Here is a 66,079-nt window from a genome sequence, read left to right as displayed (position 1 = left end):
GCTGGCGGGGGCTCGCTCAGAGAAGGAGCAGCTGCAGCAGGTGCTGAGCCGGCAGAGCGGGGCCATCGCCGAGCTGGAGAAGTCACTGGTGGCCACCAGCACCAATGCCAGCCTGCTCCAGCGCCAGCAGCTCCGGCTGCTTGAGGCGGTGCAGAGCCTGGTGCACCTCGTCACCCAGAGCAGAGGTGAGCCAGGGTGTACAGGCAGGGCACGGGCAGGGTGCAGGCAGTGGGATTGCTCCTCACCCTCCCAAGAGGGTGCCGGGGCGCTGTGCCAGCCCCTACGCTCAGCTCAGGTGTGGGTGAATTTGCCTCAAAAATGAGCCCTGTGTCACATGCATGAAGCAGCTCCGAACCTGCAGGGGAGGGTCCCTGACCCAACACCATCCCCAGCCCTGGCAAATTCCCTGGCTCAGGCTGGCACAGCCCCGGTGCAGCCTGGCTGCCTCCCCCAGCCCTAGAGATGGTGCAGAAGGAAGAAAAAGAAAAAAACACCTGGGCACAAAAGAACCCAAAGGGAGAGGGGAAGAACAGCAAAGCCATGCAGGGCTGAGGGTCTGGGGGGTTTCTGCCGTCTCACCGTTCCATCTGCCGCAGCAGCAGGGCAAGAGCAGCTGTTCCAGGACTGCGCTGAGCTGCGCCAGGCAGGCACCCACGCCAGCGGCATCTACACCCTGCACATCGCCAACCTCAGCGAGCCCAAAAAGGTGAGCGCAGACCAGAGAGGGCTCCCAGTGCAGCACCCCAGGCTGCTGCTGACCTCAGTGCCACCCAGTGACCCAGGCCAGTGCGGGTATCCCTGTCCCATGGCACATCCCAGCCCCTCTGGGGTGTCCTGGGAGTGCAGAGGGGTGAGGGCAGCAGCTGCCGAGTGAGGGCAGGGCTTGCAATAGGCTTTCAGACAGGGGGATAAAACTGATTTTAAAGGCACTCCCAGCCATGAGCACAAGCCCCTGCCCTCAGCCACAGGGGGAGGAGAGACCCCCCCAGCCAGGCACTGGGCTTGGCACATGATCAGCAAGCTCTAACACCCATGCAGCACCCATGCAGCACCCATGCTGAGCTGCCCAGCCCGGCGGGGATGCCCCCAGCCACCCCCTAAGCCCATCCCGTCTCTCCCCGCTGCAGGCGTACTGCGACATGGAGACAGACCGAGGGGGATGGACGGTCATCCAGCTTCGTGCCAATGGCAGCCTCAGCTTCCAGAGGGGCTGGAGGGAGTACAAGCAGGTCCGCACCCACCTGGGGAGGAGGGAGCCCTGGGGGCACCCCTGGCACCCCACACTCACCCACCCCACTGCTCCCCCAGGGCTTTGGGGATGCCGCAGGCGAGTACTGGCTGGGTAACGAGGCCGTGCACCTCCTGACGAGCCAGGCGCCCTACACCCTACGCATCGAGCTGCGGGACTGGGAGGGTGGCCAGGTCTATGCCCACTATGGGAAATTCCAGCTGGGGAGTGAGCGGCAGCGTTACAGGTAGGAGAGAGTCACTGTGGCAGCATGAAATCACATTAACTCAGCGGGATTTCCCATCCCGCCAGCCCGGCACGATGCAGCTCGCTGCGGGGGCAGGTGGGGGTGACATGGCCGTGGCCACTGGGCACTCCCAGGGGTGCCGGGCATCCCCAGGCTGCTGCACCCATGTCCGGGGAGGGACATTGAGCTCCTGCCGCCGGGCTGGTGAGGACGGCGTGTGCCTGGCCATGGGCAGGAGGGGTGGGAGGCAGCTGAGTGGTTTGGTGCTGGGCTGGAGATGGGAGAAGACCCCAGAGATCCCCTGCACTGTGTGTGCACCGAGCCCCAGCAAAGAGCACCAGAGGAGCCTCGGGGGGTCCCCTCTGCCCCAGCACAGCATGACCCCCACCCCTGGGGACCCCCAGGACAGGCAGCCCCCGGCCATGCCGGAGCTGCAGGGTCTCTGCATCCCTGCATCCCTCCCTGCTGGCCCTCACTCAGCTCGTGGCATCCCATGGCCTTCGACCCGCCCCGAGCAGGGCTGGGGGGCTGTGTGACCCCCCGGGCACTGAGAGTGGCCACGCCGGGTGGCAGGCTGTCACTGCAGGACTACAGCGGGACGGCCGGGCAGCAGAGCGGGATGGCACCACAGGGCACCCGCTTCAGCACCCGTGATGCCGACAACGACAATTGCCTCTGCAAGTGTGCCCAGATGCTGTCAGGAGGTGAGCAGAGGGTGGGACACCCAAACAGCACCCGTGGGTGCCCACCCGGGATGCCACTCTGCCCCTCTGCTCCCTCCTGGCAGGCTGGTGGTTCGACGCCTGTGGTCTCTCCAACCTGAATGGCATCTACTACCCAGCACGGCACAACATCCGCAAGCTCAACGGCATCCGCTGGCACCACTTCCAGGGGCCCAGCTACTCCCTGAAGGGCACCCGCATGATGATACGACCCGCCAGCTTCTAGCGTGCCAGCGCTCAGGGCAGCACAACCACACATGCCAGCCTGGCACAGCGGGAGGGCTCCAGGAGAGGGGACAGTTGGGAGACACTGAGCCCTCTTGGCCACTGCAGGGAAGCTTTTCCCCCAGTTATATTTTTCACTCTTGTTTATCTGGCATTCCCAGAACCTGTGCACCGTGGAGAGGGACAGTGGCACCACGGCCGTGCCGGAGGGACCCGCAGGTGGTGACAAGGGGCTCTGCAGGAGCTGGCGGGGGGGGACTCTGCCTCGAACCCAAGCCAGCCCCGCCACAACGGGCTTCGGCACATGGAAACCATGCAATCCCCTCCAGCTTCTCTGCCCATCCTTCTGCGGGACTGCTGGGTTTTGCCCCAGGGATGGGGGTCCGAGATTCCCTGGAACCCCCTGCACACTCGGCCGGGCTCCAAGGCATAGCGGGGGCACGACCTTTTCTATATGTTTTTTGATTTGCAAAGGCCCCACCGTCCTGCTTTCTCTGCAGGACTGGGGGGGCTGGGGAAGGAATGGGAATCCCCAGGAGTGCAAGGGGGACACAGGCTGTCCCCCCTGACATGCATGGCCCAAGCCACTGTCCCCATGCGCAGACACTGCTCCTCGCAGGATGGGGCCAGGTGTCGCCAGCCCCCGAGGTGGACGGGAGGAGGAGGGGATGTCTTTAGGTACCCTGGGGAGACCAGTTCCAGGCTGGGATGGCTGGTGGCCCCCTGCTGGGAGGTGGTTGCTGGGGGGGCTGGGCTGGCAGAACCCAGGGACAGGCAGGATGGGGCTGGGGGTCATAGTTGGGGAGGGGGCTGTGGTTTGAGATGGAGCTGGGAGGGCGGGAGATGGTGGGAAGGGTTCAGGGGGCTGGGGGGGGCAGATCTGAGCTGGGCTGGGGGAGGGAGGAGACAGGGGTGCAGGAGGGGGAAGTGGGGTTCAGGATCAAGACCCCCCACCCAGGATTGCATTGACACATCAAACCCCTCCGGTGGCACTTTTGGGAGCCACCTGGGCAGAGGGGGGCACGGAGCAGCTGGATCCCACCACTGCCCCCCCAGGCTGCTGCAGCTTGGGCTGGAGGCACTTCTATTTTTGTACTGAGAGAGATTTATTTTCCAAGCATCAACAAGGTAGGAGCAGGCAGAGGGGTCCCTGCACCCCAATGCCCCCAAGCAGGGACCTGTCCCCCAGCTTCAGCAACGGAGACAAAAGCAGGAGCTGGTGCTTGGCGGGTAGAGGGACTGCAGGACAGGGCAGGACAGATGGACCCCAGGCACCCCTGGGGGACCCCTGAGCCTCAGGCAGCTCAGTGCATGGGTGAGCCCACAGGAGGGCAGGGCTTGGTGACAGCCAGTCACAGCCTGTCCTGTCACCCTTCTGTGGGTCTGCAGTCCCTGCTCCCCCTCCTTCTGGGGCCCATTGTCATTAGAGGTCACCTGCAGCCGAGTGGCAGCTCCCCTCAGCACCTTCACCCCTGGGGTGCCCCACTGGCTCCGCAGGTCACCTGTTCCACTGGGTGCCAGGAAGCCCTGGGGACCCGTGGCAGTGGTGGCAACCTCTGGGACACCCAGGTACCCCAGTGTCCCCTTCCCAAAAATGGGTCCCTCTCGCCCCAAGCAGGGGTTTGCTAGGTGGGTGATGGCAGAGACCCTGCAGAGCCGAGGAGCAGAGGGTTCAGGGACCCTCCACTGTCACCCAACCCTGTTCCCCCCCCAGCTCCAGTGGACAGGGCCACTGGCCCGGGGTGGGACAAGGGACACGGGAACAGGCTGTCCCCGCATCGGGACAGCAGGACCCGCTGGCAGGGTGGTGGCACCAGCTGTGCCCACGGCAGCAACAAGACTCCCAACACCTCCTCCTCACCTCGGTCCCGAGGCGTTCGCTAATTAACAGTGATTAAAGCACGTGACGCTGCTGGCACCTCCGGAAGCTGCTCATCAACGGGGCTGTGCGGAATAATTAAAACATGGAAAATAGAGGGGCGGGGGGGGCTGCCCGGGAGCCTCGTCCCGCCCCCAGCGAGCAGCACTGCAGGCGGCAACAGCCCCGGCCCCCCCGGCGGCTGCACCTGGGCCGGGGGCTTCGTGCCAGGGGGGGCGGCCCCACCCGGGGCTGGGCCGGGCTGGGCTGGGCTCCCCTGGGCGCTCCTGCCTGCACACGGGGCACCCACGGGAGACCCCAGCACGGAGGGGTGAAGGCGAGGGACACCCCCCCCAGCTGTCCCTCCTCTCTGGAAATAACAGACGGGCTCAGCTGCGGCTCTCACCGAAACCGGAGCCGCCGAGAGGCAGCTGCCACGGACAGCGACAGGGATACGCAGAGCGGGGACACTCCTGGGGGCCGGTGTCACCTCCCTGCACCTGTGCCAGCGGTACGTGCAGGCACGGCCGGGGTGCAGGGTCAGCTGAAGGCTCCTGACCCGGCAACACAGCTCCTCTTGTCCTTGCAGCTCTGTGCGCACACACATGCACACGGACACATGTGCACATTAACACATGGACACACAAGCATGCACACACATGAACACGCATGCACACACAGACATGCATGTACATGGACATGCACACACACAAACATGCATGCACATTTGTACATGCACACACACAAACACGTGCACACTAGATCACACATGCACATGATCACACACACCCACACGAGCACACAGGGCTTCGGGCACCCATGCAGGTTGAGGGATGCCAGGATTAAGTGCACACCGGCTGCCCCGCCCTGTGCCCGGCAGGGAGGCAGGGGGCCCCCTCCCTTGGCAAGAGCAGCAAATTTAGACCAAGCCCTCGCCACACTAGGCTGAGGAATCCAGCAGCGCAGCCGGTCCCAGTACCAGCGAGGATCTGGTTCCTGCAGAGCTTCCCCCAGGGCAAAGCCTGTCTCCGAGTGGGTGCCCGGGGTCCCCGTCACCCCCTGGTTTCCAGCTCCCTGGGGAGGCAGCCGGTGCCTCGTGTGCCGTCATTAAGGGTCCCGTGGGTATGTGCCTCCTCTCCAGCCTGCTCTGTCAGCCTGACTCGTGGGCTGGTTGATGTCCCCATGTCCTGCCCACGCTGTCCTGCCTGCTGCATCCTGGGCAGCCGGACCTGCCTGTGCCCCAGCGGGAGCCGCACAGATTCTGCACCCTGGGCAGTGGACGTGCATGGTGCAGGAGCCAGGCTGGGGTGGGAAATCTTTCATCCCATGAGGGCTTTTTTGGGGACCCCAAGTGCTGGATGGAAGCTCCAGTCAGGGGAGCCCCAGTGCTGCCCTCACCAGCAGCCCCTGAGCCAGGGGAAGCTCTGGCTGGAGCGGGATGGGGCAGCAGCAGCTCTGGCCCCTTCAAAAATGGAACCTGCAGCCCTGGGGCAGGTGGCTGGACCTTGTCACCCACCTGTCACCGCCACGGTGCATGTGGCATTTGCTGAGCAGCACCCATGCCAGGCAGGCTGGGTCCCTGCACACGTGGAGCTGTTTGCAGCCATGGCCCCACCACCGTGGCTGGAGCCTGGGGGAGGCAGCAGCAGGGCTGGTGTCCTGGTGGGGTCCCCTGGCTGCAGGCACTGGTGGCTTTTGAGCCACCTTCCCCAGCAGCCACCTGCCCCTGTGGGATGCAGCAGCACGGTGGGGAGCAGGAGGATCTCACCGGCACAGGCAGGGGCTGTGGTGCCGTGCGAGGCTGCCCGGGGATTCCACACGGGTGTTTTTCATCTTCAAAGCACTCCCTGCACCCACTTTCATCCTTGCGCCTCCCCAACCCACCTGGGAGGTCTTGATATCGCTGCCCCATCTCGTAGCCCCACAGGAGCCAGGACTCAGCCAAGTTCCGTGCCGGAGCGGGGCAAGGAGGTGGGGGGGCTGCACGGTCGACACGGCACTGGCTGTGGCACAGAGGGGAATCCCACGGGCCAGAGCTCTGCCGGGACCTACCGGACCCAACCGCCATCCTTACCGTGCCCGCCGGGCCCCGCGCTGGCACGCCACGGCACAGCCCCCGTCACTCCCACCAGCACCCATCGCTCCCGCCGGCACCCGCCTCTTGGCACCGCCAGCCCCTGCTGAGCCCCAGAAGGTGCCAGCACCCTGGGAGTCCCTGCCCCATCCCAATCCACACCACCTCAAGAGACAGCAGCCCGCATAGCTTCCAAAGCACAGAGATTTACTACAACTGGTTGCATTATTATTATTTACAGATAAAACATCAGGAAAAACAGTAGAAATGAGAAAGAGACCAACAACCATCGTCTTCATAAATAGCAGGGCCCGGTGTGGCGGGGCTGTGTTCCCGCTGGCACCGGGAGGGAACACAAGCGCTCGCAAACACTCTCACACACAAGCAGCCCGGGGCTGCCCAAAGAGGGGTCGGGTTTGCCTCCCACAAAACACCCCACTGCCCCCAGACCACCAGCATTAAGATGGGGGCTGCCAGGAAATGGCCCCCACCCCAGGCAGCGTAGCTGCGTCCCTGCTCCTTGTATGGGGGGAGTCCCAGGGAGTGCTGGTAGGGGCAGGGCAGGCAGGAGCCTCTGGCAGCGCAGCCAGGATGACCACACACGAGGTCCTGCAGGAGCAGGCGAGAGGACGGTGTTGGGGACCGGCTGTACATGTGGGGGGACACATGTCCTCTGCCCTGCTTACGGGGACCTGGCTCCCAGTGCCGGCGCAGGGGTCTCGTGGAGCAAGAGCCAGCAGGAAGGATGCTCAGCCACCGCACCGGGGCTCTGCTGGTGCCACTGTGGCCCAGGAGACAGGGAAGCAAGTGGGGAGATGAGTTCAAGGGTCCTGTCACCGCTGAGAGGTCCCTGTTCCTCCCAGGGCACAGCCAGCACTCCGTGTCCAGTATCTCCTGCTCATGAGCAACTCGTCCCCAGCACTGGCCACCACGATGGCACTGCTACACGTTGGAGACCTGCTGGGGGTCCCTGGCCTGACGCAGCCCGTACAGCCACTTGATGACACGGGCGTTGCGCTCGATGACGGAGATGCCGTAGGGGACGCGCTCGGCCGGCCGCCCCTCCGGTGTGGCGACGCTGGGCGGAGAGCGGTCGCCCTCCGAGCTGGCCGTGCTCACGCTGTGAAACTTGAGGGACACGATGTCGGAGCTGGCGCGGGCGAAGCGCTCAGCACCCATGTCCTGCACCTCTTCGGGATCGAGGCCACAGTAGTTGAAGAAGCGTTCCAGGTCGGCGGTGGCCCGCGAGAGCCGGTCGCTCAGGTCCGACTTGGAGCGGTGCAGCAGCGGCTGCCGGCGGGTGCTCTCAGGGCGGGCGGGCGAGCTCTGCGCAGGGGTTACAGGCCGCCCCCCCAGGACAGGGGACATGGGCACCGGTGTCACCTGGCCCTGCGGAGCCCCGCAGGGACGGACGTCCACTCTCCGCACAGCTACGTTGCCAGGGGGCTTGGTGGCAGCGGGGCTCTCTGGTGGTTTGTTGGCACCCTCTGCCCTGCCACCTGGTGCCGCCGGTGCCTCCACCCTCCACTTGTGCTCCCGGCCCAGTGGGCTCTCTACTTTGGGCAAGGGGCTGTCACAGAGGTTGATGAGGTTGTTGAGGATCTCCAGGTCAAGCGAGGTCTTCGTGCCACCGGCCTCAGCGCAGCGCGGCCCCGGGGGTGCCCTGCGGCTGGGGGTGAGCACGGCCCGGCGCACCCCTGGGGTGAAGAGGGGCTGCTTGAGTAGCGGTGGCTTCACTGGCTCCTGCTTGGTGCTGGCGACCTGCTGGCTCTTCACGTACTTGGCCTTGTCAGCCTCCAGCCTTTCCACAGCGCTGGGCTTCCCGGCGCCTGGCTCGGCTCGCCGGCGGAAATACGCGGGGCCCTTGCTAAGGATGCGGACGGGCATGGCCGAAGTGAAGGGCGCCGTCACCATCACCCCCTTCATGGCGTCACCGGCTTGCAGAGCCTCAATGGGCATCCTCCGCAGTGGCACCAGGGCGCGGGGTGGGCGGCCGCCACGGGCAGCGAGGGGCTCACACGCTGTCAGCTGCAAAGAGGGGCTGGAGTGAGTGGTGAGGGCTAGCAGGTGCTGCCTGCTCCCTGCCTGCACTCCGGCCCCTCGGGCAGACAAAGGCTGTGCGGGGCTGTGCGGTGCCGCACTGTCTGCGCTGGCCGCGCCAGGATTCCTATTTGAAGGCAGGGACCACGCCTCCGCCTCCGCGGTGGCCTCCCTGAAACGTCGCCCAGCCAATCCGCACAGCAAGCCTGCTTCAAACTGCACCCCGGCCAATGGCGCCGGTGGGGAGGGCGCCCCGGCAAGGGGCACCCCGGGGAGCCAGGCTGGGGTGCAGAGAGGTGTCGGTGCCCTGGTGCCCCTTGCTGATGCTCTGCCCACACCGCCAGTGCCCAGGGCAGCATTGCCCACATCCAGGGGAGCACTGCCAACAGTGAGGGGTGCATTGTCTGCACCCGGGGCTGCATCACCTGCCCCACTCACCCAGCACCCCACCCAGCTGGGAGATCCGAGGCTGCACTCCCTGCCCCCACCTTGGCTCTCCGTCCCCTCGCAGGCTCTGGGGCTGCTCCCAGTCTCCCCGCTCCCTCCCCTGAGCCACTTGGAAAGCACCAGTGGGGTGCCGTGCTGGGGGCACCCCATGTCCTTGGGCCCCCGCCAACCACAACAAGCAGAGCTCCCGCCCCAACGGTCGTGCAGAGGCACCGGCCCACCCAAAGCACGGGGGGAGCCCAAACCAGCCCTGCACCCCTCTGCAGCCCCCACCCAGGGTGGGCACAGCTGGAGGGGTCCCAGTGCACAGAGGTACTCAGCATGCATAGTGGGGACATGTGGGGTCTGACCTGCCCCCACATCCCCCTCCCTCTCCATCCCCTTCCTCTAGTTGCTCTGAGAACCCTCCTGGGGGTCCCCATCTTGGGGAACGCGTGAGCCCCGGGGAGGTGACAGCAAGCCCTGGCACTCACCGGCTGCAGCAGTGGGGGCCAGGGTGCCACAGCCCTGCTCCCTCCCGTGGTGGCCCCAAGCAGGCTGCCGTCACCGTCACCGTCAGCCGCCCGCCTGCGCACACAACTTCCTGGGTGCAACCCAGGGCCCGTCTCAGCGTCAGGAACCAGCCCCAGCACCCACAGCACCATGCAACAGCCGTGCCGAGCCATGGCAGTGCCGTCTGCCAGCCCACGTGCGTCGATGTGTCAGCCCCAGCCCCCCTAAATCTGCACCCCAATGGGGTCCCTGCAGCCCAACAGGGTCCCCACACAGCAGCCACCCCAGCACACGGTGCATTGACCTGATGCACTGTGACAGGCATGCAGCCTGGGGGAGGCTGGCTGTCCCTGTCCTTGTCCCCTGCCTGGGGGGACATGCTGTCTTCTGACCTGGAAAGTGTCTGTGGGGGGCCAGCCAGGCACAGGGACAGCTGGGGACGGTCCCAGTGCCAGCACAGACACTCCTGCCGGAGACTGGGGGCAGCTGGTCAAGAGCCTCGCTAACCCAGCAGCAGGGACGTGTCCTCACATCCAGCGCTGGAGCTCAGCTTGGTGCCAGAGGCTCAGCCCCGGGGCCAAGCCATGGAGGGGATGGCTCTGGGGCCACAGGGACAAGGATCCAGGCCCCTCCAGCACAGCCAGCCATGGCCAGTGTGGGCTCCCCCTCTCCTGGCTGGGCACAACCTGCTGTTCCACATTCCTGCGGTGCTGAGCCTGCCCTGGCATGGCCACGCTGAGCTGAGCTGAGCCAAGCTGAGCTGAGCTGAGCTGAGCCAAGCTGAGCTGAGCTGAGCTGGGCTGAGCTGCCCTCCAAGCAGCCCCAAGAATACAGTGGCGTTGTCCCATGCCCCTGGCCAGAGCGTAGAGATGTGAGTGCCAGGGCTGACAGCCCCACTCATGCCTGGCAATGCCTGGCTGTGGCTCTGGCTCTGCTCCCTCCTGGCACAGGCAGCCCAGCCAGGCTTGCTCCGGCACGCCGGGTCACCTCCTGCTGGGTGGCAGCCGTCCCGGACACCAGGTGACCCAGGCCCACGCTGCCGTACGGGACGGCCACAGGACCAGCACCACCTCCACCACCCACCTGGATCAGCCCTGCGACGTGGGAGCCTCCCTGGCACAGCCCAGCTGCCACGCTGCTTCTCCCAATGATTGTGCCGGGGGTGTCCCAATGTCCCTGTGCCTCCTCCTCCCCAGCCACGTCCTCCCGTTCTCCCGGTGGGACGGCGGCTGGCGCGGCACTGGAGCGGCTCCGTGCCACGGCTGCTCCCGCTGAGTCAGCACCAGGCGAGGACATGCTGCAAGGCAGCTCAGCGCTCACATGGGATGAAAAACACGGGGCATTCCTCTGTGCCAGGCTGCGTCACACAGCATGAAGGTGGCCGGTGACGTCCCGGCACAGGTGCCGGTTCAGCCTGTGGTGCCGGCTGGGCAGCGCGGATGCACATCCTGAGGTGCCCACGCTGCCAAAGCCAAAACGCCCCTGGATGTCCCCTGCCTGCTGTGGCAGAGGGTCCTGGTGCCTCTCTGGGGCTCAGGAAGAGGGGAACATTCCCAGCCCTCCCGCGGGCAGGGAGCTGCCACCCGGCTCCCGATGTGCCACCAGCACAGCCAGCAAAGCCTGCTCTGGTTTGCAAAAATCACCTTGTTTCTCCACACACCTGGCAGCAACCCTTTGCAATAAACCCAACACGCAGCAAAATAAAATAACCCTGTTGGCATGAAGGGAGGTGACAGACCGGAGGAAGGCCACTGACCCTGCAGGCATGTGGAACAGGCAGCTCCTGCCTGTGGCGTGGGCAGATCCCGCAGTGACGTCCAGCTCAGTGTGCAGGGGCTGAGTGTCTGGCCCACGTAGCTTGGTTACAGCCGAGCATTTTTCAAACTGCTCTTGGAAGCGAGACAAGGAGCTGACGGAGGGAGAAGAGCCGAGCAAAGTGCATGGAAAACTGCCAGTGCCCTGCTCGGGCAACTGCAAAGGTGGATCCACACCACGAGCTTGGCTGGAAAAACGCTGCCTGGTAAGGTGAGAGATGGCACAGCCTGTGGGCACCTGCCCGGTCACGCTGCGTCCCCCCACTGCCCCGAGCCTGCGTGGGGTGCAGGCAGTGGGTTGCAGGCAGCAGGGTGCAGGCAGCGGCTGCAGGCAGCTGCCCGGACACGTCTGGGCATCCGGGTGATTTTGGAGCCAGGTAGCGCCCCAGAGCCTCGCCCTCCCTGGGAGCATCCGGGGACGGGTTTGGGGAGGGCAGCCCCACCACGGGAGCGCTCCCCCAGCACCCGGCTCAGCACTGCTGCCACTGCACTGGGGACACGGGGACAGAGCAGGGACGGGGGAACGGTGTTTGGAAACAGAGGGACAGGCGGGTGCTGGCACCGGCTTTGCCTTCACCTCCCACGGGTGCTTGGGGCTGGGTCCCTCCTCGTACCACTTCAAGGACCTCCTGGGAGGTAAATGCTGCCAACGAGCAAAAAACTCGCTCAAAGGCCAAATCCTCCCTGGTGGTAAGTGCTGGGTGGAGGTGGCTGCAGGTGCCTGGCAGCCCCCACGGAGCAGCGGGGCCGGGGCTCGGTGCAGCTCAGGCAGCCCCAGGCAGAGGTGCCCCCAAAGACCCCACTAACACCCTTGTCTTGGTGGGGGCTAATTCCTGGTGTTTCATTACAGCCCCTCACCACGCTGGACCTGCACCCAGCTTTGCAGCAGGGGAATCACCCCTGAGCCACATGCCCCAAGTCTGAATGAGCCACTGCCTTCTCCTGCCTCAGTTTCCCCAGCTGTGGGCTCTGCAGAGCACCTCGGCAGGCAGGGCCAGCTTTCCAAGGGACATGGGGACTCGGGGAGGCTTTCGCTGGGCCCAGCATCGCCTTGCTCAGCTCGGGGCTGGGAGCCGGGGAGGTGACAGATGGGGACGTGCCGGGTGTGAGGCCTTTGTCTATGCGGTGGCACACGGCAGCACAGACCCGCAGATGGCGGCTGCTGGCTGGGCCAGGCCCGCAGCCCACGGCCAGGCGAGTGCTGGGCCCTGGGGATCCGGCCCTTTGTCGGGGTCTCACCTCCGGCAGCTGCCCCTTCCCGGCCGCCCCCCACCATCCTTTCAACTTTCAACTTGACCTGCTCCTTTCACATGGAAATGTGATGCAAATAGGGCCAGGGGGGCTGCCAGGGGCCAGCGTCTGTGACCTGTCAGTGGGTCCCCAAGTCTGGGGGGGTCATACCCACTTGTCTGGGGCAGCCAGTGGTCCCTGGGGTGAGGGGGTGTCTCTTGTCCCCCTGCAACGGAGTGGCAGCCCAGGAACACCATCCCCACAGCTCCCAGCTGGAAGCAGATATTGGGGGTGGCTCTTGCCGTGCTGAGCTCAATGACAGACCCCCACTCTCCCAGGCTGCTGACCCCCCTGTACCCTCCCATGGCCCGGGCACCCCCCCGGCACAGGCAGTGTGCCCACCCCAGGACCCCCCTGCCCACCCTGGCCTGCGCAGGCTGCAGTTGGGGACGGGTCCCCAGCCCTGGCTGGGTGGGGAGGGGGCTCCTGTTCACCAGAGCCCGGCAAAGTCCCACGGCCGGGGACCGCTCGGCTACCAAATGTTGCCATCTGCCTCAGGGGCCTTTGCTCGCATCTGCCGGGGGTGCGGAGGGGCGAGGGGCCAGGGGGGCAGTGGGAGTGGGGGCTGGGGGGCTCAGCTGCAGCACGGGCAGGGGGCAGAGGGGGCACAGCCATCTCCCACCACGCAGGCAGCACATGTCGGGCAGATCTGGGTGAGGAGCGTGAAGCAGCAGCGCAGGGGTCCCACACCCAGCAACCCCCTGGGCTCCCCTGTGCTGCAGATGGTTGCCCTTGGGAAGGGTCTCGCCAGCCTTGCTGCTCCTTTGTGCTGCCAAATTAAACACAGGACAATCCCTATCCCCTCCCCAGCCCTGTCCCCCTCTCTGTCTTCACCCCCATGGGTGCCCAGGGACCTCAGCTACCCCAGGACCAGCCCAAGACCCAGCCCCTGGTTTCTCCCAGCGTTCTGGACCTGCTCCGCCCCTCCCAGATCCCCCTGAGCACCTGTACTGGTTTTGGCTAGGATAGAGTTAATTTTCTCCATAGGAGCTGCTATGGGGCTGGTTTAGATTTGCATCAAAAACAATGTTGATAACCCAGGGATGTTTTCGTTATCACTGAGTGGCGCTTGCATAGCGTCAAGGCCTTTTCCGCTCCTCACCCTGCCAGTGAGTGGGCTGGGGGTGCACAAGGAGTTGGGGGTGACACGGATGGGACAGCTGACCCCGCTGAGCAAGGGATGTCCTATCCACAGGGTGTCCTGCTCAGCAATGAAAGCTGGGGAAGAAGGAGGAAGGAGGGAACATCTGCAGTGATGGCCTTTGCTGGAGCCCTGGGGATGGCAGGACACCCGCCCCGGGCAGCAGTGCAGGAATTCCTGATTTTGCTTCGCTTGTGCATGCAGCTTTTGCTTTCCCTGTGAAACTTTATCTCAAGCCACCAGTTTTTCCCTTTTACCCTTCCCATTCTCTCCCATTCTCACTGGGGAGGATGAGCAAGCGGCTGGGTGGTGCTGAGCTGCTTGCTGGGGTTAAACAACGGCAGTACCTCAAGCTGTGCCCCATCATGGGCACTCAGCCATGCCAGCACCGTCCCTGCAGCACCAGGGACACAGGGACAACCTTGTCTCCGCTGCACCTGACAGCCCCAGCTGACCCATGCTCAGGGCAGGGATGTCCAAGGTGGGACAGCTCAGGGGTTCCCTGAGAGCCCCATCCCCACCCATGACCCTGCAGAGGTCCCCAGTGGGGACACACACTGTCACCGGGTGACATTTGCACCTGCAAGAAGCAGCCTGTTATTGGTGGCACACAGTTCAGCTGGGGACAAGTGCGAAGTCCAGGACACCAGCAAGAATAATCACTGGCACCTGGCCAAGCTGGGATGCACTGGGGAAGTGGTGACATTGTGGTGACCACCCCACACAGCAGCCGGGCATGCCACGGGCCTGGGGCTGCCCCTGGCGGTATGTGGGGATGGAGGGCAACGGTGGTGGCCCCCGCAGCAGGGCAGGCGCAGGGCTGTCCCCGGGCTGGCAGGGAGGAAGCAGGAGGTGGTCGGGAGCTGGAGGTGGCACAGCTGAACTTTGACCACCAGGAAAAAGTTGGGAGCTGAAAGGCCCAGCTGGCACCCAAGGTCAGGCTGCAGGGGATGAGCGGGGAGAGAAGAGGGGGACCCCATGGCTAGCACCGCGCTCGCCTGGGGATGGGGCTGTGCTTGTGAAAACTGGGGACCCACCGGGAAGGAAGGCAGGAGCGGGGGGATCCTGAGCCCCCTCCAGCCGCGTCCCCGTGCCCAGCCTGACACCAGCCCCTACCCCACGAAGGCGGAGGGAAAGGGGGCGGGGGGCAGCTGGGCCCGGAGCTGGTCCCTTTGGCCACACGGGTGCCCACAGGAGTGCGACATCCCCCCTCCCCTTGCCCCCAGGGACTCCAGTGCTTTTCCCCGCGCGTTCTTACGGCTCTTATCCCATCACGCCCCGTGCCGGCAGCCAACCAACCCCGCAGCGCTCGTCCCCACCCGCGACCCGCCCACCCAGCACAGGTGCCCCAGACCCCGCTGCGGAGCACGCGGCAGGGCGCGGGGTGTCCCCCCGCTGTCCCCTGACCCCGGGGCGCTGCCGGACGGGAGCGGGACGAGGATCCGAGCGCGGCGGGGCCACCTCCGTCTGCATCCGGAGCCGTGACGCGCGGCCACACGTCACTGCCCGGCAGCCGGATCGCCGCCGCCCGCGTGCCGCTGCCGGGCCCAACGCTGTGAGTTCGCCCGGGAGGGACCGGTCAGACCGGGAGCCCCGTTCCGTGCTGGTTCCTGCCCGGTGTCCCCGTCACCTCCCCGCCGCGCCGGAGCCATGGGCGGCTTGTCGCACCCTCCCTGCTCAGGGTGTCCCCCGGCGGGCTCAGCGCTGCCGCGCGGGGCTGGAGCCGGCTCTGCTGGGACATGGGGACACGGGGACATGGGCTGGGGAGGTCTCTTGCCGGGAGCGGGTGCCCGCGGCGGGCAGAGGCTGTGGCGGGATCCCGGCTGACTCAGCCCGGCGGAATGAGCCCAGGCCGGTTTGCAGGTGAGGCCGGGGGGGGCCCTTCTCCCCGCGGCCGCCGGAGCCGCAGGGGACCCGGCGGGGAGGAGACGGGCCCGCCCTGCCCTGCGCTGCGGGGGAGGTACGAGGCCTCTCCCTGCCCAGCTGAGCGGCTGCCCAGGTGAGAGCCGTCTTCACCGTGTGCCAGGCCGTGCCGCGCCGTGCCAGGCCGTGCCGTCCCGCACCGAGCTACGGTAGATTCCGTGCCCACCGGGTCCCCTCCCGGCTCTGTGCCGGGCGGTGCCGAGCTCCCCAGGACGGGGCCCAGGCAGAACCGAGCGGTTCCTCGCCCCGTACAGGAGCGGGCAGCGGCATGGCCCAGGGGGAGCAGGGGCGTTCCCAGGGCTGGCGGGGTCAGAAGGCGGTGTGAGTCCCACAGCCCCATGGTATCTGCTCTGCCTGCCTGCCAGAGTGGGAACGCAGGCAGCGGGAGGCTGGGTTTGGGGTTCAGGGGGGTCAGGTCTCACCCCACCAACTGACCAAAGCCTCTCTCCGCAGCGCAGCAGCATCACCCCCGGGCTGAGCAGCCAGCCCTGAGCCATGGCGCTGCTCACCCACCTCCTGGCCTGCGCCTTCGGCATGGGCTCCTGGGTGGCCATCAACGGGCTGTGGGTCGAGCTGCCACTGCTGGTGAGGGTACTGCCGGAGCAGTGGGACCTGCCCTCCTACATCACCATCATCATCCAGATGGCCAATGTGGGGCCATTCTTTGTCACCCTCATGTACCGTTTTCGGCCTGGCTTGCTGAAGGAGGTGGTTGTTATCTACGTGGTTGTGTCTGTGGGTGTCATGGCCTGCTTGCTCCTGGCCTTCCTCTGGAACTACACGTCTACCATCGCCGGGAGGACCTACAGCACTGCCTTCCTGATCCTCACCTTCTTCCTGGCCCTGGTGGACTGCACCTCCTCTGTCACCTTCCTGCCCTTCATGATGCAGCTGCAGCCGCAGTACCTCACCACCTTCTTCATAGGCGAAGGGTTCAGTGGGCTGATCCCTGCTCTCATTGCCCTGGGCCAGGGCGCTGGAATCTCCATCTGCACCAACATCACCCGCAAGGTTAACATCACCATTGGCAATGAGACTATGGAGAGCACCATCTCCCAGCTGGTGACTGACTACCTCCCGGCCAACTTCTCCACCCTCGTCTTCTTCCTCCTCATGACCATGATGATGCTCACCTGCTTGCTGTCCTTCTTCTTCCTCGCCAGGCAGCCCAAGGTGTGGGAGCTCTCCCAGCAGCACCTGTTTCCCAGCAACATCATTCTGAGCTCATTTGACCAGATCTCTGATGAGGGAGCTGGCTTGCACCAAAGCAGAGGCTGCCCATGCCCGAAGAATGCCAAAGGGCCTGGGGACATCCCCCCGGAGAAAGTCTCCTACTCCCTGGCCAAGCTCACCTTCATCTACCTCCTCATTGCTTGGGTGAGCGCTCTGACGAATGGGGTCCTGCCGTCTGTGCAGTCCTACTCCTGCCTGCCCTACGGCAACACCGCCTACCACCTCGCGGCCACGCTCAGCTCCATGGCCAACCCCCTCGCCTGCATGGTGGCCATGGTCCTGCCTGGCAGGTGGGTAGCAGGGTGCTGGGGGACGTGATGGGTGCACCCTGGGGGCTCCTGCCCCAGGAACAGCCCCTGCTTTGCAATGGGGTCGGGGGATAAGACACTGCTTGGGAGAGGGTCTGTGGGATGTCAGTGCCTGGGCAGCAGAGTCACCCCAGGAAAGGAGGATGGAGCCAGCACGGAGCCCTCAGCAGGGACAGTCTGGCAGTGCTCTTCGGTGTCACCTCCATGTCTCTTGCAGGTCCCTGGCTCTGTTGGGCACCCTCACAATGGCAGGGACAGGCTTTGGTGCATACAACATGGCCATTGCGGTGATGAGCCCCTGCCCGCTCCTCCAGCAGTCCCAGTGGGGCGATGTCACCATTGTAAGTCACGGCGTCCCTCTCTCTTGCCCAGGGAAGTCTCTGGGGTCACCCCCTGCTCCAGCCTTGCCCCAATGTCCCCCGTCCCCGTGGTGGGGAGCCCCCTGGCCCTGCTGACTGGTCTTTCCACCCTGTGCCACCAGGTCCTGTCCTGGGTGCTCTTCACCGGGACACTCTCCTACGTGAAGGTGATGGCCGGGGTGATCCTGCGGAGCCGCAGCCACAGCGCGCTGGTGTGGTACGGGGCGGCGGAGCAGCTGGGCTCCCTCCTGGGGGCCCTGGTCATGTTCCCCCTCGTCAACGTCTACGACTTCTTCACATCCGCCGACTACTGCAGCCTGCAGTGCCCAGCATGAGCAGGATGGGCACCCTTGGACAGCCCCTCTTGCTACCACACACCCCCCAAACCGGCGGGTGCCGGGGGGCCAGGCAGCAGCGCTGGGAGCGGGGCGGCTGCGGGCATGTCTCCCTGCTGAGCTGTGCCAGGTCCCCGGGGAGTAGCAGCCCCGTGGCTTTGTCCCCAGCCCAGGCACAGGGTGTCCCCATTGCGTTCAAATAGAAAGTGTTTGCTCAGCCCTTGCCTCCCTGCTGCCTGCACCCCCATGCCGACGGGCAGGGCCTGCTTGTGCCAGTGCCCCTCACCTGGATATCGCTCCATTTGGGCCACATCCCGTCCCGTCCCCTGGGGTCCTGATGCCATTTGGGACCCTGTGGATGGGCACAGCCCCTGCTACGTCTGACAGCACCAGCGATGTTCCCGGCCCCATGCCCTGGTGGAGGCAACAGCTGCCCCTGGGATGGTGGCTTTGCAGCAGCTGTGGGGAGCGGGGACAAAGGCAGCTGGGGCAGGGCTGTGCCAGAACCTGTACTGGGCATGGGGACAGGGACTAGAGAGGGGACATGGTGCAAAGGGCTTTCATAAGGGCCTCAATAGTGGCTGGAGAAACTGAGGCACGGTGGGTCTGGGGAGATCCGCCCAGTGTTTGCCATCCTCTGCTGTGGCCCCATCCATGCCTGCTGCTCCCTCCCCGTAGCCCTGTGGCCCACTGCACCCCATCCCAGCTCCGCCGCACCCCAAGACAGACAGCGCTGGAGGGGCAGACATGGCGAGGGACTGGGCACAGTGCTGCTTTGGAGGACGGCACAGGACTGGCACCAGGGCTGTGCCACCTGGTACCAAACTGCACCAGGTGGGCTCCAGGGTACAGTGGGCACAGGGGGCTGGAGGGCAGCAGCAGCCCCCAGACCGGGCTGGCACCCACACCCCACACGCGCCTGCGCCCCTTCCCCAGGGCACAAGGCAGCCGGGCCTTTGTCCCCGGCCCTTTGTCTGGCAATCTGCTCCCCGAGCGGCGGCAGCGCCAGACCCGCGCCTGCCATGCCTCAGAGCCAGGGATTGGAGCTACTTCGGGGCTCTGGCTGTGGCCCGGCCGCCTCCGGGAAGGAGGACATGTCTGGAATAGCTAATGGCCAGCAGCCCCCCAAGCCGGTGGCCAAGGCAGGAGAGAGGGCAGGAGCCAGGGCAGGGCTCTGACCCCGGCACCACCAGGCATCCCCCCGGCAGCTCCTGGCTGACCCCACAGCAGGATCTGGCCCCGTTGGGGACGAGGGGCAGGAGGGGGGTGCTGAGGAGCGGTGAGAGGCGTGGGGGCACCAGGGGGCAGCTCCTCTCATCCTGGGAGCAGGATGCATCCAACAGCCCTTGCAAGGAGACCAGGAGCTGAAGTGGGGACCCAGCCCCCCCTGCACCCCGAGAGGATGCTCTCGCCCTTGGGAGCCCCCAGGGACCCTCGCCCACTGGACATCCGCCACCTCCTCCCTCTTGCTGGAAAACAATCGCCTCCAATGGGAATTATTTCCATACAGCTGCTCAGGAAGGCACAAATTCAGCTCTCGCCGGGCCGCAGCGGAGGAGAAAGGCTGAGCCTTTCTTCTGGCGTTCCCCTCCCTCCCCACCCTGGTGGAGGCAGATTTGGGGGGGCCCAGCCGCTGCAGTCAGCAATATTAGCACAGCTCGGCAGGACTGATTGCAGGTTATTAACATACATTATCTCAGTCCCCTGCCTCTGAAAGGAGCCGAGTTCCTATTCCCCCTCTCCCAGCCCTCCCTCCTCCTGTCTTTTACACTTAATTACCTCCCTTATTACACCACAGCCTGGAGAGAGACAAAATCCCAGGGCAGCGGGCAGGCAGGCAGGCAGGCCCAGCCCAACTAGGGCGTAAGTAATCGCCCATTCTGCAAACGTGCCTTCAAGGAGAGAAACGGCACACGCGCAGATAAATAAATCAGGGAGCAGAGGCCAGGAGCCTGGTGTGCAGGGAGAGGACATCGGGAGCAGGCTGGCAGGCAACGTCCCTCTGGGGCTGCGGCCCTCCGGGAGAGGTGACCTTGAACTTGGCACAGCCCTGACGTCAGGGCAGCGCTGCGGGGCCAGATGGGACTCGTGTCGCTGCCTGTGAGCCCCGGCCAAGCGCTGCAGGAGGCGAGGAGGCGAGACCCCAGCCCACGTGGGGAGCAGCCCTGGGACCCCCAGCCCTGGGAGTGGGTCTGGTGGGGTGGGCTGAGGGCTGCCCTGAGCTGGAGGATGCTGGGGGATGCCCTGGAGTCTAGGATGCTGTGGGAGGTGGGATCCTGTGGGATGTGGGGTACCCATGGCTGTGCGATGCTGTGGGCTGTGGGATGCCCTGGGCTGTGGGCTACCACACGAAGCAGTGACTGGCCCAAAGCAATGCAGGAATGGCCCCAGCCCTGGCTCCAGTCACGGCTGGAGGAGCAGACACGGCTGTGAGCAGCCAGGCCCAGGGTGCCAGCCACAGGGGTGCTGCTCTTGGCCCCCAGGCCCGATGCTACGTGCCCAACTGAAGGTGCTGGTGCCTCCCAAGGCTGGGGATGCCCATTATCAGGGCACAGGGTGCACCCCGGCTGCTCTGTGCTGGCTGTGCCAGCAGCTCTGCCTGTGGTGACAGATGAGGGACTTGCCTTAGTTAAGTACTGCAACTGTCGCCACAGTGCAGGGCTTGGGGAGAGCAGGGCCCACTGCCAGCCAGGTCCTCAGTGTCACCCACCAGCCCCCAGCCAGCACAGCCCCAGGGAGAGACAGTCCGCAGGACCAGGGCCTCATCCTGCTCCGGGAAGGGCGGCAGCGGAACGCCGGCGAGGGGAGGCGGGGGAGCGGGGGCTCCAGCAGGGAACAATGCACCGCCACGAGCCCGGCTATTGTTGTGGTCTGCGAAGGTCACGGCGCTAACCCAGGGACAGGAATGGGGACAGGGACATGGGAAAAGGGGAGAAGGTGGGAAAAGGGACAGGGAAGAGGAATGGGGAGAGGGGAAGGGACAGTGGGCAGGGATGGGGACAGGGCAGAGGTTGGACAGGGATGAGGGCAGGGAAAGAGGAACAGGGATGGGGACAGAGAAAAAGGGACAGGGGAAGGGACAAGGCAAAGGAGTCAGTGGAAAGGGACAAGAGACAGATGAGGACAGGGAAGAGGGACAGGAATGGGGACAGAAAACAGGGATAGGAAAGGGGAGCAAGGACAGGGACAGGAGAAAGAGGCAAGAAACAGACAGGGACAAGGGACAGGGATGGAGACAAGGGGCAGGGATGGAGACAAGGGACAGGGGACAGAAATGGGGACAGGAAGAGGGACAGGGATGGAGACAAGGGAGAGGGGACAGGGACGGGAACTCCCGCCCCACAGCCCCGTTCTTCGCAGGCCCTGGGGGCTGGCGGCAGGAGACAAAGGCGGTGGGAGGCAGCAGTGTGTCCCACCCCCCAGTCCCCGCATGTCCCCATTGTCCGTGGCCGGGGTGGGTAACCGGGGGGGAGGGACCGGGGACCCCACACTGCCGTGATGCCCGGGGCTCCCGGCGCAGCCTGCGACTCGGGGGGCTCCGGGGGGGCTCCGGGCGCAGCCGGGCGGAGCGGCCCCCTCCTCCCCCGGCCGCCTGCCTTCCTCCCCCTCCTCCTCCTCCCCTCCTCCTCCACCTTCTCCTCCTCCCCGCCGCCCTGCCTGCCTGCCCGCCTCCCCGCCCCTCGCACTCGGCTCCCCGCTCCTCGCCGCCCGCACAGCCGGGGCCGGAGCGCCGGGCGCAGCCGGGGCCGGGCGGGGCGGGGCGGGGGCCGGGGCCGGTGGCGGTGCCGGTACCGGAGCTGTCCAGTGCTGAGGGCGCCGGCCCGGCCCCGCCATGCCCCGCTCCTTCCTGGTGAAGAAGCTGAAGGCGGAGGCGTTCCCGGCCGCCGGGGCCCCCGCGCCCCCCTACGCCCCTCTGGAGCCCTCCTACGCGCTGCCCGGCCCCGCCGCCGGCGATGGTGAGTGCGGGGCCGGGGGCTCCGGGTGGAACCCCCCCCGCCGCTATTGTGTGTGCGCCCGGCGGGGCAGCGGGCGGGGGACGGGGGTCAGGACGGGGCGGGGGTCCCGGGCGTTGTGTCCCGCAGCCGGGCGTCGTGCGGGGGTGCAGCGGGCCGGGGGATTTCATCCCTTCTCGCCTTGTCCCTCGCTTCGAGGCCACCGGCCCCTGCGAAGTTGGTCCTTGGGGAAACATCCCCTGTGTGACAGCGGCAGCTCCCGTGGGCAGCCCCTGCCGCCCCCGCCGGCCCCCTCCTTCCCGGCCGGGTTGCAGCGGGGCCGGCTTCTGCCCACGACAAGTTTTTTGGGGGTACGAAGCAGCCGAGCTGCGGGGGCAGGCGGGGGGGGGCCGGCGGGGGGAGCGGGAGCCTCACAATGCCTGCGGGCTTCATTGTTCGCAGCGGTGCCCTGAGCACCCCCGGCAGCGCGGTGGGGACCGTGACCTCCCCGGGGCGCGGGGAGCAGGCGAGGAGAAGTGGGGGGCAGCCCCCTCCCCGCAACGCTGGGAGCGGTGCGAAGGGCTGGGGGGTGGCCGGGGTCCCCGGAGCCCCCTCCTGCCAGGGGACACCGGGGCGGACTGTAGGAGTCACCCGGGCTCGGCAGAGACCCCCGACGGGGCAGGGCAGGGACCTGCCCTGGAAGAGGAGCCCGGGGAGGTCTCTCCCGGGCCGGGAGCTGGCGGGTCCCGGCTGCCCGGGGACAGGGAGGCTGAGCTGGGTGCGGGGATGAGCCTGATCCAGCCACGCAAAAGCCGAGATTCCCTGACCACTGCGGTGCTTGTCCCCCCTTTCCTACTGCGCGCTGCTCCCCAGCCTTTGGAGGGGTTTCCCAGCCGGGGACAGGGGTGCGAGGCCCGGGGCGGGGTCTTCTGCTCCCCCCTCCAGCATCGGGAGCCAAGAGCCAGTGGGGGAGGGATGTGCTGCAGCTGGGCAGAAGCTGCCGACGCTGCTCTCCTGGAAATAACCTTGCTGCATGCTCGGAGGCAGGGTGAGAAATTGCTGAGCAGAGCGCTTTTCTGCACAGCCCGCACGACCGCGCTGTCAGCACGGCGCGGGGGGACAGGGGGACCGAGCTCTATCTCCAGCACGCAGCCTCCTCCCCGCCACAGGCACCTCCAGCCTCCCATGGGACAAACAGCAGCAGCCAGGCAAGGGGATCGAGGAGTGTCCCATGGGCAGGAGGGGCCTGGATTTAGGGAACACTCGGCTGCAGCTGGAGGGTGTCCACACTGCTCTGCTGCCATGCACGGGTGAGTCTGGCCATGCACCGACCCTGGGCTCCCGACAGCCCCTGTTGTCACCAACAGCAGGGCTGTGTCCTCTGAAGCAGCTGGCAAAGATCGGTGTGCACAAGGCAGGAGACCACCAGGACCAGTTCTGGGGAGCCGGGGTGGCAGTATGTCCCACAGGGTTGCTGGTCTAGCAGGAAGAAGGCTGCGCTGCTCCTCCTGCAGTGACCTCTGTGTGCCAGCACTGAGGGACAGGAATGCCCACGTGGTGCCCACTCTGCCATGGGTCAGGAGTCCCATGAGCAGACCTGTACCAATGTCACACGGGGGTAACACTACTGGCGCTGCACCCGAGTCTCACTCTCTGCCTGGGGGGCTGTGGGTTTCTCTCCTCTGTGGGTGCCCAGGGCCCCGGAGCTGCCAGCCTCTGGGTGCTGCACCATCCCCGGGGACAGGGGGAGCTGAGGGGCTTTTCCCAGCCCCTTTGCTGGGGAAGGGAAACCCGGGACAAGCTCTTCCCCCTTGTCCTGGCTGCCCTGGGTTCCTGGAGCCAAGGTGGACAGAGCAGAGCTCATTACCCGTGCCTGCCCCGCTGAACAATGGGGCTCCCAGCACCGACAGCTGTCTGGCGGCTAATGGCCCCTGGGGGTTGCCTGCAGCCAGGGCAGCGGGGCAGCCCCTGGGCAGGCGCAGATGGACGTCCCGCAGCCCCATCCCCAGCTCCCACCTGGGGCAGCCCCACAGGATGGGACCCATCCTGCTGGCAGACAGGGACAGGAGCCAGGGCAGACTCAGCTCTGCGCAGACAGGGCAGCTCCGGTGCTCAGGGGGAAGTGCAGGATCAGCGGCTGGTGCCGGGGGGAACAGCCCCGGTTCTGCATCCCCAATGGGCATTTTTGGCTCATGGTTTTCCCTTGTCCCCAGTGGACCTGGTCCAGAGGGATGGTGACCCCACTGTCTTGTCCCCACAGGGTACCTCCAGCACTGCCTGGCACCCGCCAGCTATGACACCGACAAGAAGCAGGGTCTGCCGCCACCGCCACCGGACCCAGCCTACACCCCCGGCCATGAGGAGTACAGTGACCCTGAGAGCCCCCAGTCCAGCTTTTCCGCCCGCTACTTCAATGGAGAGGCAGCGGTGACAGACAGCTACTCCATGGACGCCTTCTTCATCACTGATGGGCGGTCGCGCCGGCGCAGCGAGAGCCAGCGCCGCGGCAGCCACCGGCACTCCTGCCCCGAGTGCGGCAAGACTTACGCCACCTCCTCCAACCTCAGCCGGCACAAGCAGACCCACCGCAGCCTGGACAGCAAGATGGCGAGGAAATGCCCCACCTGCGGCAAGGCTTACGTCTCCATGCCTGCCCTAGCCATGCATGTCCTCACCCACAACCTCAAGCACAAGTGCGACGTGTGCGGCAAAGCCTTCAGCCGGCCCTGGCTGCTGCAGGGCCACATGCGCTCACACACGGGGGAGAAGCCCTTTGGCTGCTCCCACTGTGGCAAAGCCTTCGCCGACCGCTCCAACCTGCGCGCCCACATGCAGACCCACTCCGCCTTCAAGCACTACAAGTGCAAGCAGTGCGAGAAGACCTTCGCCCTCAAGTCATACCTCAACAAGCACTACGAGTCCGCCTGCTTCAAGGGCTCCGAACACAGCTGTGCAATAGGGAACTAGCCCCCCAGCCCCTGTGGCGCATCCCCATCCTCATCCGCCCTCCCCATTGCCATCCTCATCCCCGTCCCCATTGCCATCCCCGTCCCCATCCCCATTGCCATCCCTGTCCCCATCCCCATCCCCATCCCCGTCACCACCCCTATCCCCATCCTGGTCCTCACTCCAGCTCTCCTGCAGCTGCAGCGGCTGATCTGTGGCTGGACGGTGGCTGGAGGACCCATCCCTGCAGACTCACTCCCCAGCTGGGAGGAGGGTGCCCCAGCACTCCCCGGGAAGGAACAGACCCAGCGCAGCCCATGGGTTCCCAAGCCCCCTGCAGCCAGGCAGGTCTCTCTGCGGGGGAATTACCCGGGAACCTCTTCCAGACCCAGGAGAGACTTTCCTCCCCCAGCTCGTGACTTTCACCTCTATTTATTTAATTTATTACAATTATTTATTTAGAGCTGCTGCTTCTTCTCCCAGGGGACCCCATGGTAGAAAAGACACTTTTCTGCTCCCCCCAGGAGCAAAACCTCACCTTGATCCTAACACTGATGGAACCATGGGTTGGTGCTACCAGCAGCTCAGCGGGACTGACAGATGGCACAGCTGACAGGAGGACAGGGCTGTCAGTCACCCATGGAGGCTGAGGTCCCTGCAGTCCACCCCCCAAGCCCCGGGGCATCCTGATGTCCCTCTGCCTGGCGCAGTCCCATGGGACATGGCCCCATGGCACTGCAGCTCCGCAGCCCCGTGGTCAAGGAAGAGCAAGGGGGTCCCAGCACAGCCCCGTGGACATGTCCCCCGCTAGCTCCTGGCTCCCAGCTTCACCAGGCACAACTGGCCCCCGCCATGGTGATGGGCTGGGGAACAGCCCCCCCGGGCAGGTGCAGCCACCCCTGCCATGCAAAGGGCTGATGGCTGGGCTGGAGACCCAGCCCTGGGGCAGCACCAAACCCCCAACCGCCTCCCATGCACCCCTAGGCTCTGCCCGGACCCCTCCTCAGGGGGCTCCCAGCCCCCTCGCCGTCGCCCGCACCTGCACTCAGGAGGAGGGGTCAGTGTAGCCGTAAAGTTCAGGTGAGTCTATTTAAATGTTCTTATTTATATTATTTATAACTTATGCTTTTCACTATTTATTTGCCAAGACTAGCAGGGCCGTGCCAGCACCAGCTTGCAGGAGGTGGCCAAGCTGCAGCAAAGCCACTGTGCCCAGGACACAGCTGCGGTGACACGGACGGGGACAGGACCCCACGAGCAATCTGTGTAGCGGGCACAGAGGCAGGAGGGCACGAGCTGGCCCAGCAGCCTGGGCTCCACGCCCTGCAAGCCTCCCCCAAAGGCAAAGCCCTTCTTCTTCGTCTTCCTTGCTGCCACAGGCTCCTGCTCTGCTCCCTGCTCCACGCTAGCCCATTGGGGACAAACGAGCCATTCTATGCAACCTCCCGGTGCAGCACCCCAGCACCGGCCTTGGAGCGAGCACCACGCGTGTGGCGTCCAGGAGCGGGGCCCGATCTGCGCCTCTGCTTCCTACCTCGGCTGCGAGCTGCCATGGCCCCATCACCCCATGCCGGTCCCCCACACCTTTGGGGTTCAGCCCGGCACCCTGCGGGGCCGCACTCGCATACCCCCACACCGTCTTCCTGCACCGTCTTCCTCGCTGTGCCGTCTTCCTCCCGCTGCCTCGGTGCCCGTGTTGCCACGGTCACAGTTCGCAGGCTCAGCACCTCCCAGGGACACCTCTGGCACGGTCCTCACTGCCACGGCAGGGTGGCCATGCACCTGCATCCCACGCAGGGGAAGAGCATCGCCCCGGCCACACAGGCACCCACCAGCAAGGATGCAGCCTGACTTTCCCCATGATGCTGGCACCTTTCCGCGGCAGCACCCCGTCCCTGGGCCAGGCAGGCACGGGGCACCACGCCTCTGCCCCCGCCTATACTGTAAATAGCAGATACGACAGCAATAATTTTACATGCATGATAGATTCTTTTCTGCCAGGTTTTGTACTCGACAGCCCACAGTAAGACAAGTCTACTGAGAACTGGCCGCCCGCAGTATTACTTGTAACGCAATTCAGGGATATAAAAGGGATTTCTGCCACTAACTGCGTGTCTCGAGAGGTTTGTACAGGCAGTGGCGGGTGGTGACGTGAGCGCTGGACATGGGAAGCCAGTCACCAGCCTGCCTGTCCCGTGGTGCCATGGGCAGCCCTGGGGCAAGAGCATCATGGAAAAATCATCTGCCCCAAACCAAGGGGTGGAGATGCTCCAGCAGACGGCTGGGAAGGAGGCAGCTAATGGAGCCGGAGCATCCAGCGCTGCCCGCTTTGCCTCACCAGCCCTGGCATCCAGCGGGCAGCAGCCAGACTACCCCCTGCTGCGGGTTTGTAATGTTACCCAGATTGCAAAAGTGCCAGGAGAGGCTGCGAGCAGTGGCAGAGCGTTGACCTGGAAATAAAGTGCCGTATGAGATCCCAGCAGCGAGGCAGAGAGCCCGGCAGGCAGCCCGGGGGATGCCCAGCGATGCTCACGCACCCCCAGCCTCACCCCCGGGGCTCGGCCATGCAGAATGGGAAGGGTTTGGTGAGCTGATTTTATTTCAGCTGCCATCACGTTTGCATCCACTCCTGCCCACACAGGCAGAGGTCGGGGCAGTGGGAACATCCTGGCAGAGCCTCGTGCCCGGGGGCAGCCAGGTGCTCCTGCCCCCCGCCCCCCTCCCTGCCTTCCTTCCCCACAGATGGGTGCCAAAGGGGGCAAATTATTTTCAGCCTCCAGCTCATTGGCAAAGCTCTCACTGAGCCCTGTGCTCCAAGTGACATCGGTGCTGCCCCACAGGCAAGAGCACAATAATTCACCTGGAAAGTCATCACTGGATTCATCCCACAAAAAGCTCATCCTGGAGCCTTGCGCGCCCATCCCCAAGTGTCACCATCCCCAGCCCTCGCACGCAGCAGTGAGTCAACCAGCACACCCTGTCACACCGGCATGTTCCTGAGTCAGCACCGGGGCTGGGAACCCTCTGTGTCCCCTGGAGTCGGGGTGGGGGGACCAGGAGCAGCCGTCCACCGGCACCACAGCCCTGCTATGGATCCAGGCTGCCTCGGTTCTGTCAGCCGGTGGAGCAAGAGACCCAGTTCTTGCTGAGAGCTCCTCCACCATTTGGGACACTGGTCTGGTGAAATGACCTAGAAAGACTCGGGGCTGGAGCACCGCAGTGTCTGCCCAGCTGCAGAGCATCTGTGCTTCGCTGTTCTGCTCCAGGGTTGTTTCACGGTGCTTCTTCCTCGCCGAGGTCCCTGCGGTCATCAGTGCAGTGGGGAGGGGGCTCTGGGGTGGGACACAGTCCTGGCACAGCTGGGCAGGTGGGAGGCACATCCCAGCTCCCAGGTGAGGAGCTGCAGGCAGATTCTTAGTGCCCCAGCACAGCCAGGTGGGAGCAGAGACCCTTGGGCAGCCCAGGGTGGGGGGCATGACAGGGACCCCCAGCACCCACTGGGTACCAAGAGGTGTCCTGCTCAGACAGGGAGACAAGAGCAGCCCCGACCGTAGTAGCACCAGGGCAGAGAGGAGCCGGCAGCAGGCCAGTCAACGCTGGCACCGCTCCCGGCAGCCTGTCCTGCCCCTTCACTGTGACTCTGCAAAACAGCGGGGCGGTGGCGATGACGATGGCGATGGCTGGGCTGGGAGGAAGCAGAGCGGCACGGCTGGGTGCTGTGCTGCTTGGGGTGGACCGACGGGCTCAGCCGGGCCAGCAGGAGGAAGGACGAGGCTGGTTCACGGCGGCAGCAGCCATGGCTGAGGCTGAGGAACGGAGCATCCACACACAGCACATCTCAACCGTGCACAACGTGCCCATGCGCGTCCTCATCCGGCCCATCCCGGCAGAGCTGGAGCCGGACAAAGTGCAGAGCCTGGTGCAGACCCTGCAGGTGAGCCCCCCCTGCATCCACCCCTGCCCCCCGGGTTGCACTGCCGGCACAGCTGCCAGCACCGCAGCCCTGGCACTGGCAGATTGGGGACTGCGTTGCTCTCGGGGGTCTCTCTCTTCCCAGGAGGATCCCGAGCGGGTCCCCCCCATCGACGTGCTCTGGGTCAAGGGCAGCGAGGGCGGGGATTACTTCTACTCCTTCGGGGGCTGCCACCGCTTCGCCGCCCACCAGGCGCTCAACCGGGAAACCATCCCCGCCAAGATCATCCCGTCCACCCTCAGCGACCTCCGCACTTACCTGGGCTCCTCCACCCCCCAGCTGCGCTAGCCGGGCACCCCGGAGCCTGCACGGTCCCCGCAGCCCCGGCCCGGTGGGTGTTCAAGGGCTGAGCTGGGCCTGATCCGGGGGCCCCGCGACCCCCCGGTCGGGATGGGGTCGGGGTGGGGTCGGGGTCTCGCTGGCACCGGGAGGCTCCCGGGGCGGTGAGGCGCGGCGGAGCCGGCAGGTGGCGCTATTGTGCCGCGCCGCGCCGCCCGGAGCGGCCGCGGGGACCGGGACGGGATGAACCCGGACGGGACGGGCCAGACCGGGGCACGGCTCAGCCGGAACGGGACGAACCGGAACGGGATGAACCGAGACAGGGTGAATCAGGACGGGGTGCGGCTGAACCGGGGCACGTCTCAACCGGGATGGGCTGAACCGGGACAGGCTGGGCTGAACTGGGCCACGGCTCAACAGAGAACGGCTGGACTGGGATATGCTGGAACTGGGCCAGGTCACAGCCCGTCCAGGGCACAGTCGAAATGGGAAGGGATACTGGCAAACTGAGACACAGCCAAACTGGGAGAGGCACAGCCAAACCTGGCACGGCCAGTCCCCAGACCTCCCCCAGCGACTCTGGGCTCACCCTGTGCCCAAATCGGGAGGACCCTGGGCTGTGCCTGCCCCGAAACCTCCTGTCCCCACCCTTGGGCACCTTCTGCATTCCCCTTCTCTGTGGGGGACGTCTCTGGGATGGTGTGGTGGGGACACCCGCTCCTGCACCTGGAATAAAGGTGATCAAACCCCCGCAGCTCTGGGGCCTGGTGCTACAGGGGTCAGGAGCAGGTATGTGGCAGAACGGCACGACGTGGAGGCCTGGTGATTGCCAGAGCGGTGGCTGTGGGCACAGGGGACAGGGACAAAGGCTGTGTCAGGAGATGGATGCTCTGCAAAGGGACAGATGCTCTGCAGGGGGATGGAGGGTCTGTGAGGGGATGGATGCTGTATTCAGTAAGGATGTTGTGCTGGGGGACGGATGCCGTGCCGGGGACAGTTGCTCTGCCAGACCACACTGGCATGCAGCTGAAGTCAGAGTCAGCTCTGGCCCAGCTGTGCAAGCACCATGCAGTCTCACCGCACTGGGATGCTGTCATTTCTGCAAATGCCACATCTTCACCCCATGTGCAGGCTGGAAAAACTGCCCTGAGCATCCCCCGGGCATGTCAGCATCGCTCTGAGCCCGGAACCTCAGTCCAGGGAGGGGAAAGGCCATTGACTCACCCACTGCGCTGTGAGTCAGCACAAGGACTGGGACAGGAACCGTGGCCGGACACTTCTGCCCTCGCTCTGCCCGCTCAGCCACTCTCCTCCCCAGATGGATCCTGTCCTCCCAGGGCAGAAACGGGCTGGGGAGGGGTTTGGGAGGAGGATGCAGCCCCCCTGGGCAGCAGCTCAGCAGGGCAGCATGCACAGCGGGAGCTGGCAGTGCTGCCCACCGGACTGGGTGCACTTTGAGCTGCCTGCCAGCGTCGTGCTTCCGCAGAGGCCACTGGGGAGGAAGAGCAGGGTGGGCTGGGGACTGCTGTGCCAGAGCCTCGCAAAGGAGAGGGAAGGGGCTGGAGGGAGAGTCCGGCGCGGCAGAGCTGCATGTGCCACATCAAAGCCACTCTCCGCCGGGAGGAAGCCCTGCAAGCGTTCACAGAGAGAGCAGCCCTGGCCCGTGGCTCTCTGATGGGCCATAAATTTCTCAGTAGAATTGTGGCGTGCTAAAACATTTCCTCTTGTTAGAGAGCGAGGAGGGGGAAGGGAGGAGGTGGCAGCTCCTGTGGCAGCGCAGGACATCACCAGGGTGCCCTCAAATGGTTGTCCTATGGCAGGGATTGGGTTTTGCCCAGGCCCTGGGCTATGCCCCAGTGCTGAGCATCTCCTGTGGGCTCTGCTCACCTCTCTCTCCCCAGGTTCGTGCCCCTTACAAAGGGAGCTGGGCGTGAGGCAGCTCGGCAGAGCTGGAAACCCACAAGTGGGGATGAACTGAGGCTGCCTGGATCCTGCAACACCCTCTCCTCACACCTTGCGAGGGCTTCTTCCAACTGGGAAACCTGCTGCAGGATCTGCTCTGCCAGCTTGCCATCCCTGCACACAGTGCCAGGACACCCGTGCCAGCCCCGCAGATGCCCCATGGTGCGGGTCCCGGGGTTTGGTGGCACTGGCTGGGAGCCAGGACCGGCTGCTGCAGCCAAAGGGCTGCGTGAGCATCGCCAGGGCTGACCGGCACATCCCCGGTGCTGGCACGATGCAGGTGTGAGCTGGTTCCCGGCCCCCAGCCAGTGCTGCCGCCAGTGCCACAACCCCCAGCTGGCACAGGAGCGGGTCCTGCCAGAGCCAGCGATCTCTGTATCAGTTCCATCCATCCGTCTGTCCGTCCCTTCACCTGTCCCCCTTCCCTCTGCCTGACCCGTAGGGTCTCTGGTGTCGCTGGCTGACAGCCGATCCTGGCTGCCTCCAATCCATTCGTTCCAGGGCAGGAACAAAGGCGCTTTGTGGGCTCCCCCCAGCCTGGGCTGGGTGGGGGGGGTCCCGGCTCCGGAACTGGGACAGACTTCCCCACGCGACAGGCGTGTAATGCCTTCCAGACCGGCAGCCCCAGCCCGCAGGTACAGCCTGGCAGGCAGAGGGGCCTGGGGCTCCCCACACTGCCCTGGGGACCCCCTGGGGCACCCTGTCCAGCAGCTCTGACCCAGCGGGGGCAGGCAGGGACCTCTCCCAGGGCAGGAGCTTCTCGCAGGGAAATGTTCCTGGTCCCCAAAAGGTTTCACAACGCTTGGTCCCCTTGAGCCTGTTTTACTGTTCCTCCCCACCCAAGGGGTTCCCAGGGGCTCCCAGGCCTGTCGGCCCTGGTGGGATGGGATATGGTGGGATGGGATATGATGGGATGCGACTGGTTGGGTCAGTCTGGTGCGGCTTTGCAGACCCCAGCAGGGTCAGGCCCGGCGTCCTGGCGGCCACATGTGCCAGTGTTACTGCAGGTCTGGAATCCATTTGCCTCGCCAGCAGCAGTGTTTTCCCAGCAGGACTGGAGCAGCCCCATGGGGCTGGGGGCAGCCCTGGCCCCCTGGCCCATCTGCTCCCTGTTTATTTTCTTACACTTAAGTATCACCTCGCAGATAAACACTCCCCGGGGCGGGGGGCAGGGGCCATTTCCCCATCAGCGGAGGCAGGACCCAGCCCTCAGGGTGCTCAGCACCCCAACCCCAGGGATGCCCTCGGTGCAACGGCTGGTTTGTTTGGCCAGATAACTGGGAGAGCCGTGATGCCAAACACAACCGTGTCCTGGCACCCGCTCAAGTCGGCTGCCCAGCACAGCGACCTGCGGGAGGTTTGTGGTGCCGCGGCCCCCGGCTGCGCCTCGTGCCATCCGGCTGACTCAGACCAGTGGTGCTCAGTGTTGGGGGGGTTGGGGCTGTCCGGGCACAGGGACACACGTCCTGTCCCGTGTGCCTGTGCAGCAGCACAGGAAAACCCGGCTGCTGCCGCGCGTCCTCCCAGCCCAGCGGCAGCAGCATCCGCAGGCAGCTGGCAGCGGGACAGGCAGGGAGCCGGCAGCGTTCATGGCTTCCCGTGGCTCCTGCTGTTCTCCTGGCCAGGACTGATGGCTCCTTCTGTCTGTCCATCCTCCCGTGTGCAGGACCTGCTGGGCTTGTGGTCACACACGTGTGCCAACCTGAGGAGCTCTCTGCAGCACGAGGTGATGGCAGTCGGGGTGTACGTGGCACCCTGCACACATGTGCGTGCACACACGTGTACATGCACATACATGTGTGCAGCTGCACACACACACGTATCCATGCACACACATGCGTGGATGCACGTGCACATCCGCATGTGCAGCTGTACACCCACGCCAACGCACACATGCAGATCTGTGCACGCACTTTCACACACATGCATGCACACATATGCACTGCCCCTGCCCCACACTGAGCCACCTCCAATGCCTGCTGCTCCTCCCCTGCCTGTGTCCCCAAGTGCCCCATCCTCCACCACAGCAGCACAGGCCACCGGCACCCCACACATGGCCATGCCCCCTAGAGACACCCCAGGGCAGCTCGGCTGGGCCCTGGGCCTGGGGTTTCCCCCCCAGCACATCCCTGTCAGCTGGTGGCCATGTGTGGGGCGGCCACAGCTGAGTACACAGCCCCTGCCATCCGTCTTGCCGCCTGTCAGGGCCGGGGGCTGCTGTGGGCCCCCCAGCCCCAGCCCAGCGGGATGCCGGGGCGATAGCGGGGGCTCCCCTCCCCATGCAGGCACCTGCCTGCTCCCTGCCTGCTGCACCAGGGGCTGACCCGTCCCCAGCGCTGCCCTGGGCAGCTCTGCAGGAGCAGGAACAGCCCCCAGTCCTATTGCCAGGAGAGGGTCGGGGTCTATTGCAGGGACTGGTGCACAACAAGGGGTGGGGGACACATCTCCATGGCAGTGGGGACACTCGGCGCAGCCCCGCACGCCCCCAGCCCCAGCAGGACCCCCAGCCCCCGGCACGACCCTTTCCCCCCACTGTGTGATTTACGGGCGCTGCACAGGCAGACAAATGGTGAAGGAAAACAGGGCAGGGGGTCCCGTCAGCGAGGGGCTGCCTGTGCCCCGTGCGGGGGAGAGGGGCCATTTGCTCACAGCCTGCTGGGACAGGCGGGCAGCAAACTGGTACCGCTGCCAGTGCTGGTGCCGGTGCTAGCACTGGGGAGCACGGCTACCCTGCCGCTGTCCCAGCAGTGACGAGCCCTGGCATGCGCAAGGGGAGCCCTGGGGGGACCCAGCAGCCCAGGAGCCACCCTGCAAGCTCCTGTACTGCAGCCACGGGGCCTGGGACATGACGACACCCTGTCCTATGGGCCAGAGACCCTTCAGTGGCCACCTCACTCTGGGGTTTGCAGTGTGCCTGCTGCGCCCTGCAGCTGCCATCCCAGCCCCAACCAGCCCCCAGGTTGGCCCTTTTTGCCTCATTACCTGGAGATTCCCCCCAGCATTCCCTTCGGCTGTAGAGCTGCCAGGCAGATGGGGACTGCAGCCAGCATGGGCCAGCACCGCAGCCACTGCCAGGTCCCGGGGCCATGTCCCAGGACCGTCCGCCGGGAGCCAGGTCCTGCCTTCCATTTGCCTTTGCTGCTTGACCTGCCGTGCCCTGAGCATCGCCGAGCTGCTGAGCTCCGTGGGGCTGCAGGCCGGGGAGGAAGGCTCAGGATGGCTCAGGACAGCTCCTGCCTGCTCAGCTCAGCTGGCCGCTCCCCGACCTGCTCTTGGGGGTGCTGGACTCAGTGCCAGGGCAGCGAAGACAGAGGGGACTGCACAGACCTCCCTGGTGAGGAGCAGGGGGTGGCCATCGCCAGTGGTAGTCGGTGCGCAGGAAGAACCAGGAGCCACCTGCGGGCTGGAGGCACCTCCCACCCTCCCCGGGATGACAGCAGCTCCTGCTGCTCCCAGCTCAGCTGTCCCCTCGCAGGAAAAGACTCTGTGTTTCCACTGCCGGTGCACACCTTCCTCCAAGGCTGGAGGAAACGCTCCTGGCTGCCTGGCAGTGCTGCCTGCAACACTGCCCGTGCCCCTGCCCCTTTCCCTGTCCCCCTGTCCCCTCCCGCGCTGGGCAGGAGGGTGCCAGGCCCTGGGGACAGAGGGGCGAGGGGTGTAGAACATCCCTAGGGGCTGCCTCTCCGCTCCCTGCTCACCCCAGGCACCCTCCTGGGCACAGATCCCGTCCCAACAGGCACGGTGGGGTGTGGGGAGCAGCATGTCCCCCTCCCTGGCACCAGCATCCCATCCCGTAAGCACCCCAGGGACTTCACCGGTGCCACCCACGCCTGGGTACCTGCCTGTCCCAGCTCCCGCGCCCCCTGTTCACCTTGTGCCGGACCTGGGGCTGGCTGGGGACAGCCAGGCAGGACCTGGGGACACGCTGTCCGGGGGCTGGCACTGCGTGCGGCATTGATCCGCACACACCAGGGGCCAAGGGCGGCAGCGCAGGGAGGTGGCCGTGCAGTGGCCCTGGCACTGTCTGCAGCACCACCAGGCTCTGTACCACCACGGACACGACACAGAGCCCAGCCCTGGGTGCAAGGTGCCGCGGTCAGTGCCGGCGTGCCGGAGCAGGGCCAGGCCATGGCCCGAGCCAGCGCTGGCTCCCACGGGCTGGGGCGAGGACGCTGGCCGGCGGCTCGGGGGGCCGGCTGGGGGTGGGCTCCGCCGCCAGCCCCTCCCCAGCCGTATAAATCCCGATTCCCCCCCGCAGACACTCGTCCCAGCCCCGCTCGGCCGCCGGAGCGGAGCAGCAGCAAGCAGGAAGGCGTCTGGAGCCGGCCGTGGCAGCCGTGCCGGTGGGGGGAAGGCTCCCCGCAGCCCGGGGGGTCCCCCCAGCAGGGCCGGGGACACGGGGGACACCCCACCATGGCCTTCACCATGCTGCGCCCTGTGGCCGCCCGCATGCTGTACCCCGACCTCAGCATCCTCTCGGAGGACGAGGAGAACCGCAGCGAGAGCGACACGTCGGACCAGTCGTTCGGCTGCTGCGAGGGTGCCGAGACCCGCCGCAAGTTGCCGCGCAAACCGGGGCCCATGGTGATGGTGAAGCAGAGGCAGGCGGCCAACGCGCGGGAGCGGGACCGGACCCAGAGCGTCAACACGGCCTTCACCGCCCTGCGGACCCTCATCCCCACCGAGCCCGTGGACCGCAAGCTGTCCAAGATAGAGACCCTCCGTCTGGCTTCCAGCTACATCTCCCACCTCGCCAACGTGCTGCTGCTGGGCGAGGGCTGCGAGGACGGGCAGCCCTGCTTCAGCGCAATCTACGGCGCCAAGGGCGACCTGGACAGCAAGCAGCCCCGCAGCATCTGCACCTTCTGCCTCAGCAACCAGCGGAAAGGGGTGAGTGGGGCTGTGGGATGGGAGCAGCAGCCCCTGCCTGGGTTGAGCGGGGCAGGAGGTTCGACACGTCCCTGGGAGAACCACAGGCTCTGGCTCCAGCCCCGGCAAGAGGTTTTGGCTGCTCCCGGCCAAATCCTGCTCATAGCCGCACGCCCACAGCTCCCACTGGCGTCAGAGGGCTGGGCTGCTCCCCCACGTCTGTCCAGGACGAGAGGTCTCGGGGGGATTAAAGTCACCCCAGTGCCGGGGGCACTTGGCCACCCCAGGGGGAGGTAATTCAGAGCTGGAAGGGTGACCCAGTCCCCATCCTTGTCCCTATCCCCAGCCCTGCCAGCCTCCCGGCAGCTGTGGCAGGGCTGCCCCAGGCAGCTCGCCTGTGTGATGGAGACTGGGGGACACAGCAGACACCCCACATGGAGGCTGGGCAGGGCTCCCTGTCCCGTGGCCGGGCACAGGCTCTGCCGGCAGCACCAGCGCAGCTCCCACGCCGGCTGGGGGCCTGAGCTGGGCCATGGGCCGGCACCCCTGTCCTGCCCAGCTGACCCCCACCCTCGGCACCCTTAGTCTTTGGGGGCACATTTCCCCTGGTGCCCCCTTCCCACTGCCCACATCAGGGTCCTGGGTGCCCCTGCCCCAGGGTGGGCCTGGCAGGGTGCAGGGTACAGAGTACGGGGTGCAAGGTGTGGGTTGCCGGGTGCAGGGTGCAGGGTGCAGGGTATGGGGTGCAGGGCGCAGGGTGCAGGGTGCAGGGTATGGGGTGCAGGGTGCAGGGTGCGGGGTGCAGGGTATGGGGTGCAGGGTGCAGGGTGCAGGGTATGGGGTGCAGGGTGCAGGGCGCAGGGTGCGGGGTGCAGGGTATGGGGTGCAGAGTGCAGGGTGCAGGGTGCGGAGTGCAGGGTGCAGGGTATGGGGTGCAGGGTGCGGGGTGCAGGGTATGGGGTGCAGGGCGCAGGGTGTGGAGTGCAGGGTTCAGGGTATGGGGTGCAGGGTGTGGGGTACAGGGTGTGAGGTGTAGGGCACAGGGTACGGGGTGCAGGGCGCAGGGTGTGGGGTATGGGGTGCAGGGTGCAAGGTGTGGGGTGCAGGGAATGGGGTGCAGGGCGCGGGGTGTGGGGTGCAGTGTACAGGGTGCAGGGTGTGGGGTGCAGGGTGCGAGGTGAGGGACCAGCAGCTGCCCAGCCCTGTGGGCACCCCCAGGCGGGGCCATGGGCAGGGGCTGCTGGACCCACCACTGTCCCCACAAGCCCCTCAAGTCATCTCACGTGTAACCCTGAGCAGCGTGGCCCCAGGAGAGGCTCCAGCCCTCAGGCCCGTTCGGTTTCTGCTGCTCCATTTTTAATTTCTGCTCCTGCTCCCATCTCTTCCCTCGCTGGCCGGACTCTGCAGCCCCCTCAGCCCTCCAGGGGACCCCTAGTCCCTGCCCCTCGCTGGGACCCCCTGGTTGGGGCTGAGCTGTGTCCCTGGGCTGCTCCCCCAGGGCCGGACCTGGGGGCTGGCAGGGCACTGGATCCCAAGGGGACCCCACAGAGGCTGGGACTCTGCAGGCAATGGCAGGAGCTGGGCTGGGACCAGGCTCTGCACCTCCCGGCTCTGGGGCTGGAAAGAGGCTGTACTGGGCTGTACTGGGCTGGGCTGGGCTGGGCTGTACTGGGCTGGGCTGTGCTGTGCGAGAGTGGAAATAGGTTGGGCTGGAACTGGGCTGTGCTGGGTTATACTGGGCTGTTCTGGGCTAGACCTGGGCCCTGCTGCTCTGTGCTGCATTATACTGGGCAGCACTGGAACGAAGTTGTGCTGGTATGCTGAGAAGTGAGACTGAGCCTCCTCATCCTCAGTGGGTCCATGGTGCTGTGAGTCTGTCTGGGGCTGTTGGTCCATCCCGGGGCAGCACCAGCACTGCCCGAGGTCTGAGCCCAGTAGAGCTGAGCAGCCATGGGGGGCTGTGTCCTTGCAGGGTGACGGGGTCACAGGGACCCGCCTTGGGGAGCGCCCCCCAGCACCGACCCCCAGCCACCTACCCAGCCACTCGCCAGGCACTGTCCCATCTGTCTGTCCATCCCAGCAAGTGCTGAGCAGCACCAGGACTGCGGCACCAACCGTTTCGGAGCAGATCCTCCCTGCAGAGCTGGCACAGGGTGGCGGTGGGCAGAAGCGGGGCACCCCGGCCGGGACACCCCCACATCGCCTGCAGCTCTCCCCTCCTCTCTCCACAGGGCAGCCGGAGGGACCTCGGAGGCAACTGCCTGAAGGTGCGGGGGGTGACCCCGCTGCGAGTGTCACGGAGATGAGCCGGGGTCCAGCAGCACCCACCTGAGACAGCGGCAGAGCCAGCGGAGCCCACGCACGCCAGCCCCAGAGACCACAGTGGGGAGGGAGGGAGCTGCTGGCCCCAGATGGTGGCAGCCAAGCCCTGGGCCGCGGGCTGGGACCGCACCGACACTGGCCGTGGGGCTGGCAGCGGGGCGGGAGGATGCTCCCGTGGCCGGTGCTGCCGGCGCGAGGCATGGCCGGGGAGGAGGGTCCTCGCGCCCCGGGGCTGGACTGGAAGGGGCCCGTGTGCGGCCGGCGTCGAGGCGCTCGGGGGGGACGGTGTCACAGCCCCGCAGGCGCTGGTTGTGCATGTGCAGCCGCTTGGAAAATAAACCTTATTTTTCTGATGGGCCAGTGCCTGCCTGCGCCCTGGCATGAGGGACATGTGGTGTCCCCAAGGTGGCCACAGCCCTGCGCCCACCACTGCTCTGCCGCTGGAGCCCCTGTCACCATCACAGCTCTCCCTGTGCATGCACTTGTGGGCCCCAGTGGGATCTGCACAGGGCGAGACCCCCAGGCACATACTGCCCCCATGTCCCCAGGCCCTGCTGACAGCTCTGGCCCTGCGAGGGCTGTGGGACCCCAATACAGTTTGTGCTGCGCAATGCCGCGGGATAGGGATGGCACTGCCAGCCCTGTGCCACAGCCACGAGTGCCTGTGCAGCAGGTTGGGGTTGGTGTCGCTGCTTTTGTGCCTCCACCTGGTACATCATGACTGTCTCAACTGCCACCACGACTGCTGCCACCACCATGATGCCACCACCACCACAACTGCCACCACTGCTGCAACTGCTGCTGCCACCATGACCGCCACCAACACGACTGCCACCACTGCCGTTACTGCCACTGCTGCCACGGCCACCATGCTGGCACCAGGGGCAGTGCACCTCCAGGCTGCAGGCAGCAGCACCTGCCTGGGGTCAGATGGGGACACTGGGGGTTCCCAGGCCGGGTCTCCCTCCCAGGACCCTGCTTGGGGGGGCCGGGCTACGCCAGAGGTTCACCGAGCCTGGGAAAGGTGCTGTGCCGGGGCCACGGCTCCCAGGGGCCGGCGCGTCCTGCAGAGCAGCAGCAGCTGTGGCTGGGGCGGCCAGGGGCTCCTGGGGCAGCCCCCGCAGGGCTGTGGGGCTGGAGCTGCGGGGCTGGCTGGGAGCAAGGGGAACGTCCCAGGGGTCCCATAGGGGCCACCCCAGCCTGGCCTGGGGAGGTGGGACCCCAGCGGCACCTTTGGGCCCCCCGCTCAGCCACGGCGAGCCTGCCCTGGGCTTCCCCCCTCCGGGTTTGATTTATGGAGCTGACAGCGTGGCGCAGCTGCGAGCGCTGGTCCCAGGCAGGGAGCGGGGTGGGTGGGAGAGGTTTGTTCTCAGCGTGGCTAATGTGTCCCAGACCCCGAGCAACAGCCGTGAGATTCTCCAAACAGCCCGGGACACAGAATCCCTGCCCCTGGGTTTATCGGGGGGCAGCGGCGAGGGGGGGCTGCACTCTGTAAACAGCCAGACCCGCACATGAAAGGGGACATGGCCCTTGAAGCGGTGGCTGCAGAGCCCCCATGGGGCCAGTGAGGGCTGGTGGTCCCAGCGCTGGGGGCACAGCAGTTCCCAGCACCGGGGTGGAGGTCCCAGTATGTCCCAGCACATCCCAGTGCTGAGGGCGGGGGTCTCAGCACATCCCAGCACTGAGCACGCGGGTCCCAGTGTGCCTCAGCTGCTGGTTCACGGGGCCCAGAATGTCACAGGGCTGAACATGAGTGTCCCAGTACGTCCCAGTGCCAGTGATGAGGACTCCTGGAAGCCCCACATAAAGGCTATGGGTCCCAGTATGCTCCAGTGCACGAACTGTGCATCCCAGCGTGTCCCAGTGCTGGGGCTGTGAATCCCAGCATATCCTAGCACTGGAGCCATGGATCCCAGCACATCCCAGCGCCGAGACTATGCATCCCAGCATGTCCCAGCACTGGGGCTGTGGGTCTCAGCACGTCCCAGGGCCAAGCTGATGGGTCCCAGCATGTGCCAGTGCCAAGCCCATGGGTCCCAGTACATTCCATCCCCTCCCAGCACCACGAGAGGGAAACAGTGACTCAGAGGCGCCGGAGGCTGGTGGGAGCCGGGTGCCCCTTGGCCCCACGCGGGACGAGCCCCGTGGCCACCACTGCTGATCAACTGTGGGTGCTCCAGGCTCCCCGGCAGCCGCAGCCCCGCACCCCGACCGGCCATGCCGCCTCTGCCGCGCTCCCCTCCCATCCTCTCCCCTTCCTGCGCGCAGACACCCTTGGAAAGGCTCTTGGCTGCTTTCTCTGAGACAGGAAGGTGTCCCCAAGTCTCAGGAAGGAAAAACACTCAGTGCTGAACCCACCAAGACCGTCTCCGAGGGGCCAGGGCTGGAGCGGCTCCAGGCCTGACATCACCTGGGAACTGGAACCAGAACCGCAGCTGCACTCCGCGCCTGGTATTTTTTTCTTTAACTTGTGTTTTTAAACTTTCTTTTTATAGATTTTTTTTTCCCTTTTCCCTTCTCCATTCCCCTCCCAAATATTTCAGCCTCTCGGCAGTTTAACCTTGCTGGGCCAGCGAGGCTGGAATGCAGCAGGGCTGCACCCGTGGCTGGAGCCTGGCAGTTCCGAGAGCCACCGCAGTGCTGGGACAGCTGGGGACAGGGACCACAGGGGCTGGGGATAGCCAGAGCCCCGGGCAGGCGGGCAGGGGGCTTGGGCAGGGACTCACTGCCTGGTGATGGGGGGACCAGGACCCCACAGTCGAGGGAAAGGGACTGGTGGCCTCAAGGGGACCTGGGATGGCCTGCACGGGGGGTGCGAGGAAGGAGCTACCACAGCAGAGGGTCTGGCACAGCCAGTGGTTGGTGGCAGCACAGCTGTCCCCACCACAACCCTGGGATGGGGCATTTGGTCAAGCCTGCCTGAGCCTGAGCCTAGGCCTGAGCCTGAGCCTGAACCTGAGTCTGTTCCAGGCGAGCAAGCAGAGCTGGCCAGGGATGTGGGACACAAAGACAGGTTCCAGCCCTGGGATCCAGCCCTCTTCATGCCTTGACCTTTGGCAGCACCTCTGGTTGCTGCTGGGCCCTTTCTGCGCTCCTCCTGGGGAAGGGGCTCACGACAAACATCCTGACGTGTCCTGCACTGGCACCGGAGCAAAGCGCAGCCGCTTGCTGCCCAAGAAACCTCCCTGTTCCAGTGACCACAGTGACGGACTGAGCATTGCAGGTCACCCCCGGCCCTGTCAGACCTGGGGACAAATGTCTTTGAAGTGACCCCAAGGTCTAGATGGCAGCAGGTGGGGACAGGTCTCTGCTGCCCAGGGCAGAGCAAAGGACCAGGGAGCGATGGGCAGCAATGGGATGGGATGGACACACCATGAGCCATGGTGTGGTGGGCACACTGGGATGGGGTGGGATAGGGTGGGGTGGGGTGGGCAGACCAGGGCTCCTGGTGCCACCACTCCACCGCATTGCGCCATGCGCTGGACCCCTCAGAGCTGCCTTCCCCGCTGGGACCCCGTGCCGGCCACGGTCCCTGGGGACACGGGCCCCGCTGGCAGGGACAGGGCGTGAAGCCGCAGCACGGGGTGAACGCCAGGTTAATCTCCCGCTGGAGCTTCCCTCTGCAAACAATAAGACAATGCCCGGCCGGGGGCCGCCTGCGTAACCAGCGGCACAGAGGGGAAGTTGTAATATTTGGATTTAGCACTCGGTAAATTAAGGAAGAAAAAGGAAAAAGCGCTGGGGCTAATCAGAGCAGGGCTGGCCCTGTGCCCTGCCCCATGGCCAGTGGCCCCAGGGGGCTCAACCCAGCCTGGGGACAGGTGCTGAGTGGGGTCAGTGTCCCCGAGAGCCAGCACAGCCAAGCACGGCTGGGACCGGGAGGTGTTCCCAAGGGCTGGGCAGGGAACAGACACGTCCCCACCATGGGGATGCATGGCCTGGAGGCTCGAGGCTCAGGCACTCAGTGGGGCTGCGGGCAGCGCTGGCGGTAAACATGGCATCTCCTGCGACACCATCAAAGGGATCTGGGCCAGGAGTTTATTTTAATCCAGACCTGCTCATGGGAAATCAAATCTTGTTTCTGCAGCTGGGTGGCCGGGCAGGAGAGGGCCGTGGGAGGGGACAGTCACCTCCAACTGACAGCGGTCAGGGTGGCAGGAGGTGACAAGCGACGGGGCTCTCCCAGAGGTGTCTGTGGGCCTGAGCCTTGTCCTGCCACAGCCCTGCGGGGGCTCCTCAACCAAACCAACACGGGGACGGGGGCTCTTGCTGGGGGCCGGGGAAGGGCTGTGCGATGGGTCACCCCGCGGGTGCCCAGGGCAGGGATAGCTCTGCAGGGCTCAGCTTAACCCCTCCGAAATGTGAGCCCACACTGTGGGACTGAGCCGAGAGTTTGGGAGGGCTCCATCCCCACTGTGTGCCCTAAGCAAAGGAGTCCCCTCCTTTGGGGACCCCAGGGTGGGGGTCTGGCAGAGCTTGCAGAAGCGCTGGGACAGGTGGGGGAGAGGTGATGGTCAGGCAGCAGCAGCAGCGGCACGGGAAGGCCTTCGGCACGCAGCCGCGCACCGGGAGCCCATTTCCCCACAACAGGGGCTGTTATCAGCAGTAAATACCCAGAGCGGTCCCAGGGGGGACCTCCAGCCCTTCCCCTCCACCTACCCCACCGGCTCTCCCGCTCCGGCCCACGTCAATGCCGCTGCGAAGGTGTCGGAACAATCGCCTGACAAAGAGCTATTTTTAGGGGCCGGGGCTCAGAGCGAGGATACGGCCTGGCCGCTCACAATGGGGGGAAGGGGGCCGGGCTTCCCCCGTGACCACTCGGCAGCAGAAGGACCTGTCAGATTTCCTCGATGACCCAGGCCCGTACAATACAAGGAAAGTGCGAGAGTGAGATACCCCCGCCAAGACGAGCTGCTCCTTTACCTAATGGGAGTGACCCGGGGTGAGGGGCTGTGAGATTCGGGCCAGCGGCCTCCCAGCGGGGAGACTCCCACAGCGGGAGGGGAGTGGGGTGAAGCGCGGCCATGCTCAGCTTTCCACAAGGCTGGGGCAGCCGGGACTGCTCCTGACGCCTTGTGCCACGTGCCCGGGTGCCAAGGGGCACAGGGGGCTCCGGAGGGTGCAGGCACAGCTCAACACAAACCCCTCTGTCCTCCGGGCTGGCCCATGGCCCTGAGCAGGCTGCAGCACTTGGCCAGAGCCTGGCTGTGGTGGCAGGGCTGTGACCAGCCTGGGTGTCCCTGTCCCCAGCCAGCCCCGCTCAAAGGTGCTGGGAGCCAGGGCACATCCCTGCCCCGCCTGGGGGCTTGCTGGGTTCCGCAGAAAGGCCGGGCTGTGCCCTGAAGCATTTCCTCCTCCCTGGGGTCTCCCCCAGCTCAGCCTGCAGCAGAGGGGTGTGCGGACTATGTGCTTTAGGGGTGCAGCTCACCCCCTGGGCTGTGCAACACGAATTTGGGGCAAAAAGACCGTGAAAGGCAGCAGCGAGCAAAGGTCACCGGTGACCTGGCAGGGATCAGGGCTCAGCCCAGCCCCGCTGACACAGCGGGGGAACAGCCCCGTCCCCAGCCCTCCCTCGCCCCCGCGGCCGCACGGCCCGGGCTTCCCGCAGCGCCCCCGGGGTCCGGCCGCCCCCGCCGCGGAACACGGCCGGGCTCACCGGGACGGGCCGCAGTTGCCATCTGGCGGCGACCCCGCGCACAGCCCCGCGGAGCGGCGGTGCCGGCGGCCCCTCGGGAGCCCCGCGGAGGGTCCCGGTCCCGGTCCCGGTCCCGGTCCCGGTCCCGGGCGGCCGCCGCGCACGGCCAGGCCTCCCGCCAGGGCCCGCGGGGTCAGGGCAGCCGGTGCGGGCGGGCCACGCTGGGCTACCTGCCCCGCCGCCTCGCCTGACGGAGCGGCCCGAGCTGCCCGCGCCGGGGCACGGCCCGGGGACACGGAGTGGGGACAGGGCGCAAGGCCGGAGTCCCCCCAGGCCACCCCGCGCCGCCGCCATCGCCGCCGCCCGCCCCACCACGGACTACAGCTCCCATAAGCCCCCGCAGCGCACCGCCCTCTCCGCCGCGCATGCGCGTCTCGCCCCCGCGGCACGTCGCGCGCCAGCAAGCGGCGGGGATTCCGGTTCCGGCGCGCCTCGCTCTGGTCCCTGCGGCTGGCGGCCGAGCCTTGTGCCTCCGCCATATTGTCTGTGTGCGGCCGGCGGGCGGGCGGCGAGTGGGCGGCCGCGGCAGGTACCGGCGGGCCGCGGCGGCTCCGGCGCCCTTCCCGGGGCCACCCGGCGGGGACGGGCGGAGGGGGCGACGGGGAGGAGGCGCCACCGTGTCTCCCGCGCCCCTTCCCCGCCGCGGCCACGGTGCGGGCTGAGGGGCCGGGGCTGCCCCTCAGGAGAGCTGGGCCTCGGCGGGGGCTGGGCCGGCGCCGCTGAGGGGAAATAGGCGGCGGCGGGACGGAGCGGCCGGGCCCGGCGCGGGGGACAGGGCCCGCCGCCCTCTGCTCCTGGAGCAGCCTCGGTGCCTCCGGGGGGGGCGGCAGGGCCGGGCGGGGCGCGGGGGGGCAGTTCGGCCGCTCTCAGCCCGGCCTGGGACCAGCTGTGGGGCCGCCCGCTGGCCCCGGGCACGCAGGACGGGCCGGGTACCCACCCCGCTCCGAGTGCGCACGTTTGGGCGGTGTAGGTGGGATTTAAAAGTCTTTCTTTTTTCCCACCCTGTCCCAAAAAAGCAGGGGGCAAGGAGAGGTCTGTTGCTTCTCGCCACCATCCCCAGCTGCGCAGGGCCTCTGTTCTGGGCCTTTCTGGGCGGAGAGGAAGGTGCTTTTCACAGGTTTCCCCACCAGTCGCTCTCCTTTTCTGAAGGCCTCGGTGGTCAGTCTCACCCCTGCTGTACTTTAGTTAATTGTGCCTTGGGGCAACGGGCTGTGTGGCTCTTGGTGAAATATGTTTTGTAAAGGAAAAGGCAGATAAGATTATGAAACACTGTGCGTGTTCCTTGTCAGATTACTTTATTCTTCCTTACTAAGGGCTTTAGATACAACCAATGAAGTTTGGATTATGAACACTCAGTCATCGGTATATTTCCTGCTGACAGCAGCGGTTGATCTGTCCAGAGACTCACGAGGGCATGTTTTTCACTTCTGCAAGATAAACTGATGGATCCTGAGCCTGTGGTGTTCAGTGTTTTGGTTTTTGGCCCCCATCAGAGGTCTGCAGTGGTGTGGGGTCAGACCTGCCACTGGGTTGGGCTCTTGGAGAGCTGCTCCTGCGCTGAGCGTTAATGCCAGGCTGTGAAACTGCGTGCTGCCTTGTGTCTCTGGAGGTGGCTGTGCTGTGTGCCCCATGGGCGCTCACTTGGCTTGTGCGAGCCCTGTCCCCAGCGTGTTCTGAAAATGGCTTGAGGGGAGCAGCTCATTCTGCGTCCGAGGGTCAGCACCTGTCAGAGGTGACTGGGGCAATGTTGTCTTTTGAGAGAGAAGCACACAAAGGCAGCAGCATCTCTGCTTGGGGGCAGGTGGTGGTTAAGTTTGCTCTTTGGACATTCTTTCCTTTCAAAAACATAGTATTTGCTTAGAATATTCAGTCTCAAGGAGAATTGGTGTTCACGCTGTGTTGCCAGTCAAGCTAGGTGTTGGATTCGGGTGTAGCGCAGGTAGGTGCAGAGAAGTCACTTGTCCTGCGCATTGTTCATGTCGGTGTGATGTAGAAAAGGGTGAAGCTTGTGCCAGGAGATGGGAGACTGAGCTTGGGAAGACTTTAGGCAGGATTTGGGGAAGATATGAAGCTTGATCAGCTTCTTAATTAGTCCTAAAACTAGGACTAAGGTAATATTCCAGTTCTTACAGCATGATGCCGTGCCTGGGTAAAACACACCAACAGTGGTGCATCCTCTGTGGAGACACACACTGCGTCTGTCACTGGAAAAAGAAAACTGGAGCTGGATGAGTGTCTGCTTTCCGCCCTCAGGAGATCTGCCTGTGTCTCACGGGTGCAGGTCTGGCTCTTCAGGTGCCTCCTGGCAGAAAAGGGGTTATTGGAAAGATCCAGACCTTTGCCCGGGTAGGAAGTGTGTCGATCTTTGGTAGGCACTGATCCCTTTCTTCTTGGCGATGGAAACATTTCCTTTTTTTCACCTTTCTCTGTTACTTGATAATGTAATTTCTGTTATTTATGCATTGTTAGTGAAACCTCACGGTCTTCTAGTGCCCAGCGTGGGCAGTAGCAGAGTGTTCGGTGTCCATATCCTGCGGCTCAGACTGGTGAGCTCACAGAGTCAGCTGCTGCCCACAAGGAATTGAAACGAGGTTGAGGAAGGTGAGATTGACCATGGAGCGAGGAAGGTGACAGCGTCTCAGCCTCAGCTGTGGCAAAACAGGGCAAAGGGATGAAGCTGCATAGCTGATAATGTGCTGTGGGGCGGTTAAGGCACAGAGCATGGAAAAATGTTCTAAGAAAGTTGGATGCTGGACGAGAAAGTGGAGACTTCTGAGTGGGAGGCTCGGAACAGCTTTGCTGGGTTTGGTGAGGCATGTGGGTTCATGGATCAGGGAGAAACCAATTCTGTTGGGAATACAGCTCTTTGGAAGAGGGGCAAAAAAACTGGTAGTGGGCTCTAGTAAATGTGGAGGAATTGTGGAATGTTTCGTGCTGTTAAGGGGAGTTTAATTTTGTGCACAGGCAGTTAATGGTACTCGGTTACTTGAGAAAAGCTGATGAAACATGAGAATGAAGATGCAAACCCGTGAGTGGGGATTATGGGGAAAGACTTGGTAAAATGCTGTTACCTGAAGGTGAGACATGAAAAGACTCCAGTGTTGGAGGTTTGGGACATTTTCAAGTATTACCGGTTGGGCACCTGGGCATGAAATGGGTTTGAGGCAGGAATCTTGAGAATGCTGGGTTGTAGAGCTGTAGAGAGAGACTGTGTTTCTACTGTGATAAAAGGGACAGGGATGTAACTTTTCCCAGTTGTGTTAAATGGCGGATGTCCTTATGCCTTCCACTTGAATTCTTTTTCTGCATTTTCTCCTTACAGAACTAATTTTCTCTTTTTGTCTTTCCTCATGTCCTCTGAGAAATAAGGGAATGGAAGACAGAAGCAAATGGGTGACGTTGTGGTGGGGTGATTAATTTCATGTCACATTTCTGAAGAGGCAGGGATTTCTTTCTGGGTTACCAGACCTGTCACATCCACCATTCCTGCATTGTTGAATTGCTTTCATTGAGGTATCTGTTTTATAAACTATCTGGGTGAGATTGATGCCATCTTAGATTTTATTGTCCCATATGGGTCTTGAGAGAATAAACTCGACAAATTTTAAGATCAGGAAGGGCTAATGTGGTGTTGACTGTGAACATTATCTGGTTTTGATTGAAAGACAACTCTCAGATAATTTTTCTGGTCTTGAATATCCCCTTCAAGGGCCTTCAAGAGTTTATCTTCCTGGAATCTACAGCACCTGAGGAAAGGAGTTTTCCTTTGGACCTAGAAAAAATGCTTTGGAGAGGAGACTGCAGCTTTCTGAACTGGCATTAGCGCTGTTGCTGAAAGCAGAGTGGATTTTGTAGCTGTTTTTTGGTCCCCATTTGCCATCAAGGTGCCAAACCTGTCTGTCGGTGGGAAAGATTGATGAGAAATGGGGCTGTTGATGTGGTGGTCGTAGGATCAGTGTTCACAGACATCTCCTGTTGGGCAGGCGTCAGCAGCAACGTGAGCCCCACACGAGCCTCACCTGCTCCTTTGTTCAGGCTGTTCTGGACAGTTTTATTCAAACAAATGATTTTATTCTCCATTTCATGCTGTTGCTTTGGGAAGCTGAAGAGCAGAAGGGAGACCTTGGAGTTCTTTGCGGACTCAAGACAACACCACCACAGACTCATATTTGGTAGACTATGATTTCCATTTTACTTTTCCACAGAGTTTATTTCTGAGAGTTAGGCTATGCCCTCCTTATGACCAATTTCTAATTTTTAAGGAATATTACCATTTGCAGGGAGGTGTTTTCTAAAGCTGTCCAGCTGCTTCATCTAATGGCTGGATTATATCATTGCAATTTCCTTGAGTGATGAATAAAATCTGTACCAGATGGTAGTGGAGAATAATTTTGGGCCAAGGTGGAATTTGGCTGCCAACTGGATGGTTGTGTCTTCGAATGTTATCAGAAGTCCTGGAAAAATGAAGATATTCTGTCTGTTTTTGCAGAGAAGTAGACCTCTGCCCTTGCAACTTCTGGAAAAGCCAAAGGGTAAAGAAGCTTTGGTGGTGGTGTGGGTTTTTTTAATTAAGCTAAGTGTAGGGAAAGCCCAGTGTGTTCTGTGGCATTAGCACAGAATTACATGCCAGAGTTTGCTTTCGCTGGGTGGGAGAGGTCTCGCCATGTTGTGACAAAGTGTCCCCAAAGTCCTGCCTGCCCAGAGGGATGGTGCTGCTCCCGTGTTCTTGCCTGAGCCCTCGGAGGAGTCTGTTTCTCAGCACATCTTTCTGCGCGTGTCCGTGAGTTGTCAGTAAATCTTTATTTTTAGTGTTCTGAAAATGGATGAGCATGGATGCGCCCAACAAATTAATTTCCAGTGTAGAAAAGCAAGAGCTCCTGCAATGTTCCTTCTCTGACAAGTTTTGTCACCGATTTCTCTCTCCGTTCCCAGTGTGCTGTTAAATTCCAGCCTTCTGCAGATTAAGCAGCACTTTGACTGAACTCCGGGAGGAAAAGGAGGCTTTTTGCTCCCTGAGAAAGTTGTGCAGCATCCAGATTCGTGGTAACTCAGCTGACAAGTTAAAAGTTTTGGTGTTTTAGAATGTATGGCATCCAGGCATATGTCAAACATATGCATCTTGCCAGGCATATCCACGTGTACTTGTCCTAAGCCGTGACTTAGTGCTGCGCAGTGGCTTTACTGAGTGATCGCAGGGTGTGAAGAAAGATGCTGTGGAGATGGACAAACGTGGCCCTGTGTGTGGCTGGGTTTGGCATGGCGAGGGTACGCTTAGCATTCGTGTCCCTGCTGGGTGACACCGATGGGGGGAGCGCTGCGGTCACCAGTCTTCAGTTCATCTCCAAAACACCGGGGTGAAATATTAAAACCTCTGTCAACACATTTCCGTCCCCTGCGATGGCTGGAGAGTTGCTCGTGTGGCTGTAGCTGTGGAAACCCAGAATTACTCCAAGATGTTTCTTCCAGTTTAACTTAACCTGTCAACTGTTTTCTCCATGGCCAGACACAAGCAGCTGTTTAAAAGAAACCTGGAAAGTAATTCTGGTGGAAAAATGTAGTTAGAGTACATTATGCTGTTTCAAAAAGATAGCAAGAGAAAAGTTTTGTCTCAAGCCTAACCTTTTTTTTTTAACTCATTAGATTTTAAAATCTGCTTTTCTATTGATGGTGTCCATTTAGTAGGTAAATGATCTTCAGGAAAGGATGTAAAATGTCAGTTTTGTTAATTGAGGCTTGTTTCTATTTTAGTTATAAAATCATAGGAAAATATAGGTTGCAAGGGACTTGTGGAGGTCATTTGCTCCACACTCGTATTGCTGCAGTTCCAGCATCGTGAAAATATGCAAATTTGATTTCTTTTGTGACACAGAACATATATTTGATGAAGTTGTTACTATTATGTCTTCTTTTAAAGGTGATCTGGGTTCTGGTTGACATTGGCTGCCAGTAGGCCGTACTGTAGGATTTAAGCGTGTCTTGATGTTTTGATTTCAGTGGTGTCTCTCCAGCACTAGATGTTCTCCAAACACTGGAGGAGCGAGTGCTCCTTCCCTGGGAGGCTGATGGGCAAGGGATGGATGGGCTATGTGAAAGAAACCGTAATCAATTTTATCCAATAATTGTAATACTTCCTGTCACTAACAAAGCACATGATGCACCATGATTTCAGAGGCTGGGATTGAACCATTTACTATGAAAGGTGATGTCTCGCTTGTAGTCGTGGATAAAAGAAAGGAGTAACCTTTTGATTCCGGACGACTCACTGTTATTTCGCTCTTCTCAGCTGACAGAGGGCTCTCCTTTTTCCAAAACGAGCTGGCTACTCTGGCTTTGCCTGGTCACAGGCTTGGTCTGATAATGAGCTTACATGGGGAAAATAGAAGAAGGAGGAAAGTCTCTAGACCTGTTTGCCAATCTGTGCGTGTTGCTCTCTCTGCAAGGCTGCCTGGGATGCTCCATCTGGAGCTGATAAACTGACGGCAGTATTTTCTTGGCTCTTTGAGCTTGGCTTGGTGCAATTCAGAGCCTGTCCTAACTCCTTTGGGACTGCTCTCTGCTCACTGAAGTTCAGGTGCCTTGTCAGTAAGGATGGTGTTTATGTTGTGTTGAACACAGGTCACTGGGTTCCCGGGTGCATTATTTATACTCCAGACCTTCTCCACAAAGGTCACGGTTTGGCCAGTGCTTGCAGGTCCTGGGGACACTGCTCTGCTGGGAAGTTCTTGGCTTCCAGCTCACTGGGAGTCTGTGAATGCCACGTCACGCGGGTGCAGCTTCTGGGGTTTAAGGTTCTGAGGGAGTAACTGTGCTTGAGAGAAGCTCGGTTCCAGAAACACTTCCATTTAAAAGGAGAAACAACAAAAAAAATCCATTATTTCAGTTATTCTTGACTTAAAAAAAAAAAACAAAAAACAAAAAAAAAACCCACAAAAAACCCAACAAACAAGAGGTGAATTTTACTAGAGACTGAGCAGGTGTGTTTCTCAGAAACAAATTTGCAGATTTCTTAGCTCTGTTTTGGGCTGTAGGTGGATACACCTGGAAGGACAGGGTGTAGGGAATCCATATGAATTGTGTGGAGGTGCTGGGAGTGCAGATACTGCAAAAGAAATCGGGTCCTCCATGGGGGCGGGGGCTGCTACTGGGATTAGAGTGTATTAGAAGGATGATAAAATCCCTTTTAAAAAGAAGGGGGTTTGTAACAGTGTTTTAAATTAAAATGTTTTAAAAATCAAATTAAAAGTAAACATTGAGAGGCTTTTTACCATCTTATTGATCTTTAGGCACAAAAAGTCTGGCCTGCCAAGCTGCTCGGACAATAGGCTACTGTTAAAATAATTCAAACTCTTAAGAACTGTCCTCTTTTAATTAATAGACCTTCCAATTAAAACATTCCTATATGATGGCAGCACAATTGGTTTTGTCTTTTTACTGAGGCTCTCACGCACTCCTGCAGAGTAATTATCAGCAGTACATGCAGTGCTGTATTGGGCTGTTCTTGTGAGATTTTTTTTTTTTTTTTTTTGTACTCAGGATGAGCAGGGTCCTGTGGGATGCTCTTGATAAGGATGCTGTGTAAGAGAGCAGCTAATTATAAGTTTGCTAATACTGCAGCGGCGTTTTTAAGGGCAGGCCTGTGTGGGAAAGCCAAGCGCTGATCCTCCCGCGTGGTGCTCGTTGGATACAGCTCCGCAGGTCGGTGATGTCCCAGGGGCTGTCACCACAGAGCTGCAACACAAGAGCCGTTTTCTGTCCTTGCCTGGGCACTGAACAGCGTGTGTCAGATGGTAACTGGAAGCTTTGTTTTCCTTTCTCTCTGCCCTCTGCTACATCGCCTAAAAAACTCGTGGTTATGTTTCCTAGTTGAGCACTTCTCTGCTAGAGCAATTAAAATTTTCAGAGATTTTTGGAGTGTTTTTTGGAGATGTTCAAGACTACACTGAACATGACAACCTGATCTAAGTAGATCTGCTTTGACTGGATTACTTTCAAGAGTCTCTCCTGATATAAATTATTCTATGATTCTGTCATTAAGGCAGGAGTTAAGAAATGATATGTTCTGTTTGGATTCTGCAGAAATTGAATTCATCTTTTATAACAAGTTCAGGACATATATCTAGGTGTAGTTGTTGCTCATACTGTAGATTTTCTACCTTAAAACTGCAAACTAAACTGATTCTTGCATGGCCACACCTGTCCCTGTTAGTTGTCTCTATTTGTGTCGGTCCCTTCTGTCGAGGAGCTTGGATCCACTGTGAAATTGTCCCTCTCTAGGGGCAGTGAAAGCAAAATATCTACAAATTCCTTAGCAGTTTTGAGCAGAGAGAGTGAGAAGCTTCCAGGCAGGATAGGTTTGGATGGGTATGTAACTTTGCTTTAAAACTAAATTATCTGTGCAGACTCTCTCCTCTTCCTGTATAAAAAACAGTAGACAATAACACCCACCTTTGTAAATAGGCATTGTATGCCGTTCTTAGAAGGTGCTGTCGATGATTTCCTGAAAAAGCCTTTCTCTGAGCAGTCTCTTACAAGATACAGCTTGTGCTAGGCTGGAGCTACGTAACAAAAAATATCCACTGTGAAATTTGATCTATCTTTAGATAATGTGATTGATTTTTCTTTTTTTTTTTTTTCTGTGCTGAAGCTGGTCTTGCTAAGCTGGATGAGGAGCTGTCACATGTTCTTTATTGATACAGAGTTGTGCTTAAAAATTAAAATTGCTAAGTCATCTTAGATGTATATGGGTTGTTAATGCCTACACAAGGAGTATTGGGCAGAGGAAATCAGCCAGAAGTACATGGAATGAGGAAAAACAAAAACATGGTGATTAAACTGAAATCCAATAAATTTCACTGTGCTAAAAAGTGTTCTAGTAAACTTGCACGTTCTGTTAATGCCTGAATACATTTTTGAATATACATCTAATTTCTGAGTGTCTGAGTCATGCCACAGAGATGATTCGAGGTCTTAGATGATTGCCGCCTCATCTTCTGAAAGTGGCTTTTGTGAGAGAACTAACATTTGTTCCACAAGTAGATCTTTTTAATTTTTTTTTCAGTAACACTTCATATTCTCCCATTAGCTGAACACCTGGCTGACGTGCCCCGTGCCTGCCTCCCTCCCTGGCTGAGGCCTCGGTCACGCCTCTCCTGTGGACTTTGGAGCAGAACCATGGCCCTTTGTAACCTGCCTGCCTGGAGCCTCCTCACACCCTCTGTGTGTCAATAGGTCAAAAATAACCCACGTGGCCAAGGTGGGACCCCCTGAGGAGGCTCAGTCCACACCAGCAAGAGACCTGGCACACGTTTCTGTGCCTGAACGCAGCCTTGGCTGCTGGTGGAGCTGTGTGACTTGGTGAAGGACACTGGATCCCTGTACTTCAGGTTCTCCGCTGCCTTTGCAGCCGGTGGTTCTGTGGGGTCTTTGCTGCAGGCTGAAGCGCTGCAGACCTCCAGGAAACAACAGGACAGTGCCCATAGGGCAGATTTTGCTTCTAGAAGTTTGTTCTGGTGTGACATACCCTGATAGCCTAAGCTAACTGCTCTGAGCAGATTTCTAGGTCTTTCTGATTAATGCGGCTATTACTTCCTCCTGCAGTCCAGCAGTTGCCTGTTTTCTGTGAAGGGATAAGATCAACATAGCAAATAAATAGGTTATGTTCATTTAGGTTACAGCATTGCCCACTGGTTGAGCGCCTTTGTACAACCGGGGCTGTGTAGTCTCTGCTGAATGCTACCCACCAGACAATACCCTTTCATGCTCCAGTACAGCTTCCTTCCTTGTAAGTTGTTTTGAAAGCCGACAAAGAGATTCTTGTATTGAAATGTTTAGAAGTGTGTCAGCTTCACTCATGGTGAAAGATTGGAGGGGTGCAAAGGCATGACTTTTATTCTAAGCAGTACAATACTTTGGTATAAAATTGTAATCTTAAATACTCAGAAATTAGAGTATTTGTCTTTGACCTACAGTAACTTTCTTTTGAGTTATTTTAACTAGTCTCAATACTGGTGAAACTTAACGGATTTGCTAAAATCACGTTGTAAGGAGAAAAAAGTGGTTGTGCTTACTAAATCCTTTGGACACACAGAATGCAAAGAAACATAATTGGAGTGTTGCAGCAGAATCTTTCGTGTTTGGATCAAGCCTTATAATCCAGCACAGACGCCACTGTCTTTTGGACAGTTGGATTTTATGTCCTGACTATAGAAAGTCGTGACTGAAACTGGTGCCTCTCCCTCTCAGCAGCTTTTAATGATTAACTTAAATATTTTTTTTTTATAGTATCTTGAGGTTTTAACCTCTGGTTTGTTTTCTCTCTGCAGGTGGAATAATCTGAAGCCTTTATCCTCTGTGCAGCTTTGCCGTTCGGGTAGCCTCTGATTTCAGACGTCTCATCATTTCCGCCTGCCAACCTGTCTGATATGTCGGGACCCGTGCCGAGCAGGGCCAGAGTTTACACGGATGTGAACACACACAGACCCCGGGAGTACTGGGACTACGAGTCGCACGTTGTTGAATGGGGGTGAGTCTGGGCTGCTTGGGATCAAGCCCTGCAGCATCGTGCATGGGGCGAGTTGCGTTAGGCTTTTTCATGCTCCTTGGCAGATTTCTGATGTGCATGGCAAGTGTTAGGATCACAATTCTTCTTTGGAAAAAGGTTTCTTGTCAAAATTTCAAATCCCCAGCAGTGCAGGAACATTTTTAGCAGCTTCCTTAAGAGTTTAGTTCGAAGAAGTTTTGCCAGGTAGTCAGGAAACGTCCCCTTTCAGAGGGAAGACAATATTTTTTTTCTGAAGCAATCTAAACGGCCCTGGATGCAGGGCTGAAAAGAAGTGAAAAGGCATTTGATGTTGCTTCTGACTTGGATGAGTGAAGAGACTCAGCAGACTTAAATAGGTACGTGCTATTTTGTGACTTGTTGCTCAGCTCTCTGCGAGTGACTGGAAAAGACATCTGCTCCTTTTTGAAGAAAGGAGATGTCTAAATTGAGCTCATGACTAAACTGTCCAAGAATCATAGAGCAGTAATGCCAGATCTGCGTTCCTGCTTTTGTATAGCAGGGCCTAGACTAAGTACTGCCCTCAGCTTTGTTGCAGCTCCTGGTTTCTGGAATGTACACAACAAAAGTGGAATGTACTGAGCAAAAGTGGTTTTCTGTGCCCAGTCTGTTTTTAAATAGACTATCATTTAAATATTTGGCCTGACTGGCTTTTTTGATTTTTAACAGCATTATACAATTTAAAATGTAGCTTTTAAACATAGATGGACCAGTGGAAGGTATAGCTTGAGTTGCTGAAATGCCTAGTTGGGCTTATGTTATCTACTACAGGAGAACTAAGCCCTGGATTGAATCTAACTTGAGCAAGAAGAAGCTCCCTGTTTTTCTCCTAATTCTTACTCATTGCATTCAGGAGGTGTAAGACACTAGTTAATCCACCTTGTCTTGTCAGTGAGTTAGTGTTGAGCAGTTTGTAAATTGTGATGGAAATGTCTGAGCTCTTTGGAACTCTTAACGTTTTATCTCCACAGAAATCAAGATGACTACCAGCTAGTTCGAAAATTAGGCCGAGGCAAATACAGTGAAGTATTTGAAGCCATCAACATTACAAATAATGAAAAAGTAGTTGTTAAAATTCTCAAGGTGAGCTGGGGAGCTAATGAGATTGTTGTCCTTTAAAGCCACTGATTAGATTTAGGGACTGCTAACCTTAAGATTTTCATTTATGCTCTGTGTGTTCCATTGCATGTGTAGTATCCTTCCAGACTGAGTAAAGGTCTGACTGCTGGTTATTCCACAGCTTTGGTTGGTGAAATACCTTCATTTAGTGGCCCTCAGGTAGCTCGTGGACTTCCCATAGTTATAGACTTACCACATGCCAGTTAAGAAGTTTTGGACTATGATCATGTTCAGAGGCTTTGAAAACAAATGCCATCTTGTGACTGTTTGAACTGGACTTGCAAAGGTTCTGATGTACTTTGCCATCTGACAATCACCTGCTTTGGTCCCCTGGGTGTTAGGGTGTCTGTCAGCCTCACGTCACTGCAGTGCTTTGTCTCACACTTTGGCTTTTTATTCTTCAGCCTGTTAAAAAGAAGAAAATCAAGCGTGAAATCAAGATCTTGGAGAACTTGCGAGGCGGTCCCAATATAATCACTCTTGCAGATATAGTAAAAGATCCCGTGGTGAGTATGGAAGGAACTTAAAGGGTACATGGGGGTTATGAGTGAAGTTGCAGTGTTCGACTTCAGCTCTGATCTGGCTTCTTGTTTTCCCCTGCTCTTAAATCTACTTCTGAATTGTTTAATCAGATCAGCTCTTAATCTGATTAAATTCTTTCAGAGGCCCCTCCCCACCCAGGTCCCCTCAGCCTCTCACACTAAGAATGAGATTCCAGTGAACTGAGACACGTTAATTTGTTCTACAAACGGTGCTGCCAGGCCTGCAGGCTTTGGCCCTGCTCTGTCTGAGGAGAATCACAGCATGGCTGAGGCAGAGGGGCTTCCAGCAGTTCTAGGAGAAAAAGTGGTTTAATTTGTTATCCTAAATGAAAACCTGTTATCTTAACGTGGCTGAACGCTTTCTCTCTGTTTCAGTCTCGGACACCTGCCTTGGTTTTCGAACATGTAAACAACACAGACTTTAAGGTACAGTGTGGGATGTGAACTTATAATGTTTTCCATTTGAAAGCCACTGGTAATATTTTTCTGGGGAAAGGCAGGTTATTAAATTGTTTCCTTCCAACATAGTAGCTGTCTTTAAAGGTAAATGTGCTTGGAACAGAAGTTTGTAGTTATTCCTTTAGTATCATTTTGCCACAGAAGTTACAAGATGAGAATTCAGATTCCAGATGATATTCTAACCTTTGGAGCAAAGTAATCTGTTATCTGGTGGACCACCAGTGCCTGTCTCTTTGAAACACTTCACTTTTATGTTCAGTGTGTAACTATTTATCGGAACCACATAAATGTGGACAGCTCTTTCTGTGGCTTTCCATACTTCTAGGTAAAGGGATTTAAGTGTTTCTTTGTCCCCTTCCCTACTGACCTGCCTTAGGACAAGAATGGCTGTGCAATGCCATCTTGTAACTTAGGAAATATTTACTGTTCTTCAAACGGGTTTGCAGAACCATGGCAGCAGAGAGCAGGCCTCAGTTCCTCTGGGTTAGAAGGGATGTGATCTCTTTCTTGGGTGTTGATCACTGATACAATGTGTTTGTGTCCCACAGCAATTATACCAGACATTAACAGATTATGATATTCGATTCTACATGTATGAGATTTTGAAGGTAAGTTGGTGTTTTGCTGTTTTATCAGTTTATTTCTAGGATTTGCGCTCAGCTAATCCTATAGAGATGGTTATCATGCCACTAAAGGTGGTGCAGAGAAGAGAACAGAAAGCCTGTGGAAAAATCGCGTAGAAAAATATATATTAAGCCAGTACCAACTGTTCAGCTTTGTTTCTGCAACAAATTCTAGTCCTTTTTTTGAGGATAGCAGAGCCTTTGAATACACTAATACAACTTAAGATTGTAAATCAAAAGTTCATGTAGCCTCTGAAAACAGAAAATTGGAAGTTGCTGCTGGCTGGTTTTGTGCCCTGATGTAATGTGAGTCAAATATACTTGTCCATTCTTCTGAAACAATTTCTCTCCTCGGGAGTCTGGAGAAAGAGAGACTTGTTTGATCACTAGTGCTTGGTAACTCTGCTCTTAGGGACTCTGAAAATTTTTATGAGGAAGTACATGAGGTGAAGTCAAGACACTTCTGTTGCTGGAACGTCCCTTTGAGAGGGGTTCTAGAGGTGTTTTCTGTGGTCCGTGAGTCTGGTCCAGAACTGGAAAGTCTGGCTGGCTGGTTAGACTTGGTATATGTGGAAGTACTTCTGAATATGGTTGAACTTGACAGATTCTTGTGACTCCAGCATCTGTTTCTTTGTGTGTCACCTACAGGCTCTAGATTACTGCCATAGCATGGGAATCATGCACAGAGATGTCAAACCTCACAATGTCATGATTGACCACGAGCACAGAAAGGTAATAGCGTGGGGCGTAAGGAGAGGTATCTTGGTGATATGGGTGTGGGGAGAATATCTAAACAGATAGTCTGATCAACTTCAAATTAATTGCAAATAGAATTGTAAATGAAATTTCAAACTAAACTCACCTGGAGTGTGGTTCAGCCAGTGGAGAGCTGGAACATCCCTTGAGCCTTTTTTCTTTGTTTTCTACCATTTCTAGCTTAGACTAATAGACTGGGGTTTGGCTGAATTCTATCACCCCGGCCAAGAGTACAATGTCAGAGTGGCTTCCAGATACTTCAAAGGACCTGAACTCCTTGTAGATTATCAGGTAAGAATTACCAGGTCTTATCACTGACCTCTATATGGAAGGTCTGTGCCATTTCAAGGTAGCAAACCAGAAATTCAGACATCTAGAGACCTGAAGCTAAAGACAGTCCATTCTAAAATGTATAATGGAAAGCGGTGGCTATAAAGCCACTGAATTAAAGAAACTAATGTGTAGTCTCAGGACCTGAGGAAGCACCGCAGAACTTTTTTTTTTTTTTAGCAAGCCTGCTTTGCAGTAAGGTAGAGGAATGAAACATGCCCATGTGGGAATAGCTAGAACCACATGAACTTCTAAACGAAGCTATAAAAACATCCTCGTATCTGACGGGAAGTGCTGTGGGCTGGAAAGGGCTGTGTTACCGGTGACTCCAGATCGTGCTGGTTCTGAATGAAGATGCTTCCTCACCTGCCTGTGTACCTTGTGCAGTCCACTCTTGTCGCTCGGGATACTTCCCATCTCGACATGTTTGTCAGTGGTTCGTAACATTGAATTCTGCAGGGAAAACAGAGTCTGTAATATCTTTATGGGCAAGGATGGAAATAGGATACCTGCTGTTCTGCTGATTGCTGTATTCCAGTTTGAGTAACTGGAACATTGAGCTGAACAGAGATGTCATGATGGAGATGCAGGAAGATATTTTCAGCCTGTTCCCAGCATAATGTGGCCATGTTTGTATTGCTGGAGGGAGGGGGGAGCCTCTTAGTATTGGGAGTCTCTTCTGCCTAATTCATTAGAAACTGAGTTGTCCTTCTGGTTTTGTACAGATGTATGATTACAGTCTGGACATGTGGAGCTTGGGTTGCATGTTGGCTAGTATGATATTCCGAAAGGAGCCATTTTTCCATGGCCATGACAACTATGATCAGGTGAGAGCTCATCTTGTACAATCTTTGTTCTCTATGCACAATGAGGGTTTCCTACCTAAGCTTCTGTTGAGGGATCTGAAGAAGAATTTAAACATTTCTCTAATGGCTGCTTTGCTCTGTTTGAAGCCACACTCCTTTTCTCGAGTGTGCAATTGTATCTCGCCAATTAAACCGAAATAGATTTATAGTGCTTTGTATTTGTGAGCTCCTCAGTAGACATCTGGAAAAAGCTCTAACAATAGTTCTATTAAAGCTGGTGTGTTCTGGTACACGGGTGACTTTTCCTGAGGTGATGTTATGTGGAAAGCCTCTTCCACCATCCACCCTCCCTCCACTCTACATAGAAACTGAATTTGGTACAGTTTTACATGCATTCTGAAATCTTTTATGCATTGTCTTTAGGCCAAAATTTTTATATGTAAACCTTTAACATGCATCTGAACTAACATGCAGACAGTTAAGGACAGTGACCTGTTCTCAAACCTTCATTCTGGAGCCCTCCGGGCTGGCACTTCACCCTTCACATGCAAGTCACAGAGTTTCTGCTTTTTTGACCAGTTATTCTTGCCTTCCCACTCTGTTCATTTTGAGTATTGTCTTGTTACAAAGGGAGTTAGCATTGCAAGATCTGAATTTTTAGTAATGTGGGGAATCCTGGCTGCCTGGGGTTAGCAGGTACCAGCTGTGAGCGGAGGCACATTGGTGATGTCCCTGATTGTATGTGGCTGAACCACGAGGTGACCCTGTGGCTGTTGGTTCACGCTCCCAAGGGAATGTGCTGCTGTATCTTCATGCGAGCTCTGGCGTTATTGTACCCTCACCACTTTGACTTGTTTCTCTGTTTGTTCCCAGCTGGTGAGGATAGCCAAGGTGCTGGGGACAGAAGATCTGTACGACTACATCGACAAATACAACATTGAACTGGATCCACGTTTCAATGACATCTTGGGCAGGTGAGCCAAGGTCCAGAGTAGCTCATGACAGCTGCTGCTTTGTCAGCAGACTGTGAAGTACACAGAAACTTATGGGAGAATCCGAGCCAGGATTCTTGAGAGCAGTAACTTTGTACCTTTGATCCCTTTTACCAGTGCTTCCCTGGTCCTTTGTCTGAAAATGGACTTGAGGAAAGGTTTTAAATGTAATCTAGGCAATAAATGAACTGCTGGAGCATAGAGCGTGAAGGGCAAATGCTCCCTCCAGTATCCTGGGGAAAAAAGAGTGTTTCTCAGAATTACAGTGCAGAAAATCAGTTGCTGCTTAAGGTGGCATTTACATATTTTTTTCCCTCATAGAGTTGTTTTGTGTGGCACATACCAAAACCACAAGGAACTAATGTTGAGGGCATAAGAGAAGAGCAGAAGCTGCGATTTTTAGGCCTGTAAATCAATTTTGAGCTTGAGCCCTGCAGGTGTGCGGGGCCGTGGTGGCTGTGGAGACATGCTGTAGTGCTGCTGCCTGCTCGGTATGGCAGTGGCCCCTCTTGGAGACAGACATCTGGCGCAGTTCTTGCTCTTGAAAAAAGGGAATTTTGGCACTTATGTCCTCTGCCTAGCCTGATTTGGGTATCTTTTTTCTGCAGACACTCCCGTAAGCGATGGGAGCGCTTTGTTCACAGTGAGAACCAACATCTGGTGAGTCCAGAAGCTCTGGATTTCTTAGACAAGCTGTTGCGATATGATCACCAGTCACGACTCACGGCAAGAGAAGCCATGGAACACCCCTACTTCTGTAAGTATCAGCTGCTGTCCAAAGAATTCCTCCTGTGCCACTGGGAAACCTCTGTTCCTGGAGGCTGTGCAGGCAGGAGCTGAGAACGGCAATGTAATGAGCTGCTCTTTGCCAGTAATTGCGCTGGAGCTGAGGCTGCTTGTCTCTGTGGAGGAAACAAAGTGTTACCTGCCGGAGTCAGGCCAGTGAATCAGCAGCACTGTGATAAAGACACTTTGGTGCTAAAACCTCTGCTAATTTCAGCAGCTGCAAACCGGGTAACTCTGGTTTGTTGAGAAACAGACCCTTTAACTCCTTTTCTTACTAAATGTGTACCTCAGCAATTGGTATATTCAGGTCTTGGTTTTGCAAACAAAAATGTAGCTTTCACTAGTAAATGTTTTTAAACACTTGCTATTTTTCACAAATATTGATAGTTACGTTTTTGAAACAGCTGTAACAATGCAAAATATGACTATTTGCTTGGTTTTTTTCTTTTTCTTGCTGCTGAATGGACTTAAGTAATTACCAAACTGTACTGATCTGCGTTATGCCTGTTGCAAATGTTCCAGTGAAATGTTTTGCAAGTCTGAGCATTAGTAAAGCTGAAAGCTGTGAGCATTGGACAAACAGCTGAATTAACTTGTGTCCACAGAGATACAGGTTGTACTAAATTCTGCGCGAGGAAGGGCAAGATTTGAAATTCCCTGGTATGATGCAGTAGGATGGGGGGGCATGAGGGGGTTATCTCTGGTCGGGTGGCAGCGTCATTTACCTGCAGCTGAAAATAAAAAGTTAGCGAGTAACTCGGATGCATCTCACAGAACAACAGAACAACAAGCTCCAGTGACACTCATTACAACTCGCAGGCTGCTGCGGGGTGTGTACAGAGACATGACGGGATTGGAACTGGTGATCATCTTTCTGCTTGCGACTCACGTCTTCTGGGTTTGGCTTTACACAGTTATGCAGTTGCTGAGCATAGACAGGAGATCAACTTCACCTCCGTTTCCTTCAGCTTTTCCTGTCAAGCAGGACTCCAAAGCACGTTGTTTAGGTGACTTTTCACTGATGACATTACCTTGGTGCCTTCTGGGGTGCTTCCCACTGGAGTTGGTGGAAAATTTTGTGTTCCGGTAGCTGATGGTTGATATTATTTGACATGGGCAGCTTGGCAGAACCGGCTGAGCACAGGGATCATGGGCGGTCAGCACATCAGCCGCTGTCTGGCAACGTGGTGTCTAAGGCTCATGTGCTCTTCCTAGATCCCATTGTGAAAGACCAGGCTCGGATGGGCTCGTCCAACATGCCGGGCGGCAGCACTCCTGTCAGCAGTGCCAGCATGATGTCAGGTCAGTTCTGCTCCCCGCTCTCCTTGGCGCGCGGCATTTTAAAGCGTTGACACGTGCTGTGAGGATCCAGGAGGGTGAGTTCTGCAGGTGGGGCGGTAGGTCATCTCCTGGGACCGATGACAAGGGCAAGAAGGGCTACGACAAAGTGGGTGGGAGAGTGTGATAACGAAGGCCTCGCTGCAGCCTGACCTGCTTTTCTGGTCCTGTTTTTAAAAAGTGCTTTGCAGTTGGATTTTTCGGCAGCAGTTGAAGGATGATGATCCTGCCACACATCTGCCTGTTGGTGACACTTGTACCTGTGCAAATCTGCACTGTTTTCAGAGGCTGCAGAGAACAGTAGCAGGTCTCCAATCTCACTTTATTTTGGCAGCTCCGAAAACGTAACAAAGCGGCAGCAATCTGACCCTCAAAGAGACTGCTGAGCTGTCCCGGGCAGCGATGCAGTGGTTTTGCTCTAATCCCTGCTCACCTGTCTCTCTTCCAGGGATTTCTTCAGTGCCAACACCTTCACCCCTCGGACCTCTCGCCGGCTCCCCCGTCATTTCTGCCACCACCACGCTGGGGATGCCAGTGCCGGCGGCCGCGGGCGCTCAGCAGTGACGGGCTCTGTCTGCGCTGAGTCAGGTGGGGAAGAGGTTTCCCCTCCGCCCCCGCGGGACGCAGCTCGTGCCCGGCCAGGGAAGGGAGGGGACGAACGCTTTGGAGGCACCGTGTCTGAACTGTTGCTTGTGGATTTATAGTAGTTCAGTCATTATATACAAAATTATTATAGGCTGATTTTTCTTTTTTTACTTGAACTTTTCGTAACTCAGGGGATTCCCTGAAAATACCTACAGATGGAATATTTCTCGGACAGTTTTCCACCCTACCCCCCCCTACCCCCAATCCCCCCCCCAAAAAAAGAGTACTCTTCATTTAAGAACAAAGATGAATCAACAGCATTTCCAAGCTATTGCATCCTGCTGGAAATCTCTTCTCTTCATGTTCCCACCATTCCTCCTCCACGAGCCCACACCTTGGGGCACTGTGCTGTTCTCCAGAGGCCACCAACCCAAGTCTTCATCAGGCAGGGGAGGGAGATTCTTGTCATCCCACCCGCTTGAACCCCATGTCCTGCCTCGGACTCAGCCGGGGGACACTGAGGAGACAATTCCAGTGTGGAGAGGTGGTAGAAGCTTAAAAGAAGTGCAGATAATGTCTGAAACGCTAATTGGATTGAATCATGTCTCCTTAGGAGCCAAGCAGAATGCCAACTCACCCCCTTGCATGTAATTTTAGTCTTAAAAGATGAAGTTACTGATCCGATGGGAGTCCTTGCCAGCTCCTGAGAACAGTGCTTCTCAAGAGAAAGCTGTACTCTGAGCAGCCCCTTTCTCTGGAGGGTTCTTCCTGCCATGGCTTGGCTTGGATCTCGGGAATTAGTTTGTTATTGGGTACATTGGGTTTTTTTTAAAATTGTTTATATAGTTTTCAAGCTGGTGGCTACTTAAAGCTGGAAAAATCAGACTGCGCCAAGTCCGATCTCACATCTTCACCCACCATCCCCTCCCTCACGTGCCATGTGGTGAGAAATACCAGTTACCTCACAGTCTTGTAAATATGCACTGAGAGGAAGGAGCGAGCAGACGTTAACTTAAACTGAACTGGTAGATCAGTAATTGTGGACAAATATTATCATTGACAACGGAGAAGCACCCTTGTTATAGCCCTGCGACCCCTTGCTGTGTATATATACTTTGTCCTTCATATGTGAAAGATCCAGTGTTGGAATTCTTTGGTGTAAATAAACATTTGGTTTTATTTATCGAGGTTAGATTTCAGTTCCCTGTGTGGAGGCTCCCTGGGGCAGCAGGACGCTGTGCTGGCTGCCGGCTCCAGCCTTTTCTCACATACCCGACACGGTGAGCAGTGCAGAGAAGCCTCACACATCTCACAAGCCCAAGTCTCTCCTGGGAGAAGGATGTTTTGCCACAAAAACTGAACACCCTCCTTTTGTCTCAGCCCTGATGGCTGAGGAGTGGAGATGCTGAACCAATTCTTAGGTTTTTGTGCGTGTTGCCATTGCCTGGATTCCAGTGACTTGTTTTCAGTCACGCTCTGCTGGGGCGGCTATGAGCACAAGGGCTCCTGTCCCTGTCGGTGACCTCCCATCCCAAAGCCATCGCAGCAACTGCTCTTGTGCGTTGTGTGTTCTGTTCCTCAGTGGGTGCTGGAGCTGTGACCTGGGGCTCCTGTGTGTCCCCTGAGTGTCCCCCCCTCCCTCTTCTTTGGGGAGTAACTTCATGTTACTTCAGTTAATTTTGCATGGCAGGTTGGAGTGTGGGCTGGGTTAAACTGAAGAGAAACAGGGCAGGAGAACATGAAACACGGTGCCTTCCTGCAAGGATCATGGGCATGAGATGAGGTGTTTCACCTGCACCCGGGTAGTTTTCTCCTCCATAACTTCATCCAGGGGAAATATATTGTATTTCATCTTTTATATCCTAGAATGATGTGAAGATTGGACCACGTTGATTGTTACCTTGATGTGCTGTAATGTAAAAACACTCAGCATGACAAAAATACAGCTCGTGGTCATTTGCGCTGGGTTGTGAGCTACATGGGACGTTTAACCTCATTTTTCTCTGGTATTTCGAGCGAGGGAGGTTTGCAAACTGCAGTGCTTGCTGCTCCCGGTGCGTGTCAGCCCTTGCACAAGGCAGCATGAAAGCCTGAGCGCAGAGAGACCTTTCAGGGTGTGACATGCCCCAGTGCAAACCATGAGGTGCAAATTCTCAGTGCAGCTGCTGCTCTGGGCCGTGAAATAGACCCTGGCTTGTCTCTTTATGGGTGTTTTTTAATGGGGGTGGCAGCGGCGCTGCTGGACGTGTTGTCTGCCCCTGGCTGCGCCGGGAAGCAGCTGTGCTCTGGCGGTTTGGGTTTTTTTAAATAAAAACCTGCAAATAAACGTCCCGGCGCTGTGACCCTGCGCGGGGGGCGAGCACGTGCGGCGCGCTCCCGTCTGCGCATGCGCGCCCGCGCCGCCCCCCCCCCCCCCCCCGCTGCCCACGTGATCCGCCTCCCGGAGCTGCGCCTGCGCATCGGGGCGCCGTGACGTACTGCCCGCGCGCCCGCGGCGGAAGGGCGGGGGCAACGGGTGGGGGCGGAACAGGACCGGCGGCGCGGGGAGCGCGGACCCCCAGCCTGGTCCGGCCCGGTTTCCGGCTCGGAATGCGCCGCAGCGCCTGGGAACATGGCCCGGCGGAGCCCGCCGCGCAACGGTGTCGGCGGCCACGGTACGGGCTGGGCCGGGCCTGGCGGGCGAGCGGGCGGGGGGCGCCGGGTCCTCTGAGGCAGCTGGGGGCTGGAGCGCCCCCTGCGGGCACGGCGGCGCCCCCTAGCGGCGGGGCTGCGCTCGGAGTCGTGCTCGGAGCCGCCCGGCGGGGACCGGCCCGGGGCATCCCGGAGACCCGAACCCTCCGTTCGGGCCCAACCTCCCCGCGGCTGTGGAACCCCCTCGGGCCCTCCCGGCCTCCCCCACCAGGCCGCACGGAGCAGCCGCGGCTGCGCTTTGGCCGCTGCCCGGCTCGAGGCCCTTGAGCTCTGCGGGCTTCACTTCTCCCGGCCGCCCATCGCGGCGGTAACCGGGGCGGCTCTGCCGCAGCCCCGGGGCTGGCCCGGCCTTGCTGCCTTCGGGTGCTCGGCAGCGAGAGCCCTTCCGGGCGCTGGAGGGGATACAGACCCTCTGGCCGGTGCGGTGGCCCTTCCATGGCGGGACCCTTGGTGTTAGGTGCAGTGAGGCCCCACGCTCTGAGATCCTGTTTCTCCTTCAAAGTCCAACTTCCCCTGCGAGTTGAGGTTTTGTGGGCGCACAAAAAAGCCTTTGAAATACCATTTTTTGTATTACTTGCAGCTACTGTCTGCTGTACATTTGAACAGGATAAATATTTGGGTATTTACCAGTAAATCTCAGAAGAGGAGCCAGCAAGACCTGCTCCTTCCTTCGTGCTACTCCTGAAGTTCTTTGCATGTGAACAGGAGTTTTCTCTCCTTCCCAGAGCTCCTGGAGGTGCCAGCAGGTGTCTGTGTGTTGCAGGGGTTGGAACAGAGCTG

General features: G+C 59.8%; 8 protein-coding genes across 13 annotated transcripts in view; 7 read left to right on the top strand and 1 right to left on the bottom strand.

Moving 5' to 3' along the window:
* ANGPT4 (angiopoietin 4) overlaps positions 1-3,196 on the top strand; it is an 8,517-nt gene extending 5,321 nt beyond the window's left edge. For 2 of the 3 annotated variants that reach the window (XM_065645524.1, XM_065645525.1), the window contains 6 exons: positions 1-185; positions 597-706; positions 1,128-1,229; positions 1,309-1,475; positions 2,049-2,179; positions 2,263-3,196. The exon at positions 1-185 is cut by the window's left edge and continues 48 nt beyond it. In XM_065645524.1, the coding sequence (XP_065501596.1) occupies positions 1-185; positions 597-706; positions 1,128-1,229; positions 1,309-1,475; positions 2,049-2,179; positions 2,263-2,423 (856 nt within the window). In that variant the 3' untranslated portion in view covers positions 2,424-3,196. The remainder of the gene's footprint in view (positions 186-596; positions 707-1,127; positions 1,230-1,308; positions 1,476-2,048; positions 2,180-2,262) is intronic. The other variant, XM_065645526.1, reaches the window with a different exon arrangement.
* A 3,416-nt stretch (positions 3,197-6,612) lies between these two features.
* Positions 6,613-8,479, bottom strand: FAM110A (family with sequence similarity 110 member A). Its single transcript, XM_065645776.1, has one exon. The coding sequence runs from the start codon at positions 8,311-8,313 to the stop codon at positions 7,297-7,299; it is 1,017 nt and encodes a 338-aa protein (XP_065501848.1). The 5' UTR covers positions 8,314-8,479; the 3' UTR covers positions 6,613-7,296.
* Positions 8,480-14,933: 6,454 nt separating this feature from the next.
* SLC52A3 (solute carrier family 52 member 3) lies at positions 14,934-17,953 on the top strand. 3 transcript variants are annotated; one of them, XM_065645754.1, is made up of 4 exons: positions 14,934-15,133; positions 15,960-16,878; positions 17,260-17,383; positions 17,524-17,953. In XM_065645754.1, exons 2-4 carry the CDS (start codon positions 15,997-15,999, stop codon positions 17,937-17,939), a joined length of 1,422 nt encoding a protein of 473 aa, XP_065501826.1. In that variant the 5' UTR covers positions 14,934-15,133; positions 15,960-15,996; the 3' UTR covers positions 17,940-17,953. The 3 variants fall into 3 exon arrangements, with proteins under 3 accessions (XP_065501826.1, XP_065501825.1, XP_065501827.1); XM_065645753.1 differs by having other exon boundaries at positions 15,955-16,878; XM_065645755.1 differs by having other exon boundaries at positions 15,955-17,024; positions 17,524-17,809.
* Positions 17,954-21,452: 3,499 nt separating this feature from the next.
* SCRT2 (scratch family transcriptional repressor 2) lies at positions 21,453-26,638 on the top strand. Of its 2 annotated transcripts, XM_065645757.1 has the most exons (3): positions 21,453-21,692; positions 22,562-22,573; positions 23,929-26,638. In XM_065645757.1, the coding sequence occupies exons 1-3, from the start codon at positions 21,569-21,571 to the stop codon at positions 24,633-24,635; spliced, it is 843 nt and encodes a 280-aa protein (XP_065501829.1). In that variant the 5' UTR covers positions 21,453-21,568; the 3' UTR covers positions 24,636-26,638. The 2 variants fall into 2 exon arrangements, with proteins under 2 accessions (XP_065501829.1, XP_065501828.1); XM_065645756.1 differs by lacking the exon at positions 22,562-22,573.
* Positions 26,639-28,256: 1,618 nt separating this feature from the next.
* SRXN1 (sulfiredoxin 1) lies at positions 28,257-29,633 on the top strand. Its single transcript, XM_065645758.1, has 2 exons — positions 28,257-28,548; positions 28,672-29,633. The coding sequence occupies exons 1-2, from the start codon at positions 28,279-28,281 to the stop codon at positions 28,873-28,875; spliced, it is 474 nt and encodes a 157-aa protein (XP_065501830.1). The 5' UTR covers positions 28,257-28,278; the 3' UTR covers positions 28,876-29,633.
* A 5,523-nt stretch (positions 29,634-35,156) lies between these two features.
* Positions 35,157-38,370, top strand: TCF15 (transcription factor 15). The gene is made up of 2 exons (XM_065645702.1): positions 35,157-35,718; positions 37,929-38,370. The coding sequence occupies exons 1-2, from the start codon at positions 35,242-35,244 to the stop codon at positions 38,001-38,003; spliced, it is 552 nt and encodes a 183-aa protein (XP_065501774.1). The 5' UTR covers positions 35,157-35,241; the 3' UTR covers positions 38,004-38,370.
* Positions 38,371-44,158: 5,788 nt separating this feature from the next.
* Positions 44,159-63,796, top strand: CSNK2A1 (casein kinase 2 alpha 1). Its single transcript, XM_065645417.1, has 13 exons — positions 44,159-44,243; positions 54,037-54,236; positions 55,244-55,355; positions 55,796-55,897; positions 56,309-56,359; positions 56,941-57,000; positions 57,664-57,747; positions 57,952-58,062; positions 58,827-58,928; positions 59,781-59,881; positions 60,508-60,656; positions 61,901-61,987; positions 62,472-63,796. The coding sequence occupies exons 2-13, from the start codon at positions 54,136-54,138 to the stop codon at positions 62,585-62,587; spliced, it is 1,176 nt and encodes a 391-aa protein (XP_065501489.1). The 5' UTR covers positions 44,159-44,243; positions 54,037-54,135; the 3' UTR covers positions 62,588-63,796.
* Positions 63,797-65,108: 1,312 nt separating this feature from the next.
* The window catches only part of TBC1D20 (TBC1 domain family member 20), a 9,847-nt gene continuing 8,876 nt past the window's right edge, over positions 65,109-66,079 (top strand). The window contains exon 1 of the mRNA XM_065645872.1: positions 65,109-65,262. Within this exon, the coding sequence (XP_065501944.1) occupies positions 65,220-65,262 (43 nt within the window). The 5' untranslated portion in view covers positions 65,109-65,219. The remainder of the gene's footprint in view (positions 65,263-66,079) is intronic.

This window comes from Caloenas nicobarica, chromosome 15 (genome assembly GCF_036013445.1).
Source record: "Caloenas nicobarica isolate bCalNic1 chromosome 15, bCalNic1.hap1, whole genome shotgun sequence".
Lineage (NCBI taxonomy): Eukaryota > Metazoa > Chordata > Aves > Columbiformes > Columbidae > Caloenas > Caloenas nicobarica.
Note: the sequence above shows the minus strand (reverse complement) of the source record. Positions and strands in the feature narration are given on the sequence as shown.

Bases quoted from the DNA above. Each gene is read 5' to 3' on its own strand.
- FAM110A (XM_065645776.1), bottom strand. From the start codon at position 8,313: ATGCCCATTGAGGCTCTGCAAGCCGGTGACGCCATGAAGGGGGTGATG.
- SLC52A3 (XM_065645754.1), top strand. From the start codon at position 15,997: ATGGCGCTGCTCACCCACCTCCTGGCCTGCGCCTTCGGCATGGGCTCC. The intron at 16,879-17,259 runs GTGAGCGCTCTG...TGTCTCTTGCAG, and splicing joins TCTACCTCCTCATTGCTTGG to GTCCCTGGCTCTGTTGGGCA. The intron at 17,384-17,523 runs GTAAGTCACGGC...CTGTGCCACCAG, and splicing joins AGTGGGGCGATGTCACCATT to GTCCTGTCCTGGGTGCTCTT.
- SCRT2 (XM_065645757.1), top strand. From the start codon at position 21,569: ATGCCCCGCTCCTTCCTGGTGAAGAAGCTGAAGGCGGAGGCGTTCCCG.
- SRXN1 (XM_065645758.1), top strand. From the start codon at position 28,279: ATGACGATGGCGATGGCTGGGCTGGGAGGAAGCAGAGCGGCACGGCTG. The intron at 28,549-28,671 runs GTGAGCCCCCCC...CTCTCTTCCCAG, and splicing joins GCCTGGTGCAGACCCTGCAG to GAGGATCCCGAGCGGGTCCC.
- TCF15 (XM_065645702.1), top strand. From the start codon at position 35,242: ATGGCCTTCACCATGCTGCGCCCTGTGGCCGCCCGCATGCTGTACCCC. The intron at 35,719-37,928 runs GTGAGTGGGGCT...CTCTCTCCACAG, and splicing joins TCAGCAACCAGCGGAAAGGG to GGCAGCCGGAGGGACCTCGG.
- CSNK2A1 (XM_065645417.1), top strand. From the start codon at position 54,136: ATGTCGGGACCCGTGCCGAGCAGGGCCAGAGTTTACACGGATGTGAAC. The intron at 54,237-55,243 runs GTGAGTCTGGGC...TTATCTCCACAG, and splicing joins TCGCACGTTGTTGAATGGGG to AAATCAAGATGACTACCAGC. The intron at 59,882-60,507 runs GTGAGCCAAGGT...TTTTTTCTGCAG, and splicing joins TTCAATGACATCTTGGGCAG to ACACTCCCGTAAGCGATGGG.